This window comes from Dipodomys spectabilis, unplaced genomic scaffold (assembly GCF_019054845.1).
Source record: "Dipodomys spectabilis isolate Male_0828 unplaced genomic scaffold, ASM1905484v1 ptg000188l, whole genome shotgun sequence".
In the NCBI taxonomy this organism is placed as follows: Eukaryota; Metazoa; Chordata; class Mammalia; order Rodentia; family Heteromyidae; genus Dipodomys; species Dipodomys spectabilis.
The window spans coordinates 1,779,606-1,848,877 of record NW_024870865.1 but is presented as its reverse complement, the minus strand read 5'-3'; the positions used below and the strand labels follow the sequence as shown (position 1 = coordinate 1,848,877).

The 69,272-nt window shown below is 53.8% G+C and overlaps 3 protein-coding genes and 1 non-coding gene across 4 annotated transcripts in view; 2 read left to right on the top strand and 2 right to left on the bottom strand.

Moving 5' to 3' along the window:
- The window catches only part of LOC122121494 (solute carrier family 2, facilitated glucose transporter member 5-like), a 17,239-nt gene extending 3,649 nt beyond the window's left edge, over positions 1–13,590 (top strand). The window contains exons 2-12 of the mRNA XM_042695757.1: positions 3,340–3,438; positions 3,984–4,144; positions 5,067–5,191; positions 7,412–7,564; positions 10,372–10,497; positions 10,611–10,798; positions 10,879–10,989; positions 11,610–11,711; positions 12,179–12,254; positions 12,718–12,845; positions 12,957–13,590. Coding sequence (XP_042551691.1) covers positions 3,340–3,438; positions 3,984–4,144; positions 5,067–5,191; positions 7,412–7,564; positions 10,372–10,497; positions 10,611–10,798; positions 10,879–10,989; positions 11,610–11,711; positions 12,179–12,254; positions 12,718–12,845; positions 12,957–13,217 — 1,530 coding nt within the window. The 3' untranslated portion in view covers positions 13,218–13,590. The remainder of the gene's footprint in view (positions 1–3,339; positions 3,439–3,983; positions 4,145–5,066; positions 5,192–7,411; positions 7,565–10,371; positions 10,498–10,610; positions 10,799–10,878; positions 10,990–11,609; positions 11,712–12,178; positions 12,255–12,717; positions 12,846–12,956) is intronic.
- Positions 13,591–19,867: 6,277 nt separating this feature from the next.
- On the top strand, positions 19,868–37,587 carry LOC122121495 (solute carrier family 2, facilitated glucose transporter member 5-like). Its single transcript, XM_042695759.1, has 12 exons — positions 19,868–19,942; positions 26,935–27,033; positions 27,573–27,733; positions 28,655–28,779; positions 30,498–30,650; positions 34,205–34,330; positions 34,443–34,630; positions 34,711–34,821; positions 35,437–35,538; positions 36,204–36,279; positions 36,746–36,873; positions 36,985–37,587. The coding sequence occupies exons 1-12, from the start codon at positions 19,916–19,918 to the stop codon at positions 37,243–37,245; spliced, it is 1,557 nt and encodes a 518-aa protein (XP_042551693.1). The 5' UTR covers positions 19,868–19,915; the 3' UTR covers positions 37,246–37,587.
- Positions 33,125–33,230, bottom strand: LOC122121521. Its single transcript, XR_006149958.1, has one exon. It is a non-coding gene; the product is annotated as a U6 spliceosomal RNA (small nuclear RNA).
- A 6,348-nt stretch (positions 37,588–43,935) lies between the features above and the next one.
- Ca6 (carbonic anhydrase 6) lies at positions 43,936–68,978 on the bottom strand. The gene is made up of 8 exons (XM_042695642.1): positions 68,900–68,978; positions 64,575–64,757; positions 59,208–59,356; positions 58,796–58,888; positions 52,719–52,788; positions 50,339–50,496; positions 47,600–47,723; positions 43,936–44,036 (listed from the first exon to the last, which is right to left on the bottom strand). The coding sequence occupies exons 1-8, from the start codon at positions 68,976–68,978 to the stop codon at positions 43,936–43,938; spliced, it is 957 nt and encodes a 318-aa protein (XP_042551576.1).
- Positions 68,979–69,272: the final 294 nt, after the last annotated feature.

The following is a 69,272-nucleotide window of genomic DNA, read 5'->3' as shown; positions in this document are numbered from 1 at the left end:
CTCAGGAGGCTGACATCTGAGGATCTTGGTTTGAAGTCAGCCCAGGCATCCACCAGAAAACCAGAAGTGGCGCTGTGGCTCAAGTGGTAGAGTACTAGCCTTGAGCAAAAAGCCCCAGTGACAGCGTCCAGGTCCTGAGTTCAAGCCTCATGATTGACACCCCCCTCAAGAAAAAGAAAAGAAAAGAAACAAGAGACTCACAGACTGTCCTGCCCGGGGTTGGCTTTGAACTTTGACCCTCCAATCTCAGCTTCTGAGTAGCTAAGATTACAGGTGTGAGCCACTAGCCTGGGACTTATCACTGTTTTAAAAAGAAGGAAAATCTATTCTGCAGTTTGCAACTTGGCTTGACATGGAACACAGGATGCTAAATGGCCTGGCCTGCTGCCATATCTCCTGCCCACCTCCCGCCCTACCCCCAGAATGCATGAAATCCGACCGCCCCCCCTGCGGAATGAGTGAAATCTGACACACTCCAGAGCAATGTGCACCATGGTTGCCAAGGGCAGCAGCAAGGGCTAAAGGGCGAGCTGGTGATGGGTACAAAGTGTGGTTTCTGCAGGACGAAGAGGAGGCTCTGGGAGCTCGCTTCCTGGGAACCGTTGTTAACCACAGCCTTGCTGCAAATCTGCTGAGGCGGATCTTAAACGTCTCTGCCTCCGTGTGGTCGCTGCTTCACATGTGCCGGGTTATCAAAGCCTGGCTTAATAAACCTAAGTCCCTGGGCAGGGCTGTGGCTCTGGGGCAAGCGCTTCCCTCACGAGGGCGATGTCCTGGGTTTGGTCCCACGACAAAAAATTAAAGAGGCCTGGCAAGGTGGCTCAGTGGTAGAGTGCTTGCCTCGCATGCATGAGGTCCTGGGTTTGATTCCTCAGCACCACAGAAACAGAAAAAGCCGGAAGTGGCGCTGTGGCTCAAGTGGTAGAGTGCTAGCCTTGAGCAAAAGCAGCTCAGGGACAGTGCCCAGGCCCTGAGTTCAAGGCCCAGGACTGCCAAATAAAATAAAAGACAAAAAACATGTAGTTTCTATATTAAAGCAAATGGGTAGACAGTTCTCTGAGAAGTTGGCGTGAGATTTTGTCTCTCATGTCTTTTTTGTTTTGTTTAAATTTTTTTATGCCAGTACTAGAGCTTCAACTCCTTAGCATTTTGATTAGAGCTGGTACTCTACCACTTGAGCCACATCTCCACTTCTGGCTTTTTGATGGTTAACTGGAGATAAGACTTTCCTCCCCTGGCTGGCTTTGAATCATGATCCTCAGATCTCAGCCTCCAGAGCAGCTGGGATTATAGGCAGGAGCCACCCAGCGCAGTGGCTGGGTTTCACTTCTCTTGATTTTTAAACCTACGAGCAAAGGTTCTGGGTCATAAACTTATTACCAAACTTCTCCGATGGGGTGAAGGAGCACGCTGGTCTCCTCCACGTCCCTGCCAGCACAACAGGCCTGGCTTCTTGGGTCTCACCATTCCGTGGGTGTGTCATGGTGACTTCTCCTTCCTGCAGAGTCCCCAAGGTTCACCCTCCTTGCTTCTACAACAGCCCTCACCCCCTATCCAGCAGCCCTCACGCCCTATCCAGCCCCCATCTGCTGCCGGCTGCCCTGGGCAGGGACCTATCATTTTATTTTATTTATTTTTTATGTATGTAAGTATGTATTTGTATATGTATGTATGTATTTTTGTCTGTCATGAGGCTTGAACTCTGGGCCTGGGCACTGTCCCTGAGCTCTTCAGCTCAAGGCAAGCACTCTACAACTTGAGCCACAGCGCCACTTCCCGTGTTCTGGTAGTTAATTGGAGATATGAGTCTCACGGACTTTCCTGCCAAGGCCTGCTTTGAACTGGGATCCTCAGATCTCAGCCTCCTGAGTAGCTAGGATTTCAGGCATGAGCCACTGGCGTCTGGCATTCATTTCCTTTTTCTTTCTCTTTAGTTTTTTAGGAGTCCTTTCTCCTACTGTCCTGGAGTGCAAAGCCCAGGCAATGAAAGTCCCACTTGTCCTGTGGCCCTGGCCCTAACTTGTCTTCCTTTCTAAAGCCCAGCTACTTGAGTCCTACTCCAAAGGCAAGATTTGGAGCTGCTTCCTTGCCCCACGGCCTCTGCCTGTGGCCTCCTTCTGTCTGCAGCATCCTCTCTCCTCCCCTTGGCTGCCTCGCCGCTGGAACCCAGCTCCAATGCCACTCCCCAGCTCCCTGTGCCTTTCCTTCATGGTTCTTAATTCCCTCATGCTTTAACTAACAACCTATGGTGTCTCCCTGCCTGCGTGGACGGTGATTTCATGGACCTGTGCAACACAACTGTAGTCTGGGGTCTTTGGCAGGAAGCGGGGAATCTGCCGAGCCTGGCAGAGCCCCGCACTGCCGGTTGAGCCCTGGGGTGCTCAGAACCCCCTTCCCACCAGAAGGACTTTAGCCTCAGCCCTGGTCCAGCCGCTGCGGGGAGGAGCTGCACGTGCGGGTGAAACAAGCCTCCAGCTGTTGTCATTAATCTTTTGTAGTTAATCTGGGAAGAGAATTAGGGGATTTGTGTGTGTGTGTGTGTGTGTGTGTGTGTGTGTGTGTGTGTGTGTGTATCTGTGTGTGTCTGTGTGTGTCTGTCTGTCTGTACAGGGGCTTGCACTCATGGAGCCACAACACCACTTCCGGCATTCTGGTGTTTCTTCAGAAATAAGACTCTCAAACTTTCCTGCCCGGGCTGGCTTGGAACCGCGATCCTCAGATCTCAGCCTCCTGAGTAGCTGGGATGACAAGGCCTGAGCCACCAGTGGCTGGCTACAAGCCCCTCCTTAACTTAAGCTCCGTCCAGAGGTCCTCCCTGGATCACAGGAGACACCGTGGGCAGTGCGTCCTGAGTGGAAATCCCGCAGATCCAGTTAAACATTTCCACTTTAGCTTCTGCCTGTGAGAGCCAAAGTCCAGGCAAATTTAGCTTCACATTTCTCGCTATGGACTTTGGGAGGGCGGGGAGGAGATGAGGCTCAGCGCACGGTGTGGCTGCAAGTGCAGCCCACGGGGAGAAAGCGACAGAAGCCATCCGCAGGTCACGTGGGTGTGGCTTTCCCCATGTCAACCCGGGCCAGCGCCACAGTGAGCCGCATGCCACTGCACCCACATTCTCAGGAGGCTGAGGAAGGAGGATCCATCGCACGAGCCCTGGACCTCAGCCCCAGCCGAGGATACCTCATCTGAAAAGGAACAAGCAATGCCAATGCAGCCCCCCGCCCCTTTCTTTCCCCTGGAAGGGAGGAGAGGAGGTTGGAGACACCTCTCCTTGTTCCTTTGGGGCCCATAACCCCCCCACCCCCACGGCCTCTGACCCTCGCCCCATTTCTCTCGCAGAGGCTCACCCTTGTGTTGGCCATTGCCACCCTGATATCAGCCTTTGGCTCCTCCTTCCAGTATGGGTACAACGTGGCTGCCGTGAACTCACCATCAGAGGTAAGTCGCTGCGCAGAGCAGGCCTCTGTTCCTGAATGGAAGCAGCTGGGGCCCAGGAGGGCACCACGAAGGCCCTGCAGGGAGGGGGAGACACCTTCCCAACCAGTCTGGCCACAGGGCCAGGCCAAACCCATCCCCAGCTTCCCCCATCAGGGCATGCAGAAACTGGCCCTACTGGGCCTCCATGGACCAGGCTAAGCCAGGGCAGAAATGCCACCCCTCCACCCTCGTAATCCTAGCTACTCAGGAGGCTGAGATCAGTGGATCTTGGTTCAAAACCAGCCTGGACAGGAAAGTCTATGAGACTCTTTATCTCCAAGGAACCACCAAAAAGCCAGAAGAGGAGCTGTGGCTCAAGTGGAAGAGCTCTCTAGCCTTAAGCAAAAGAGCTCAAGCCCCAGGTCCCGGGCAGCTAGCCTTCCTTCCCCCTGGGTAGCAGAGCAACCTGCTGGTCTGGAGGGCTGTGGGCCGAGCCTGACAGCTTGAGCTGGGCTTTCTGCAAAGGCAGATGAGCGACCCTTGCGTCTGTGTCCTCTGTCCCCCAGATCATGAAGCAGTTTTACAACGACACCTACAATGAGAAGACAGGGGAGCTCATCGACGAATTCCCCTTGACTCTCCTCTGGTCGCTCACCGTGTCCATGTTCCCCTTCGGTGGCTTCATCGGGGCCATCTTGGCTGGTCCTCTGGTGAATCAATTCGGCAGGTAAGGGGAGGGACTTGCGTTTTCCTCTCAGTACTAGGATTTGAGCACAGGGCCTTGGATTGTTTGCCAGCAATGTCTCCACTACTTCATTGGTGAGAGAGTCTCTCTGATTTCTCTGCCCAAGATGGCTTTGAACTACAATCCTCAGATCTCCGCCTCTAGAGTCGCTAGGATTACAGGCAGGAGCCACCAGCGCCTGGTGGGAGAGAAATTTTTAATTCCCTGAAATTCATAGACCGTCAGCATCCGTTCTTAAGCATAGGCTAAAACTAGAATCCTTACTATGAGATGAGGCTAATAATCATTGTAGTGTTTGTTTGGGTGTGTTCACTGTGGTTATACAAAAGACCAGACCAGAGCTACTCATTGATGGCTCATGTCTGATAATCCTAGCTACTCTAGAGACTGAGATCTGAGGATCTCCGTTCAGCGCCAGCCTGGGCAGGAAAGTCTGTAAGACTCTTATCTCTAATTAAGTAAGCATCAAAAAGCCAGAAATAGCCAGGCACCAGTGGCTCATATCTGTATTCCTAGCTACTCAGGAGGCTAAGATCTGAGGATTGCAATTCAAAGCCAGCCCACGCAGGAAAGGCCATGAGACTTCAATAAAGCTGGAAGAGGCACTGTGGTTTAAGTAGTAGAGTGCTAGCCTTGAGCAAAAGAGGCTCAGGGACAGTTCCCAGGCCCTCAATTCAAGCCCCAGAACTGGCAAAAATTAAAATAAAATACAAAAAGCCAGAAATAGAGGTGTAGCTCAAGTAGTAAAGCACCAGCCTGGAGCAAAAGAGCCAAACAAGCATATATGGTTGAGTGCAGCCCCAGGACTGGCACAAAAAAAAATAATCAAATTGAATAAACCATCAACCGATGATGAATGAGGGAATCCTGAAGCCACGCTAACCACCATTTTGTTCCTCTACAGAAAAGGCGGGTTATTACTCAACAACATCTTCTCAGTGGTGCCCGCAATATTGATGGGCTGCAGTAAAGTTGCCAGGCTGTACGAGCTCATCATCTTCTCCAGACTCCTGGTGGGAATCTGTGCAGGTGCGCACTGTGGCCATCCGGCCCTTCTACCATTCTGGACATCAAGGTGAAGGGAGGCTCACCTACCGGGCTCTAAACCAGCCCACGGGCTCTGAAGCTTCAAGACCCAAGCTGACGCTAAATAGGTTATCTTTTTTTCTATTGTTAGTATAAAGGCGATGTACAGAGGGATTCCAGTTACATGAGTCAGAGAGTACATTTCTGATTGGACAATGTCAACCTTTCCCTTGCTATCTCCCAGTTTTTTTTGTTTTTTTTTTTTTTGGGTCCGGTCATGGGGCCTGAACTCTGGGCCTGGGCGCTGTCCCTCAGCTCTTCAGCTCAAGGCTAGCGCTCTACCACTTGAGCCACAGCGCCACTTCTGGCTTTTTTCTTTTTGCTTATGTGGTGCTGAGGAATTGCACCCAGGGCCTCTGGCATGCAAGGCATGTGCTCTACCACTGAGCCACCTTCCCAGCCATTGTTTTTTTTTTTAAGAAACTAGATTCAGGACACTTTATTTTTCTCCTTCTCTTCTCTGAAGTCTTTGTGTTTTGTTTTTTTTTTTTCTTTGGGTCCAGTCATGGGGCCTGAACTCTGGGACTGGGCACTGTCCCTCAGCTCTTCAGCTCAAGGCTAGTGCTCTACCACTTGAGCCACAGTGCCACTTCCAGCTTTTTTCTTATGTGGTGCTGAAGAATCGAACCCAGGGCCTCGAGCATACAAGGCAAGTGCTCTACCACTGAGCCACCTTCCCAGCCCCTATCTCCCACTTTTTCCCTCGCATCTCCACCCACAAGTTGTATACTTCATTTTCTTTTTCTTTTCTTTCTTTTTTTTTTTTTGTCAGTTGTGGGTCTTGAACTCTGGGCTTGGGTGCTGTCCCTGTTCTCTTCAGCATAAGGCGAGCGCTCTACCACTTGAGCCACAGTGCCCCTTCCGGTTTTCTGGTGGTTTATTGAAGATAGTCTCACGGACTTCTCTGCCCGAGCTGGCTTTGAACTGCAATCCTCAGATCTCAGCCTCCTGAATAGCTAGGATTACAGGTGTGAGCCACCAATGCCTGGCTCATTTTCTTTTCTTCTCTTCTCTTTTCCTTTCCTTTCTTTTCTTTTTTTTTTTTTTTTTTGCCGGTGGTGGGGCTTGAACTCTAGGCCTGGGTGCTGTCCAAAGATGCATAAACAAGCAAGGGGCTGGGAAGGTGGCTCAGTGGTAGAGCACTTGCCTTGTAATGGATGAGGCCCTGGGTTCTATTCCCCAGCACCACATAAGCAAAAAGAAAAAAGCCAGAAGTGGCGCTGTGGCTCAAGGCTAGAGTGCTAGCCTTGAGCTGAAGAGCTGAGGGACAGCGCCCAGGCCCAGAGTTCAGGCCCCACAACCAGACTCAAAAAAAAAAAAGACAAAAAGAAAAGGAAAAAAAATGGTTCCATTTCCTGGATTTCATTTCAATAAATATTATTTTATATGATCAGGGCTCAAAAAGTTCTTGAAAGATATATAATCCTTCAAGGGAGACCATACTGCAATGCCTTTTTTGTTTCTACAATGCTGTGTGTGTGTGTACTGGGACTTGTACTCAGGATCTTACACTCTTGCTAAGCTCTACCACTCAAGCCATGGATCCACTTCCAGCTTTCTGGTGATTTAATTGGAGATAAGATTTTCCTGCTTGGGCTGCCTTTGAATCACCATCCTCAGATCTCAGCCTGCTGAGTAGCTAGGATGACAGGCCTGAGCCACCAGTACCTGGCTTGACTTCTCTTTCCTTAAAGTCTGAGGGACTGAGAATAAAAAGCAGCATTTATATTCCCTGTTTCTATCCTAAAGAAATGCTGGCCCAGGAGAGAATAGCTTTCCTTTGAAGCCACAGCTCAACTGTGCCAAGATGTTCTTTGTGTTTTGGAGGTTTTTTGTTGGTCGTGGGCCTTGAACTCTGGGCCTGGGCATTGTCCCTGAGTTCTTCAGCTCATGGTGAGCACTCTACCACTTGAGCCACAGCACCACTTCCAGTTTTCTGGTGGTTAATTGAAGATAAAAGTCTCACGACACATTACAAACTAAATAAATTAAAATTTTCAAATTAAAAAAAAAACAAAAGAGTCTCATGGATTTTCCTTGCCCAGGCTGGCTTTGAACCGAGATCCTCGGATCTCAGCTTCTAGGCTGACAGGCGTGAGTCAGCAGCGCCCACTGCCAGGATGCTTTTTCCTAACTGTGTTTTCATCCCACCCCCTCCCCCAGGTGTCTCTTCCAACGTGGTCCCTATGTACTTAGGGGAGCTGGCCCCCAAAAACCTGAGGGGGGCCCTTGGAGTGGTGCCCCAGCTCTTCATCACTGTCGGCATCCTTGTGGCTCAGCTGGTCGGCCTTCGGAATGTTCTAGCAAATGAGACGGGTGAGTCCCAGCTCCCCCGCCTCTCACCCCACCCCATTCCTCAGGCCAGGACACTAATGTGCTTCTGTCCATGGGGCAGTGGCCCAGACCCCAGTGGGGCCCCAGGCTGCAGCGCCCAAGACTGAGCTCCAGTGACAGGTTCCCTTAGGAAATGGCGAGCAGCTGGAGAAGGGAAGGGCCCGCGCTGCGTCTGTCCACACAGAGGCCGGCACGCTGCAGTGACAGCCACCAACGTGCCAGAGACTGTGCTCAGGGTTCCTGGGCCCTGTCCCCGGCCTTGCCGCAGCACTGTGACCAAGGCTCGGTGACCAGCCCACTCCACACACCAGAAAGGAAGCTGCTAGACACTGGGGCAACTCAGGAGCTGACACCTGTGGACCGAGATCTGAAGACAGCCCGGGCAGGAGAGTCTGCGAGGCTCTTACTCCAACTAACCACCAAAAAGCTGGAAGTGGAGCTATGGCTTGAGTGCTAGAGCACCAGGCCTGAGTGAAAAAGCTAAGGGGCAGTGCCCAGGCCCTGAGTTCAAGCCTCAGTGCTGGTGCACATGCACACACACTCTGAATCCAGAGGTCATGGGTTGTCAGGAGCTTACAGCCTTAAGTTAGATGTGTCTGTCAGCCTCGTGCTAGAGGGCTGCTGCTTCCGCCCGCCTCAGCTTTGCTCCCAAGGTCCAAATGACCCTGCAGCAGACCTCCCCTGTGGAATGGGTGGTCCTGGTACCTCGCCCACCGAACACTATGGGAGGAAGTAAGCTTGGTGACAGCACCCCGGGCAATTCCTTGCCCAAGACGGTCCCAGGCTGCGAGCCCTGGAGCCGAGGCAGGTGGGCTGGGGCGCCACCACACAGATAGGAGCCCCAGTACTGGCTTATGGAGTCCAAGTATTTCCCACATGGTGGTATGATTCACAACAAAGGAAAAGACGTAGAGAAATCAGCTAGAAAGCAAACACCTTCATGATCATTTGCCAGGTCTAGATAGAGTCCCCTTGGCCCCTCCAGCGCTTCTGCGTGCCCTCAATCATGCCCTGCCCCTGCCCATTTATTTACTTGTTTGTCTGCTTGTTTTAGCCTTTTTTTTTTTTTTTTTGCTCAAGGTTGGCACTCTACTGTTTGAACCATAGCTCCACTTCTGACTTTTTAGGTGGTTAAGTGAAGATAAGAATCTCACAGGCTTTCCTGCCTGGGCTGGCTTGGAATCTCAATCCTCAGATCTCAGCCTCTGGGGTAGCTAGGATGACAGATATGAACTATGAACTACAGGTGGCCAGCTATAGCTGCCTTTGCCTTGCTTGCCTCCAGCCTCACTACTTTGGTGGTGACCAGGTTAATGTCCCCCGAGTCTGAACTTGACTCAAGGATGTCACTTTGTGTAGCTTGTTAGGTCCTGCCTAGGAGATACAGCCAGGCCATAGATGGCTTCATTGTCATCACTGGGTGGCCACAGTCAATGTGAACTTTATCTGTGCCCATACTGGCACCCAATCCTAGGGCCTGGGTGTTGTTCCTGAGCTTTTGTGCTCTGAGTTAGTGCTTTACCACTTTGAACCACAGCTTCACTTCCAGTTTTCTGGTGGTTACTTGGAGATAAGAATCTCACTGGGTGCTGATGGCTTGTGCCTGTAATTCTACCTACTCAGGAGGCTGAGATCTGAGGATCACAGTTCAAAGCCAACCCAGGAGAGACTTTCTTTTTCTTTTTCTTTTTCTGGTTGTGGGGCTTGAACTCTGGGCCTGGGAGCTGTCCCTTAGCTCTTCAACTCAAGAGAGTGCTCTACCACTTAAGCCACAGCCCCATCTGCAGTTTTCTGGTGGTTAATTGGAGATAAGAATCTTATGGACTTTCCTGCCCAGGCTGGCTTTGAACTGTGATCCTCAGATCTCAGCCTTTTGAGTAGCTAGAATGACATGTGTGAGCCACCAGCACCTAGCCAGAACAGACATTTACTTCCCATTAACCACAAGAAAACTGGAAGTAGAGCTATAGTATATGGTTCCAAGTGGTAGAGCACTAGCCTTGAGCAAAAGAGCTCAAGGACAACAGGCCCTGAGTTCAAGCCCCATGACTGATTTTTTAAAAAATTCTCACAGACTTTCCTGCCTGGGTTCGCCTTGAACCTCAACCCCCAGATCTCAGCCTCCTGAGTGGTTAGGATTACAGGGGTGAAGCACCAGCACACAGGCAGGTTTTGATTCTGTAACCAGTGCTTTTCTGACCACTCAGGTGTCCTGGGGTCCTAGGCTCGAGCTTCTGAGCATAAAGTAGGGGTGAATGAGCAAGCCAGTGGATGGAGTGTGCCCAGGGCCTTTGCACCCACAGGACACCACACACCCGTACGATGATCCGCATGGCCTGTGTTCCCACCAGCACTTGGATTTGCTGGACTTTCTACTTTGTCCACCTGTAGAGGCACCACAGCCCTTCAGACCTCAGGCTTGCAGGAGCAGCCACTGAGAGTCTGCCCAGCACAGACCATCTCCGCTGGGTTCTGGGGCTCACGCCTGCCATCTGAGCTCCTCAGAAGGCTCAGACCTGAGGTGGTTTGATGCCTGCCAGGGCAGACAGCTCCAAGACACTCTTCTCTCCAATAAACCACCAAAAGCTGGAAGTAGAGCTGTGGCGGGAGTGGTAGAGCACCAGGCTTAGGGACAGGATCTACTCCCTGAGTTCAAGCCCCAGGACCGACACAGATCCAGTGTTTGTCTCTCAATGGCTGGCGGTGGGCAGAGGGACACAGAGGGCAGGTGGCAGGCACCGGGCTGGCCAGGTCCGGAGGCCCACGTGACAGCAGCGCCTTGCTCGCAGGCTGGCCCTTCCTCCTGGCGCTGACCGGGATCCCCGCGGTGCTGCAGCTCCTGATCCTGCCCTTCTTCCCCGAGAGCCCCCGCTACCTGCTCATCCAGAAGAGGGACCCCGAGGCCGCCAGGAAGGGTGAGCTGCCCCCCTACCTCCCCCTGCCCGCAGCAGCTCTGGCTGAGCACGCTGCCCCCACCCCTGCCTCCCCCTGCCCGTAGCAGCTCTGGCTGAGCACGCTGCCCCCCCAGCCCTGCAGAGGCTGCGTGGCTGGGACGACGTGGACGCGGAGATGAAGGAGATCGCGCGCGAGGACGAGGCGGAGCGGGCCGAGGGCTCCGTGTCCCCGTGGAAGCTGTTCCGCCTGCGCCACTGGCGCTGGCAGCTCATCTCCGTCATCGTCCTCATGGGCGGCCAGCAGCTGTCCGGAGTGAACGCGGTAACGGGGCGGCCCACGGGCTGGGGGGCTGTCCTGGAGCTGCCCCCCCGCCCCAGCCCGGCATCTGCCTTACCTTCCAGATCTACTACTACGCAGACCAGATCTACCTGAGCGCCGGCGTGGCCAGCAGCGACGTGCAGTACGTGACGGCCGGCACGGGCGCCGTCAACGTGGTCATGACCATCGTCACTGTGAGTGACAGGGCAGGAGGGATCGCGGTGCTGTGGGAAGGTCCCCACGGAGGAGGGACGCGGCCTGAGCGGCTGAAAGCCAGCCAGCCTCCGTGGGGACCAGCCCTGGGGCCCCCACCCGGGACGCCCACCCCACTCCAGACGCTCCCACACGTGGGGGGGGCTCTGGTCCTGTCCCTAAGGTCTAGGGCCGCTGAGCATGATTGGAATGGGGGGTCCCTTCCTCGGCAGGGCACCTGTGGTCCTGCGTGAGTCTGTCGCCCATGGCTCCGTGCCAGAGCGGTACCCCAGTGGGGCCCCAGCCCCCAGGGTGGGACCCCGGCCTCCGTGCACGCTCTCAGCTGCACCCCCAGATCCAGCTCTCTAGGGTCATAGAGGGCTCGGGTTTTAAACGTGCCCCAGGGTCACAAGTCTAGCCCAAGAGCAGGGACCAGGGTCCGGGGACAATGGCCAGGCCCCCCACGGTCCACTCTTGGGCGTGAGCTGTGGGCACAAGCATGCAGCTGCGTGCATATATGTGGGCACACAGCCCTGGGGCCCCTTGGAAGGGGCTGTGAGGGGCAAGGAGAGCTTTCCCGTGGGGCACTTGGCCTCTGAGTCCCCCCACCTCCCTCCTCCAGGTGTTTGTGGTGGAGCTCTGGGGACGGCGGCGGCTGCTCCTGCTGGGCTTCTCCACCTGTTTCTCGGCCTGTGTGGTGCTGACGATCGCGCTGGTGCTGCAGGTGCCAACCCCACCCGCAAGGAGAACATCAAAGTGACCTGGTCCTAGCAAACCCCATCCGTCCACCATCTGCATGGGTTTCCCTGAGTTTGCAGAGGTGGCTTCTGGAGCACCCAGGAGCCTTCCCCCAGCCACGAGCCCTCCCCCCAGCCAGGACCCCCATCAGGAGCCCTCCCCCCCACCCAGGACCCCCAGCCAGGAGCCCTCCCTCCCAACCAGGAGCCCTCTCCCCCAGCCAGGACCACCAGTCAAGAGCCCTCCCCACCTGCCAGGAGCCCTCCCCCCCAGCCAGGACCCTTTCTCCCCCCACCTCAGCCAGGACCTCCAGCTAGGAGCCATCCCCCCCAGCCAGGCCCTGCTCCACCCCCGGGCACAGAGGCTGTCCCTCAGGGGCCCAGCCCCTCAGCTGCCCGCCCAGCTGGCCTTTGCTTTGCCAGGCGCTAACCAACCACCTGTCCCCACCCCCAGGACCAGGTCTCCTGGATGCCATACATCAGCATCACCTGCGTCATCGCCTACGTCATTGGACACGCCCTCGGGCCCAGTACGTGCCCCAGGGCCCCTCTCATGTCCTGGAAACCTGTAGCTTGAGCTTCTGTGAGAGGCTCCAGGCAGGGCAGATGTGGCCCTGATGTGGCCTCGCCCTCTCTGCCAGTCCCCAGACCGGGGACCGTCCTGAGCTATGTAGGCTGAAATCACTGACCTCTGAGATCAGGAGCAGGAGGCCAACAAGGGGCCACGCCCACTGCACAGGGTACCACCATTCCACCTGGCGGTGTCAACTGCCATTCATCTCCTCTCCCTGCAGCCACCTAAGCCCCGGGGGCTGGCAGATGCCCCGTACCCCCAGGGATGCTAGGACATTTTGTGGCCTGCTCCCTCTTCCCCTCCCCACCCTCCCTTCCTCCCTCTTTTCCTCTTTCTCCTTCCCTCTCCCCTCCTCTTCTGCTCCCCTCCCACCCCTCCTCCCTCCCTCCCTCCCTTCCTTCCACCCTTGTCTCCCCCAGGTCCCATCCCTGCGCTGTTCATCACTGAGATCTTCCTGCAGTCCTCTCGGCCAGCGGCCTTCATGGTGGGCGGCAGTATCCACTGGCTCTCCAACTTCACTGTGGGCCTCATCTTTCCATTCATTCAAGTGAGTGAGACCTGGGGCTCCGGGGTCACCCCAACCCCCAAGCCACAGAGCAAGAACCTCCCAGCCAGCCCCTGTGGCCGCAGCCCGCCTCAGCAGCCCTTCCTCCCACAGATGGGACTCGGCCCCTACAGCTTCATCATCTTTGCCGTCATTTGTCTCCTCACCACCATCTACATCTCCATGGTTGTCCCCGAGACCAAGGCCCAGACATTCATTGAGATCAACAAGATCTTTGCCAAGATGAACAAAGTGTTGGAAGTCCACCCAGAGAAGCAGCCGCCGGACCTGCAATTAGCCAACTCCCGTAGGAGTGAGGCCTGGGGTTCTAGGTATCTGGACCTGAGGCATGAGACTAGATTGGCAAGAATGTAGGCCGGGCCTCCTCACCAGCCTCCAGCCTCCAGCCTTCCCTGAGTCACGAGGACAGTGCCCCCCATCCCTGCTGAGTTCGTCCCTGCAGGACTCCTGGTGGTAACACTGCTTTGCCAACAAAAACAATGTGTGCAGGGCCAGCTGGGAGGCCCGTGATCACCCGCGGATCTTATGCTTTGGGGGCCACCAGTGTTTGTGCAGAGCTGAATTCGACCTTTGACACCTGACGTGCAAAGCCTGGTGTTTGGCCTAACCAAATCCCAGACGCCGGAGGACCCCTGGCAGAGTTAACCGAGTCTCAGTTGCGGTGTTTGTGGGAAATGGAACTGCTGTGTGTGTGTGCTGTCAATAAAACACATCTGTTTGCCTTTCACGAGATGGGCCAGTCCTCTGAGCAGGGCCTGGCAGGAGGGATGGACTGGGCCTCAGGGTTCCTGGGCGCCGCTGGGCATCAGCTGCTGAGGGTGGGGCCTAGTGTGGAAGCCATACTCAGACTTTCTGGGCTGAAGACAGACAGAGTGGCCCTGTTTAGGATTGGGGAAGGTTGTGTGTCTGCAGGGGCATAATGGATGTCCAGGGACCTGGGTGAGGAGGGAGGAAGGAGGGAGGGAGGGCGGGAGGAAGCTGGTGCCTGCATGATATGGCAGAACTGGAAGCTTTCTTTGAGCTGTGTGAGTGTGTCAGGGGTGGGCGTGGGTGTGGATGGGTGTGAGCCTGGCGTGTGGGGAGACCTGCAGGCGTGGAGGGCAGTGCGAGTGGCCTGCAGCCAGACGCATCATCTCTTCTTGGGTTAGGGTGGCAGGCCGGGTCCCGGCGACAATGGCGGAAGTTGAGAACAGGTATTGGCGGTGTGGCATGGGGATCCGCTGGCAGTAGTAGAGCAGAGCCACCTCGACCTGGCTGCAGCCAGCTGCAGCCGGCAGGGACTCAGCAGCTGTAGATGGAGCTTGTCACATGGCAGGTGGGGAGGGTAGATTCAAGAGCTGAGGAACAGGCCCTGGTGGCTCACGCCTGTCATCCTAGCTACTAGAAGGCTGAGATCTGAGGATCAGGGTTCAAAGCCAGCTGTGGCAAGGAAGACTCTTATTTCCAATTAACCAATGGGAAGTGGAGCTGTGTATCAGGTGGTAGTGTGCAGCTTGAGCAAAAAGGCCATGTTTGAACACGAGGCCCTGAATTCAATACTGGCACACACACACACACACACACACACACACACACACCAAAAAAAGAGCAGCACCTGGAAGCCCAGGATGCAAAGGCAGCAAGCCACAAAGTAGGCCCAGTGGCCTGACATGTGCTAGGACCAGAGAAGGAGGGGCCACTGGGCTTGGTTTCCTCAGGGCACACAGTGTGAGGGCAGAGGGCAGAGGGCAGAGGGGGGAGGGCAGAGGCCAGAGGCCAGAGAGCAGAGGGCAGGTGGTGAGGATGAGGACTGCCTCTTGAGCATTAAAGGAAGTTCAGTCTCCAGAATTGTCATTCCTTCTCTGTTCCATGGCTGTCTCTCTGTGTCTGGGTTTTGTTGTTGCTTTTACCGCTGGTGTCACACATAAATTGATGAACGCATGGCAAATAAACCGCCATAGATTGGAGCTTCACAGTCAAAAAGGTTTTTGTTTTCTTTTGTGCCAATTCTGGGGCTCAAAACTCAGGCCTTTGCACTTTTGCTTTGTTTTTTCACTCAGGGCTGGTGCTCTACCACTTGAGCTACACCTCCAACATCTGGCTTCTTGCTGATTAATTTTGGAGCTAAGAGTCTCATGGATTTCTCTGCCCAGGCTGGCTTCAAACCTTGGTCCGTCAAACCTTGGTCAGCCTTGTGAAAGTAGCTAAGATTATAGGCATGAACCACCGGTACCGGACTCAAAAGGCTTTCGTTTTGTCTTTTAACAATCCTGGGATTTGAACTCAGGGCCTTGTACTTACTGGGCAGGCATTTTACCATTTGAGCACACCTGCGGACCAGTCAAAAATTTCTTACTGGGGGCTGGGAAGGTGGCTCAGTGGTAGAGCGCTTGCCTTGCATGCCTGAGGCCCTGGGTTCGATTGCTCAGCACCACATAAGCAAAAAGAAAAAAAGCCGTAAGTGGCGCTGTGGCTCAAGTGGTAGAGCGCTAGCCTTGAGCTGAAGAGCTGAGGAACAGTGCCCAGGCCCAGAGTTCAAGCCCCACGACCAGACACCCCCCCCCCAAAAATGTTTCTTACCTATGGGAGAGAAGCCACACAACCTACACACAAAAATAAAGTCTCCTAGACTTTCCTACCTGTGCTGGCTTTGAACTGCGGTCCTAGGTGGCCTCCAGAGGCTGGAAAAAGCAAGAAATGGGCTCTTGGGCCAGACAGGTTCTCAGCCCTACTGATAGTTGCAGGTAACCTAGCGGCACCTGTGTGGCTTAGCATCTATCCAGCTACAGCTAGTGTTGTCCCAAAGCCTCTGCTTCTATGGTTGTCGTTACAGTAGTAAAACTAATAGAGCTGGCAGGGATTGGGGGCGGGGGGTTGGGGGGCATAGCGGGGACAGGTGGGTTGGGTTGGGCTGGTTCTGTGAGACTATGTCTCTCTATGTAGCCCAGGCTGGCCATTAACTCAAGATCCTCCTTCCTCTGCTTCCCCAAGGCTAGAATACAGGTATGCACCACCATGCTCAACTCTAATAGGGATTTTGATATGGGAAATTGGAGTGCTGCTGTAATACCTAAACTTTTACAAAGGAAAGGGTTGTTTGGGCTTGCCTTTCTAGAGGACTGGCAATCTCCTCTGAGCTTGGGGGCGGGGGGTGCACTGCGTTCAAACAGGGAAGTAGAGCACATGACCAAGGAAGCTGCCCCTCACAGCAGGGAGCCAAGGAAAAGGAAGAGAGGTATGAGTCCCAGGCCCCATGGTGACCCCGAACTTCCCACCCTCCTCACAGCAGCAAGCCCAGAAACAGCACTGTGCATCAGGTCTCTGAGGGGCAGAACAAACCAAACTGCAGTCACTATATCAGTCATTTACTGACTATTTCTAGTCATTTTTTTTGGTGGTTGGTGGTGGTGGTGGTGAGGCTTGACCTCTAGGCCTGGGCGCTGTCCCTCAGCTCTTCAGCTCAAGGAGAGCGCTCTACCACTTCAGCCATAGCACCACTTCCAGTTTTCTGGTGGTTTGTTGAAGATAAGAGTCTTATGGACTTTCCTGCCCGGGCTGGCTTTGAACCACAATCCTCAGATCTCAGCTTCCGGAGTAGCTAGGATTACAGGCATGAGCCACCAGCTTGCGACTAGCTATTCTCTTTTTAAAGGTATTCTTTGGAAGCCAGGCACTGGTGGCTCACGCCTTTAATCCTACTTAGCAGGCTGAGATTTGTGGACCACAGTTTAAAGCCAGCTCAGGCAGGCAAATCTGAGAGTCTCTTAAATTAATAGCAAAAAGCCACAAGTGTGTGACTCAAGTGAGAGAGTAATAGTCTTGTGTGAAACAAAGCTAAGCCAGAGTGTGAGGTCCTCAGGTCAAACTCCAGTACTGGCACATGCACACGCACACACGTGCACACATATACCACATGTACCCACATGCATGTTCACCCAGCACAGACTTGTGCACACACATGCATGCACACACAAGTGAACACATACCACTTGGTGTTATTCGAGGTAGTTTTAAAATCCCAAGTCAATTTCCTGGAAGAATTAGTCTCCTATTGGTAATTATCCAAACAGTCCATAGATCAATCCACTTTGTTTGATGTTTTAAGTCCCGAGTGGAGATAGACCCATTGCAGGTTCCCCTCGCCCACATGGGTAAGATCCTGGTGGGGTGAGGAGGGGTGGGGATGGATGAGGAGGTGTAGGGTGGGGTGGGATGAGGAGGGGTGGAGTGAGGATGGATGAGGAGGGGTGAAGTCAGGAGGGGTGAGAGGGGTGGGGTCAGGAGGGGTGAGGAGGGGTGGAGTGAGGATGGATGTGGAGGGGTGGGGTGAGGAGAGCTGGGTGGGGTGGGGGGGGTGAGGTGAGGAGGGGTGAGGTGGGGTCAGGAGGGGTGAGCGGAAATGTCAAAGCTGCCAGGGTCCCAGCTGGCATGGCTGCCGCATCCTGCCTGGGCTCGGTCCGGCCAGAGGGGCAGCGCTGGGCCTGTTAGGGACGGGAGATGTAGACTCGGAGGGCAGGTCAGGGAGAAGGGGACATGGGGCAGGACACGGGGCAGGGACACGGGATGAGGACACGGGGCGGGGACACGGGATGGGGACACGGGGCGGGGACACGGGATGGGGACACGGGGCGGGGACACGGGATGGGGACACGGGATGGGGACACGGGGCAGGGACACGGGATGGGGACACGGGGCGGGGACACGGGGCGGAGACACGGGATGGGGACACGGGGCGGGGACACGGGATGGGGACACGGGGCGGGGACACGGGGTGGAGACACAGGATGGGGACACGGGGCGGGGACACGGGATGGGGACATGGGGTGGGGACACGGGATGGGGACACGGGATGGGGACACGGGATGGGGACACAGGGCGGGGACACGGGATGGGGACACGGGGCGGGGACGCGGGGCGGGGACACGGGATGGGGACACGGGATGGGGACACGGGATGGGGACAGGGGGCGGGGACACGGGATGGGGACACGGGGCGGGGACACGGGATGGGAACATGGGGCGGGGACACGGGATGGGGACACGGGATGGGGACACGGGGTGGGGACAAGGGGCGGGGACACGGGATGGGGACACGGGGCGGGGACACGGGGCGGGGACACGGGGCGGGGACACGGGGCGGGGACACGGGATGGGGACACGGGGCGGGGACACGGGATGGGGACACGGGATGGGGACACGGGACGGGGACATGGGACGGGAGACGGGACTGGACACATGGACAGAGACACTAGGCGGGGGCCACAGGGCGGGGCCATGGGGCGGGGACAAGGTACGAACACGGGGCGCAACATGGTGGGGACACGGGGCGGGGACACGGGACAGGGCCACAAGGCGGGGACACGGGACAGGGCCACAGGGCGGGGACACGGGACGGAGACATGGGACGGGAGATGGGACTGGACACGTGGACACTGGACAGGGAACAGGGACGGGACACGGGACGCAGGGGACACAGGTGGACACGGGTGGCAGGCCGGGCCAGGGATGGAGGGCTGACGGTCCAGCTTCCGGGCGCCCTGCCTGGTTCCCAGCCCACGGGTTTCGGCCGCCACAGCCGGCCCCAGGGACGCAGCCAGCCACCTGGGTCCTGGGGTGCCTCCAGCACAGGCCACGCCCCCGGAGGAGAGCCTTAGGGACCCAGACCACACACATACATACACACCACATACATACCACACACACCACACACACCAAACCACGCCACACAGAAATCTGGCTTGGATGTCAGGAGCAGTACCCTACACACAGTACTCCACACAGAGCAGTCAGTATCCCACACAGAGGGTCCTCATGACCATCAGGGACGAACGAGGGGGTAGGACTGAATAAACTGGATTTGTGCCACCACCAGTCACCTGGGAGCCTGTCCTTACAGATGGACACACTGCCGGCCTGGGGGACTTTGCACTGGATTTTGGCTGCTGGACACACAGGAGCACGAGGTGGCCAGGGGCTGTGGCTATGACTGGGTAGTCCCAGACCAGCACCTGTGACTCAGTTTCCCTGTTGTGCTAACAAAGGCAGGGATTCAAAGTCATTCCCTCCCATGATGACCAGCACCCAGAAAACTGTGTCTGGGCCCTTGGGAAAGTAAGAAACTTTTTCCTCTCCAGAGAGTGCTTCATGGAGCCAGGGGAGCAGGGTATTGCTCAGAGGTGGAGAACCCTTAGTATCTCTGAGATCCAGGGTTCCATCCCCAGCGCAAAAGAAGAAAAATAAAGCAGCAATAAACAACAACAACCACCAAAGTATAGAGCTGGGCACTGGTGGCTCCCACCTGTAATCCAAGCTACTCAGGAGGCTGAGGTCTGAGGATCGTGGTTCAAAGCCAGCCAAAAAATTCAGAGCAACTGTGATCTCCAGTTAACCAGGAGTTCCTGAGTTCATACGACCCATACTAACACAAAAAGACAAGCTCTGGTGGCTTTAGGGTCACATCTGTAATCCTGGCTGAGATCTGGGGATTGTGGTTCACAGACAGCCTAGGCAGGAAAGTCTGTGAGATTCTTGTTTCCAATAAGCCAGTAAAAAGCCAGAGTGGTGCTGTGGCTCAGGTGGTAGAGCGCTAGCCTTGAGCAAAACAAACTCAGGGACACACCTAGGTCCTGAGTTCAAACCCCAGGACTGATACACACACACACACACACACACACACACACACACGTTGCATGGTTGCTGTTTGCATGGTTTGCTGAGCAAGATCTCCCCACTGGAGAGACTGCTGCCCCCTTTCCTGGGGTTGGTGTAGGGCGAGGGCCACGGTTGCTTTCCGTGTGTTCCTGGCAGATGTGCAGAGACTGGGGACAAGTGAGGTAGGGAAGTACTGTAGACCACGCGATCCTAGCCAGACCCCAGACATTTCATGTCAAAGCAGAAGCGAAAGGAAGGCCGGCCCGGGTGTCCGAAAGGGTTATTCTGACCAAGACTGGCTGTAAAAATGCCATTGGCTGGGAGCTGGCCGGTCCAAAGTGCAGCCACTGCCTTCCTTTCCAGACAGTGCCTTTGAGTGTGCGTCCCTCGAGGAGGCGAAGAGAGCAGCCAGCGCAAGCGAGGATGGAGCAGCCAGAGCTGAGGAAGGGGGTGAGTGTGTGGCCCAGGCCGCCAGCCAGAGCAGCTGGGAGGCCCAGCTGACCCTCGGCCCGCCCCGCCACAGGCTCAGCCTTCCCAGGGCATGGATAGGAGGTTTGTGCCATCTCACCTCAGACTCTTGATCTGAAGAGCTGAGACCCAGAGTTCAAGCACCATGACTGATATACAAAAAAGATTTGCAAAGGAAGAGATTCCCCAAGCAAATGTGTTTCTTTCAAAAATTCTTCCATGCAGACAGTGAGATATTGTAAATGGTTCCTTCACTTTGTTTCATGAAGAGACACAAGCTGGCACTGTATCCCAGGCTGACCTGAACTCAGGATTCTCCTGCCTCAGTCTCCCTAGAGCTAGGATTGCAGGCATGGTGGCCAAACCCATTGGGAGCCTCGTTTTGATTTGTGGCTTCAGAGTATTTGCACCAGACTCTTCAGCAAGTTGCCCAGCTAAGCTTTGTGAGCACAAGCTCAACACCTCAAAAGATTGATGAGATTTTATGTTGGGTGTTTTGTTTTGTTTTTTGTTCGGCTGTAAGACTTTAACTCTGGGCATGGGCGCTGTCCCTCAGCTCTTCAGCTCAAGGCAAGCTCTCTACAACTTGAGCCACAGCGCCACTTCTGGCTTTTTCTGCTTATGTGGTGCTGAGAAATCGAACCCAGGACCTCATGCATGGGAGGCAAGCACTCTACCACTGAAACACTTTCCCAGTCATCCCCCCTAAAAAAGAATTTTATGAACACGCACCCCTCAATCTAAATTCAGTGGAACTACAGAGTCCCTTGACCAAAGACAACAGAAATGCACACAGGAAGATAACCTGTATTTCTTAACACTTTTTAGGAATTTGAGCTTTTTTTCTTTGTAATGGCACAACAGTAGTTTTTTTTGGTCAGTCGTGGGGCTTGAACTCTGGGCCTGGGCGCTGTCCCTCAGCTCTTCAGCTCAAGGCGAGCGCTCTACCACTTGAGCCACAGTGCCTCTTCTGGTTTTCTGGTGGTTTATTGGAGATAGGAGTCTCACAGTCTTTCCTGCCTGGGCTGGCTTTGAACCGCGATCCTCAGATCTCAGCCTCCTGAGTAGCTAGGATTACAGGCGTGAGCCTCCCGCACCCAGCTGGCACAACAGTTTTGAATTCAGAACCCGGAGATTGCTAGGCAGGCACTTTCATTCTTTCTTCCTCTTCCTCCTTTTCTTCCTCTTCCCCCACCTCTTCCTCCTGCTCCCCGTGGTAATATCTAAAGCAGAGTCTCATGTCTCTTACCAGGACTCTCTTCAGCATGGTCTTTCTGCTCACAGCCTGTCCCGTTAGCTGGGGTCACAGTGCTGGACTGGCTGGCTGGTCTCTGATCTTCCCCATCTCAGCCTCCTGAGTAGCTGAGATTACAGGCGTGAGCCACCACACTCTACTCCTGCCAGTAGCACTTGCTAGTGTGTGGCGAGGGTCCCGAGTGGCAGACATCGTCTTGGCTATTCAGGTGCGACTGTAAGATGCTTGCATACAGAGACAGACCCTCGTGCCAGAGTCCCTGCTGCCTCCCATGTGTGGGACGGGGCGGGGGGGGGGCTCGCTTCATTATTTAACGCCTGTCTCGCCTGTAATGCAGGGAAGATTGCTGTGGGTGTGAACACTTACCTGAGAAAGTGTGCGGGGACCAGGGCACCACTGAGGTTTGCTGCTGGGCAATTCTGTGCCACAGGGACTGGCTGGCATCGGAGGGTACTTTAGGGCCCCTCGGGCCTTTCCCCGCAGAGGCTGGAGCACCCTCTCCAGATGTGGAGCCCAAGTCCCAGCAGGCGGAGCCGGCCCTCCCTGTCTCCTTTGGGAATCTCTGCTTTGTGTGTGTACCACCCCTCCCCCCGCCCCCCGCCTTCTCTGCAGCTATCTGGAAAGCCTTGGGCAGGGCAGGAGTCGTGGCTCAGGTGGAAGAGCACCTACCCAGCTACCAAGCTTGTGGCCCAGAGTTCAGACTCTACTACTGCCACAAAAAGGACATAAAAAGGAAGTGCTGTGCAAATCAAGTGTTAGCACGTCTGATGGGAAAAGAATGGGGGGGGGGGGGGTCCTGGGCAGCTTCAGGCCTGCTGTTCAAAGAGAAGTGCATGGGGGTGGGGGCTGGGAAGGTGGCTCAGTGGTAGAGCGCTTGCCTTGATACATGAAGCCCTGGGTTCAATGCCTTAGCACCACATACATGGAAAAAGCCAGAAGTGGCACTGTGGCTCAAGTGGTAGAGGGCTAGCCTTGATCAAAAGAAACTCAGGACAGTGCTGGGGCCCTGAGTTCAAGCCCCAGGACTAGCAAGAAAAGAAGAGACAGAAGTGTATGGGAGCAGAGGCGTGGCTCAAGTGGTAGAGCCCACGGCCTTGAGTGGCAAAGCTAAGCAGGAATGTGAGGCCGAGTTCTAGTTAGAGAGAGAGAGACAGACAGACAGAGAGACGGACAGACAGATGGAGGAGGGGGTGAGCAATGGAAGTGCCCAGCAACACAGGACACCCTAAAAAAAGATCAAGACTGTGAACGGAAATGATTCAGACAGGGCTGGGAAGGTGGCTCAGTGGTAGAGCGCTTGCCTTGCACGCATGAGGCCCTGGGTTCGATTCCTCAGCACCACATAAGCAAAAGGAAAAAAGCTGGAAGTGGCGCTGTGGCTCAAGTGGTAGAGCGCTAGGCTTGAGCCGAAGAGCTGAGGGACAGCGCCCAGGCCCAGAGTTCAGGCCCCACGACCGGACCAAAAAAAAAAACAAAACAAAACAAAGAAATGATTCAGACAGCTTCATGTCAAAGGCGGGAGTGATCACAGTTGTCCCACCCCCCTCCCTCCCCTTTTAAGAAGGAAACCCCAGGCTGGCCAGGCCTGCTGTAGCGCGCCCTCTCCTGGCAGCATGGGGCCCAGCTCTTGGCGCCTTGGTGGCTGTGTGGTGCTGGTCCTGGAGGCCTGGCTTCTCCCTGTGGCAGGCTGCTGGGGCCGCCTTGTAACCAGCAGGGGTAGGTTGACTTCAGCCCAGAGCCCTGATCCAGCCCAGGGCCACAACTTTTTTTTTTTCCACAGCATTAAGAGTAGAAGTCGAGGCCTTCCCTGCACTGAGCATGCGCCCTCCGGCCGAGCTAAACCCCGGCCTCCAACCCTTTTCTTCCTCCTTCTGCACTGGGAGGGAGAGGGGAGAAAAAGGAACGCAATACCTCTGGCTTCCAAATTAACCATCTTGACAAAGAGCGAAATTCACCTGGGACAGGATTCAGAGTAAAAGATTTGTCACTATTTCACTGAGCGTGTGTGTGTGTGTGTGTGTGCGTGTGTGTGTGTGTGTGTGTGTGTGTGTGTGCGCACGTGTGCTGGCACTGAGGCTTGAACTCAGGGCTGGGCGCTGTCCCTGAGCTGTTTTTGCTCAAGGCTCACACTCTACCATTAGCTGCAGCTCCGTTTCCAGCTTTTAGATGGTTTAGTGGAGATAAAGAGTCCCATAGACCTGTGGCTCACGCCTGTCACCCTAGCTACTCAGGAGGCTGAGATCTGAGGATCGTGGTTTGAAGTCAGCCCAGGCATCCACCAGAAAACCAGAAGTGGCGCTGTGGCTCAAGTAGTAGAGCACTGGCCTTGAGCAACAAAGCCCAGGGACAGTATCCAGGCCCTGAGCTCAAGCCTCAAGATTGACACCCCCCCTCAAGAAAAAGAAAAGAAAAGAAAAAAGATTCACAGACTGTCCTGCCCGGGCTGGCTTTGACCTTTGACCTTCCAATCTCAGCTTCTGAGTAGCTAAGATTACAGGTGTGAGCCACTAGCCTGGGACTTATCACTGCTTTAAAAAGAAGGAAATTCTATCCTGCAGTTAACAACCTGGCTGGACGGGGAACACAGGACGCTAAATGGCCTGGCCTGCTGCCATATCTCCTGCCCACCTCCCACCCCCCCCCCACCGAGAATGCATGAAATCCGACCGCCCGCCCCCTGCGGAATGAGTGAAATCTGACATGCTCCAGAGCAATGTGCACCATGGATGCCAAAGGCGGCAGCAAGGGCTAAAGGGCGAGCTGGTGATGGGTACAAAGTGTGGTTTCTGCAGGACGAAGAGGAGGCTCTGGGAGCTCGCTTCCTGGGAACCGTTGTTAACCACAGCCTTGCTGCAAATCTGCTGAGGCGGATCTGCCTCCGTGTGGTCGCTGCTTCACATGTGCCGGGTTATCAAAGCCTGGCTTAATAAACCTAAGTCCCTGGGCAGGGCTGTGGCTCTGGGGCAAGCGCTTCCCTCACGAGGGCGAAGTCCTGGGTTTGGTCCCACGACAAAAAAATTAAAGAGGCCTGGCAAGGTGGCTCAGTTGTAGAGTGTTTGCCTCGCATGAATGAGGTCCTGGATTCGATTCCTTAGCACCAGAGAAACAGAAAAAAACAGAAGTGGCTCTGTGGCTCAAGTGGTAGAGTGCTAACCTTGAGCTGAAGAGCTGAGGGACAGCGCCCAGGACCAGAGTTCAGGCCTCACAATCAGACACACACCCCCCCCCCAAAAAAAAAGAAATGTAAATTTTTTTATGCCAGCACTAGAGCTTCAACTCCTTAGCATTTTGATTAGAGCTGGTACTCTCCCACTTGAGCCACATCTCCACTTCTGGCTTTTTGATGGTTAACTGGAGATAAGACTTTCCTCCCCTGGCTGGCTTTGAATCATGATCCTCAGATCTCAGCCTCCAGAGCAGCTGGGATTACAGGCGGGAGCCACCCAGCGCAGTGGCTGGGTTTCACTTCTCTTGATTTTTAAACCTACGAGCAGAGGTTCTGGGTCGTACACTTATTACCAAACTTCTCCCATGTGGCGTTTCCTCCAGCCACGGAGGAGCACTCTAGTCTCCTCCACGTCCCTGCCAGCACAACAGGCCTGGCTTCTTGGGTCTCACCATTCCGTGGTTGTGTCATGGTGACTTCTTCTTCCTGCAGAGTCCCCAAGGTTCACCCTCCTTGCTTCTACAACCGCCCTCACCCCCTATCCAGCAGCCCTCACCCCCTATCCAGCCCCTTCTGCTGCCGGCTGCCCTGGGCAGGGACCCATCTTATTTATTTATTTATTTGTGTATGTATGTATGTATTTTTGTCTGTCATGGGGCTTGAACTCTGGGCCTGGGCACTGTCCCTGAACTCTTCAGCTCAAGGTCAAAGCTCTACCACCTGAGCCTCAGCGCCACTTCTGGTTTTCTGGTAGTTAATTGGAGATATGAGTCTCACGGACTTTCCTGCCAGGGCTGGCTTTGAACTGCAATCCTCTGATCTCAGCGTCCTGAGTAGCTAGGATTTCAGGCATGAGCCACTGGCTTCTACCTTTCATTTTCTTTTTCTTTCTTTCTTTCTCTTTTTTTTTTTGGGGGGGGGGGGGCGGTTGTGGGGCCTGAACTCTGGGCCTGGGCGCTGTCCCTCAGCTCTTCAGCTCAAGGCTAGCGCTCTACCACTTGAGCCACAGCGCCACTTCCGGCTTTTTTATTTCTGCTTATGTGGTGCTGAGGAATCAAACCCAGGGCCTCATGCATGCAAGGCAAGCGCTCTACCACTGAGCCACCTTCCCAGCCCTCTTTTTCTTTCTCTTTATTTTTTTTAGGAGTCCTTTCTCCTACTGTCCTGGAGTGCAAAGCCCAGGCAATGAAAGTCCCACTTGTCCTGTGGCCCTGGCCCTAACTTGTCTTCCTTTCTAAAGCCCAGCTACTTGAGTCCTACTCCAAAGGCAAGATTTGGAGCTGCTTCCTTGCCCCACGGCCTCTGCCTGTGGCCTCCTTCTGTCTGCAGCATCCTCTCTCCTCCCCTTGGCTGCCTCGCCGCTGGAACCCAGCTCCAATGCCACTCCCCAGCTCCCTGTGCCTTTCCTTCATGGTTCTTAATTCCCTCATGCTTTAACTAACAACCTATGGTGTCTCCCTGCCTCCGTGGACGGTGATTTCATGGACCTGTGCAACACGACTGTAGTCTGGGGTCTTTGGCAGGAAGCGGGGAATCTGCCGAGCCTGGCAGAGCCCCACACTGCGGGCTGAGCCCTGGGGTGCTCAGAACCCCCTTCCCACCAGAAGGACTTTAGACTCAGCCCTGATCCAGCCACTGTGGGGAGGAGCTGCACGTGTGGGTGAAACAAGCCTCCAGCTTTTGTAGTTAATCTGGGAAGAGAATTAGAGGATTTGTGTGTGTGTGTGTGTGTGTCTGTGTGTGTCTGCGTATCTCTGTGTGTGTGTGTGTGTGTGTGTGTGTGTGTGTGTGTCTGTCTGTCTGTCTGTCTGTACTGGGGCTTGCACTCTGAGAGCCACAGCTCCACTTCTGGCATTCCAGTGGTTCTTCGGAAATAAGACTCCCAAACTTCACTGCCCGGGCTGGCTTGGAAGCGCGATCCTCAGATCTCAGCCTCCTGAGTAGCTGGGATGACAAGGCCTGAGCCACCAGTGGCTGGCTACAAGCCCCTCCTTAACCTAAGCTCCACCCCCAGTTGCTCCCTGGCTCACAGGAGACACTGTGGGCAGTGCGTCCTGAGTGGAAATCCCTGCAGATCCAGTTAAACATTTCCACTTTAGCTTCTGCCTGTGAGAGCCAAAGTCCAGGCAAATTTAGCTTCACATCTCTCCCTTTGGGCTTGGGGGGGGGGGAGGGAGGAGGAGAAGATGAGGCTCGGCGCATGGTGTGGCTGCAAGTGCAGTCCACGGGGAGAAAGCGACAGAAGCCATCCGCAGGTCACGTGGGTGTGGCTTTCCCCATGTCAACCCGGGCCAGCGCCACAGTGAGTCGCATGCCACTGCACCCACATTCTCAGGAGGCTGAGGAAGGAGGATCCATCGCACGAGCCCTGGACCTCAGCCCCAGCCGGGGATACCTCATCTGAAAAGGAACAAGCAATGTCAATGCAGCCCCCCGCCCCTTTCTCTCCCCTGGAAGGGAAGAGAGGAGTTGGAGGCTCCTCTCCTTGTTCCTTTGGGGCCCATAACCCCCCCCCCCCCGCGGCCTCTGACCCTCGCCCCATTTCTCTCGCAGAGACTCACCCTTGTGTTGGCCATTGCCACCCTGATATCAGCCTTTGGCTCCTCCTTCCAGTATGGGTACAACGTGGCTGCCGTGAACTCACCATCAGAGGTAAGTCGCTGCACAGAGCAGGCCTCTGTTCCTGAATGGAAGCAGCCGGGGCCCAGGAGGGCACCCCACGAAGGCCCTGCAGGGAGGGGGAGACACCTTCCCAACCAGCCTGGCCACAGGGCCAGGCCAAACCCATCCCCAGCTTCCCCCATCAGGGCATGCAGAAACTGGCCCTACTGGGGACCAGGCTAAGCCAGGGCAGAAATGCCACCCCTCCACCCCCATAATCCTAGCTACTCAGGAGGCTGAGATCAGTGGATCTTGGTTCAAAACCAGCCTGGACAGGAAAGTCTATGAAACTCTTTATCTCCAAGGAACCACCAAAAAGCCAGAAGAGGAGCTGTGGCTCAAGTGGAAGAGCTCTCTAGCCTTAAGCAAAAGAGCTCAAGCCCCAGGTCCCGGGCAGCTAGCCTTCCTTCCCCCTGGGTAGCAGAGCAACCTGCTGGTCTGGAGGGCTGTGGGCCGAGCCTGACAGCTTGAGCTGGGCTTTCTGCAAAGGCAGATGAGCGATCCTTGCGTCTGTGTCCTCTGTCCCCCAGATCATGAAGCAGTTTTACAACGACACCTACAATGAGAAGACAGGGGAGCTCATCGACGAATTCCCCTTGACTCTCCTCTGGTCGCTCACCGTGTCCATGTTCCCCTTCGGTGGCTTCATCGGGGCCATCTTGGCCGGTCCTCTGGTGAATCAATTCGGCAGGTAAGGGGAGGGACTTGCGTTTTCCTCTCAGTACTAGGATTTGAGCACAGGGCCTTGGATTGTTTGCCAGCAATGTCTCCACTACTTCATTGGTGAGAGAGTCTCTCTGATTTCTCTGCCCAAGATGGCTTTGAACTACAATCCTCAGATCTCCGCCTCTAGAGTTGCTAGGATTACAGGCAGGAGCCACCAGCGCCTGGTGGGAGAGAAATTTTTAATTCCCTGAAATTCATAGACCGTCAGCATCCGTTCTTAAGCATAGGCTAAAACTAGAATCCTTACTATGAGATGAGGCTAATAATCATTGTAGTGTTTGTTTGGGTGTGTTCACTGTGGTTATACGAAAGACCAGACCAGAGCTACTCATTGATGGCTCATGTCTGATGATCCTAGCTACTCTAGAGACTGAGATCTGAGGATCTCCGTTCAAAGCCAGCCTGGGCAGGAAAGTCTGTAAGACTCCTGTCTCTAATTAAGTAAGCATCAAAAAGCCAGAAATAGCCAGGCACCAGTTACTCAGGAGGCTAAGATCTGAGGATTGCCATTCAAAGCCAGCCCACGCAGGAAAGGCCATGAGACTTTTATCTTCAATTAAGTTCTCAGAAAAAGCTGGAAGAGGCACTGTGGCTTAAGTAGTAGAGTGCTAGCCTTGAGCAAAAGAGGCTCAGGGACAGTTCCCAGGCCCTCAATTCAAGCCCCAGAACTGGCAAAAAATAAAATAAAGTACAAAAAGCCAGAAATAGAGGTGTGGCTCAAGCGGTAGAGCACCAGCCTGGAGCAAAAGAGCCAAGCAAGCATATATGGTTGAGTGAAGCCCCAGGACTGGCACAAAAAAAAAATAATCAAATTGAATAAACCATCAACCGATGATGAATGAGGGAATCCTGAAGCCACGCTAACCACCATTTTGTTCCTCTACAGAAAAGGCGGGTTATTGTTCAACAACATCTTCTCAGTGGTGCCAGCGATATTGATGGGCTGCAGTAAAGTCGCCAGGCTGTACGAGCTCATCATCTTCTCCAGACTCCTGGTGGGAATCTGTGCAGGTGCACACTGTGGCCATTCGGCCCTTCTACCATTCTGGACATCAAGGTGAAGGGAGGCTTACCTACTGGGCTCTAAACCAGCCCACGGGCTCTGAAGCTTCAACACCCAAGCCGACCCTAAATAGGTTATCTTTTTTTTCTATTGTTAGTATAAAGGTGATGTACAGAGGGATTCCAGTTACCTGAGTCAGAGAGTACATTTCTCTTTGGACAATGTCACCCTTTCCTTTGCTCTCTCCCAGTCTTTCCCTCGCATCTCCACCCACAAGTTGTATAATTCATTTTCTTTTCTTTCTTTTTTCTTTTTCTTTTTTTTTTTTGGTCGGTTGTGGGGCTTGAACTCTGGGCTTGGGCGCTGTCCCTCAGCTCTTCAGCATAAGGCGAGCGCTCTACCATTCGAGCCACAGCGCCACTTCTGGTTTTCTTGTAGGTTATTGAAGATAGTCTCATGGACTTTCTTGCCTGAGCTAGGTTTGAACTTCAATCCTCAGATCTCAGCCTCCTGAATAGCTAGGATTACAGGCGTGAGCCACCAACGCCTGGCTCATTTTCTTTTCTTTTTTTCTTTTTGCCAGTTGTGGGACTTGAACTCTAGGCCTGGGTGCTGTCCAAAGATACATAAACAAAGACAAAAAGAAAAGGAAAAAAATGGTTCCAGTTTCTGGAGTTCATTATTTTATATGATCAGGGCTCAAAAGGTTCTTGAGGCCTATATAATCCTTCAAGGAAGACCATACTGCAATGCCTTCTTTGTTTCAGCAATGCTGGTGTGTGTGTGTGTGTGTGTGTGTGTGTGTGTGTGTACTGAGACTTGAACTCAGGATCTTACACACTTGCTAAGCTCTACCACTCAAGCTATGGATCTCCTTTCAGCTTTCTGGTGATTTCATTGGAGATTCCTGGACTTTCTTGCCTGGGCTGCCTTTGAATCACCAACCTTAGATCTCAGCCTGCTGAGTAGCTAGGATGACAGGCCTGAGCCACCGGTGCCTGGCTTGACTTCTCTTTCCTTAAAATGTGAGGGACTGAGAATAAAAAGCAGCATTTATATTCTCTGTTTCTTTTTTTGGGGGGGTGGGGTGGGTGGGTCCAGTCATGGTGCCTGAACTCTGGGCCTGGGTGCTGTCCCTCAACTCTTCAGTCAAGGCCAGTACTCTACCACTTGAGCCACAGAGCCACTTCTGGCTTTTTCCTTTTTGCTTATGTGATGCTGAGGAATCGAACTCAGAGCCATGCAAGGCAAGCGCTCTACCACTGAGCCACCTTTACAGCCCTATGTTCTGTTTCTATCCTGAAGAAATGTTGCCCCAGGAGAGAATAGCTTTCCTTTGAAGCCACAGCTCAACTGTGCCAGGATGTTCTTTGTGTTTTGGAGGTTTTTTGTTGGTCGTGGGCCTTGAACTCTGGGCCTGGGCATTGTCCCTGAGTTCTTCAGCTCAAGGTGAGCACTCTACCACTTGAGCCACAGCGCCACTTCCAGTTTTCTGGTGGTTAATTGAAGATAAAAGTCTCACGACACATTACAAACTAAATAAATTAAAATTTTCAAATTAAAAAAAAAAAAAGAGTCTCATGGATTTTCCTTGCCCAGGCTGGCTTTGAACCGAGATCCTCAGATCTCAGCTTCTGAGGAGCTAGGCTGACAGGCGTGAGCCACCAGCGCCCCACTGCCAGGATGCTTTTTCCTAACTGTGTTTTCATCCCACCCCCTCCCCCAGGTGTCTCTTCCAACGTGGTCCCTATGTACTTAGGGGAGGTGGCTCCCAAAAACCTGAGGGGGGCCCTTGGAGTGGTGCCCGAGCTCTTCATCACTGTCGGCATCCTGCTGGCCCAGGTGGTCGGCCTTCGGAATGTTCTAGCAAATGAGACGGGTGAGTCCCAGCTCCCCCGCCTCTCACCCCACCCCATTCCTCAGGCCAGGACACTAATGTGCTTCTGTCCATGGGGCAGTGGCCCAGACCCCAGTGGGGCCCCAGGCTGCAGCGCTCAAGAGTGAGCTCCAGTGACAGGTTCCCTTAGGAAATGGCGAGCAGCTGGAGAAGGGAAGGGCCCGCGCTGCGTCTGTCCACACAGAGGCCGGCACGCTGCAGTGACAGCCACCAACGTGCCAGAGACTGTGCTCAGGGTTCCTGGGCCCTGTCCCCGGCCTTGCCGCAGCACTGTGACCAAGGCTTGGTGACCAGCCCACTCCACACACCAGAAAGGAAGCTGCTAGACACTGGGGCAACTCAGGAGCTGACACCTGTGGATCGAAATCTGAAGACAGCCCGGGCAGGAGAGTCTGCGAGGCTCTTACTCCAACTAACCACCAAAAAGCTGGAAGTGGAGCTATGGCTTGAGTGCTAGAGCACCAGGCCTGAGTGAAAAAGCTAAGGGGCAGTGCCCAGGCCCTGAGTTCAAGCCTCAGTGCTGGTGCACATGCACACACACTCTGAATCCAGAGGTCATGGGTTGTCAGGAGCTTACAGCCTTAAGTTAGATGTGTCTGTCAGCCTCGTGCTAGAGGGTTGCTGCTTCCGCCCGCCTCAGCTTTGCTCCCAAGGCCCAAATGACCCTGCAGCAGACCTCCCCTGTGGAATGGGTGGTCCTGGTACCTCGCCCACCGAACACTATGGGAGGAAGTAAGCTTGGTGACAGCACCCCGGGCAATTCCTTGCCCAAGACGGTCCCAGGCTGCGAGCCCTGGAGCCGAGGCAGGTGGGCTGGGGCGCCACCACACAGATAGGAGCCCCAGTACTGGCTTATGGAGTCCAAGTATTTCCCACATGGTGGTATGATTCACAACAAAGGAAAAGACGTAGAGAAATCAGCTAGAAAGCAAACACCTTCATGATCATTTGCCAGGTCTAGATAGAGTCCCCTCGGCCCCTCCAGCGCTTCTGCGTGCCCTCAATCATGCCCTGCCCCTGCCCATTTATTTGTTTATCTGCTTGTTTTAGCCTTTTTTTTTTTTTTTTGCTCAAGGTTGGCACTCTACTGTTTGAACCATAGCTCCACTTCTGACTTTTTAGGTGGTTAAGTGAAGATAAGAATCTCACAGGTGGGCTGGGAAGTTGGCTCAGTGGCAGAGCGCTTGCCTTGCATGCCTAAGGCCCTGGGTTCGATTCCTCAGCACCACATACGCAAAAAGAAAAAAGCCGAAAGTGGCGCTGTGGCTCAAGTGGTAGAGCGCTAGCCTTGAGCTGAAGAGCTGAGGGACAGCGCCCAGGCCCAGAGTTCAGGCCCCACGACCGGATCCAAAAAAAAAAAAAAAGAATCTCACAGGCTTTCCTGCCTGGGCTGGCTTGGAATCTCAATCCTCAGATCTCAGCCTCTGGGGTAGCTAGGATGACAGATATGAACTATGAACTACAGGTGGCCAGCTATAGCTGCCTTTGCCTTGCTTGCCTCCAGCCTCACTACTTTGGTGGTGACCAGGTTAATGTCCCCCGAGTCTGAACTTGACTCAAGGATGTCACTTTGTGTAGCTTGTTAGGTCCTGCCTAGGAGATACAGCCAGGCCATAGATGGCTTCATTGTCATCACTGGGTGGCCACAGCCAATATGTCCTTTATCTGTGCCCATACTGGCACCCAATCCTGCGTTAGAACTCAGGGCCTGGGTGTTGTTCCTGAGCTTTTGTGCTCAGAGCTAGTACTTTACCACTTTGAACCACAGCTTCACTTCCAGTTTTCTGGTAGGTAATTGGAGGTAAGAATCTCACTGGGTGCTGATGGCTTGTGCCTATAATCCAGCTGAGATCTGAGGGTCACAGTTCAAAGCCAGCCCAAGACAGACTTTCTTTGTTTTATTGTTTTGTTTTGTTTTTGGTTGTGGGGCTTGAACTCTGGGCCTGGGCGTTGTCCCTGAGTTCTTCAGCTCAAGGTGAGCTCTCTACCACTTGAGCCACAGTCATACTTGCAGTTTTGTTTTGTTTTTATTGTGAAAATACTGTACAGAGAGGTTACAATTACATGGGCAACATAATGAGTACATTTCTTTTTCCTTTTTTTTGTTTTTTTGGGTCCAGTCATGGGGCCTGAACTCTGGGCCTGGGAGCTGTCTCTCAGCTCTTCAGCTCAAGGCTAGCGCTCTACCACTTGAGCCACAGCACCACTTCCGGCTTTTTTCTTTTTGCTTATGTGGTGCTGAGGAATCGAAGCCAGGGCCTCTGGCATGCAAGGCAAGCACTCTACCACTGAGCCACCTTCCCAGCCCCAAGAGTACATTTCTTATCAAGCATTGTAGCCTCCTCCTTTGTTTCCCCTTCCCATCCCTTCCTATTCCCCCCCGCCCCCCGCCCTTCCCAATCCTCCACCCTCCCAGCAAAGTTGGAAAGTTCGTTTTTCGACATAACGACTTGTACAAGAATATGGACCGCTTCACAAATTTGTGTGTCATTCTTGTGCAGGAGCCATGCTAATCTTCTCTGTATCGTCCAATTTTAGTATATGTGCTGCCCAAGTAAGCACTTACTTCCAGTTTTCTGGTGTTTAATTGGAGATAAGAATCTTATGGACTTTCCTGCCCAGGCTGGCTTTGAACTGTGATCCTCAGATCTCAGCCTTTTGAGTAGCTAGGAAGACACGTGTGAGCCACCAGCACCTAGCCAGAACAGACTTTTACTTCCCATTAACCACAAGAAAACTGGAAGTAGAGCTATAGTATATGGTTCCAAGTGGTAGAGCACTAGCCTTGAGCAAAAGAGCTCAAGGACAACAGGCCCTGAGTTCAAGCCCCATGACTGATTTTTTTAAAAAAATTCTCACAGACTTTCCTGCCTGGGTTCGCCTTGAACCTCAACCCCCAGATCTCAGCCTCCTGAGTGGTTAGGATTACAGGGGTGAAGCACCAGCACACAGCCAGGTTTTTTCTGACCACTCAGGTGTCCTGGGGTCCTAGGCTCGAGCTTCTGAGCATAAAGTAGGGGTGAATGAGCAAGCCAGTGGATGGAGTGTGCCCAGGGCCTTTGCACCCACAGGACACCACACACCCGTACGATGATCCGCATGGCCTGTGTTCCCGCCAGCACTTAGATTTGTTGGACTTTCTACTTTGTCCGCCTGTAGAGGCACCACAGCCCTTCAGACCTCAGGCTTGCAGGAGCAGCCACTGAGAGTCTGCCCAGCACAGACCATCTCCGCTGGGTTCTGGGGCTCACGCCTGCCATCCGAGCTCCTCAGAAGGCTCAGACCTGAGGGTCGTGGTTTGATGCCTGCCAGGGCAGACAGCTCCACCGAAAGCTGGAAGTAGAGCTGTGGCGGGAGTGGTAGAGCACCAGGCTTAGGGACAGGATCTAGTCCCTGAGTTCAAGCCCCAGGACTGACACAGATCCAGTCTTTGTCTCTCAATGGCTGGTGGTGGGCAGAGGGACACAGAGGGCAGGTGGCAGGCGCCGGGCTGGCCAGGTCCGGAGGCCCACGTGACAGCAGCACCTTGCTCGCAGGCTGGCCCTTCCTGCTGGCGCTGACCGGGATCCCCGCGGTGCTGCAGCTCCTGATCCTGCCCTTCTTCCCCGAGAGCCCCCGCTACCTGCTCATCCAGAAGAGGGACCCCGAGGCCGCCAGGAAGGGTGAGCTGCCCCCCTGCCTCCCCCACCCGCAGCAGCTCTGGCTGAGCACGCTGCCCCCACCCCTGCCTCCCCCTGCCCGCAGCAGCTCTGGCTGAGCACGCTGCCCCCCCAGCCCTGCAGAGGCTACGTGGCTGGGACGACGTGGACGCGGAGATGAAGGAGATCGCGCACGAAGACGAGGCGGAGCGGGCCGAGGGCTCCGTGTCCCCGTGGAAGCTGTTCCGCCTGCGCCACTGGCGCTGGCAGCTCATCTCCGTCATCGTCCTCATGGGCGGCCAGCAGCTGTCCGGAGTGAACGCGGTAACGGGGCGGCCCACGGGCTGGGGGGCTGTCCTGGAGCTGCCCCCCCACCCCAGCCCGGCATCTGCCTTACCTTCCAGATCTACTACTACGCAGACCAGATCTACCTGAGCGCCGGCGTGGCCAGCAGCGACGTGCAGTACGTGACGGCCGGCACGGGCGCCGTCAACGTGGTCATGACCATCGTCATTGTGAGTGACAGGGCAGGAGGGATCGCGGTGCTGTGGGAAGGTCCCCACGGAGGAGGGACCTGAGCGGCTGAAAGACAGCCAGCCTCCGTGGGGACAAGCCCTGGGGCCCCCACCCGGGACGCCCACCCCACTCCAGACGCTCCCACACGTGGGGGGGGCTCTGGTCCTGTCCCTAAGGTCTAGGGCCGCTGAGCATGATTGGAATGGGGGGTCCCTTCCTCGGCAGGGCACCTGTGGTCCTGCGTGAGTCTGTCGCCCATGGCTCCGTGCCAGAGCGGTACCCAAGTGGGGCCCCAGCCCCCAGGGTGGGACCCCGGCCTCCGTGCACGCTCTCAGCTGCACCCCCAGATCCAGCTCTCTAGGGTCATAGAGGGCTCGGGTTTTAAACGTGCCCCAGGGTCACAAGTCTAGCCCAAGAGCAGGGACCAGGGTCCGGGGACAATGGCCAGGCCCCCCACGGTCCACTCTTGGGCGTGAGCTGTGGGCACAAGCATGCAGCTGCGTGCATATATGTGGGCACACAGCCCTGGGGCCCCTTGGAAGGGGCTGTGAGGGGCAAGGAGAGCTTTCCCGTGGGACACTTGGCCTCTGAGTCCCCCCACCTCCCTCCTCCAGGTGTTTGTGGTGGAGCTCTGGGGACGGCGGCGGCTGCTCCTGCTGGGCTTCTCCACCTGTTTCTCGGCCTGTGTGGTGCTGACGATCGCGCTGGTGCTGCAGGTGCCAACCCCACCGCAAGGAGAACATCAAAGTGACCTGGTCCTAGCAAACCCCATCCGTCCACCATCTGCATGGGTTTCCCTGAGTTTGCAGAGGTGGCTTCTGGAGCACCCAGGAGCCTTCCCCCAGCCACGAGCCCTCCCCCCAGCCAGGACCCCCATCAGGAGCCCTCCCCCCCACCCAGGACCCCCAGCCAGGAGCCCTCCCTCCCAACCAGGAGCCCTCTCCCCCAGCCAGGACCACCAGTCAAGAGCCCTCCCCACCTGCCAGGAGCCCTCCAGACAGTCAGGAGCCCTCCCCTCTGCCAGGAACCGTCCCCCTCAGCCAGGATCTCTCCCCCCAGCCAGGAACCCTCCTCCCCAGCCAGGACCCCCAGCCTGGAGCCCTCCCCCCAGCCAGGAGCCCTCACCCCCAGCCAGGAGCCCCCCCCCAGCCAGGACCACCAGTCAAGAGCCCTCCCCACCTGCCAGGAGCCCTCCCCCCCAGCCAGGACCCTTTCTCCCCCCACCTCAGCCAGGACCTCCAGCTAGGAGCCATCCCCCCAGCCAGGCCCTGCTCCACCCCCGGGCACAGAGGCTGTCCCTCAGGGGCCCAGCCCCTCAGCTGCCCGCCCAGCTGGCCTTTGCTTTGCCAGGCGCTAACCAACCACCTGTCCCCACCCCCAGGACCAGGTCTCCTGGATGCCATACATCAGCATCACCTGCGTCATCGCCTACGTCATTGGACACGCCCTCGGGCCCAGTACGTGCCCCAGGGCCCCTCTCATGTCCTGGAAACCTGTAGCTTGAGCTTCTGTGAGAGGCTCCAGGCAGGGCAGATGTGGCCCTGATGTGGCCTCGCCCTCTCTCCCGGTCCCCAGACCGTCCTGAGCTATGTAGGCTGAAATCACTGACCTCTGAGATCAGGAGCAGGAGGCCAACAAGGGGCCACGCCCACTGCACAGGGTGCCACCATTCCACCTGGCGGTGTCAACTGCCATTCATCTCCTCTCCCTGCTGCCACCTAAGCCCCGGGGGCTGGCAGATGCCCCGTACCCCCAGGGATGCTAGGACATTTTGTGGCCTGCTCCCTCTTCCCCTCCCCACCCTCCTTTCCTCCCTCTTTTCCTCTTTCTCCTTCCCTCCCCCCTCCTCTTCTGCTCCCCTCTCCCTCCCTCCCACCCCTCCTCCCTCTCTCCCTCCCTTCCTTCCACCCTTGTCTCCCCCAGGTCCCATCCCTGCGCTGTTCATCACTGAGATCTTCCTGCAGTCCTCTCGGCCAGCGGCCTTCATGGTGGGCGGCAGTATCCACTGGCTCTCCAACTTCACTGTGGGCCTCATCTTTCCATTCATTCAAGTGAGTGAGACCTGGGGCTCCGGGGTCACCCCAACCCCCAAGCCACAGAGCAAGAACCTCCCAGCCAGCCCCTGTGGCCGCAGCCCGCCTCAGCCGCCCTTCCTCCCACAGATGGGACTCGGCCCCTACAGCTTCATCATCTTTGCCGTCATTTGTCTCCTCACCACCATCTACATCTCCATGGTTGTCCCCGAGACCAAGGCCCAGACATTCATTGAGATCAACAAGATCTTTGCCAAGATGAACAAGGTGTTGGAAGTCCACCCAGAGAGGCAGCCGCCGGAACTGCCATTAGCCAACTCCCGTAGGAGTGAGGCCTGGGGTTCTAGGTATCTGGACCTGAGGCATGAGACTAGATTGGCAAGAATGTAGGCCGGGCCTCCTCACCAGCCTCCAGCCTCCAGCCTTCCCTGAGTCACGAGGACAGCGCCCCCCCCCATCCCTGCTGAGTTCGTCCCTGCAGGACTCCTGGTGGTAACACAGCTTTGCCAACAAAAACAATGTGTGCAGGGCCAGCTGGGAGGCCCGTGATCACCCGCGGATCTTATGCTTTGGGGGCCACTAGTGTTTGTGCAGAGCTGAATTCGACCTTTGACACCTGACGTGCAAAGCCTGGTGTTTGGCCTAACCGAAGCCCAGATGCCGGAGGACCCCTGGCAGAGTTAACGAGTCTCAGTTGCGATGTTTGTGGGAAATGGAACTGCTGTGTGTGTGTGTGCTGTCAATAAAACACATCTGTTTGCCTTTCATGAGATGGGCCAGTCCTCTGAGCAGGGCCTGGCAGGAGGGATGGCCTGGGCCTCGGGGTCCCTGGGCGCCCCTGGGCATCAGCTCCTCTCCAGGCCCTGTCCGGCCCCTGTCCAGCCGCTCCCTGCGCCACGGGCGGGCGTGGCACATGTGGCCGTGCAGCAGGGTGACAATGGCCCAGCAAAAGAGCCCGAAGCCGGGCGCTGGTGGCTCACACCTGTAATCCTAGCTACTCAGGAGGCTGTGATCTGAGGATCGCGGTTCAAAGCCAGCCCGGGCAGGAGAGACCGTGAGACTCTTATCTCCAATAAACCACCAGAAAACCGGAAGTGGCGCTGTAGCTCAAGTGGTAGAGTGCTCGCCTTGAGCTGAAGAGCTGAGGGACAGCGCCCAGGCCCAGAGTTCAAGCCCCACGACCAACAAAAAAAAAAAGAAAAAAAAAAGAGCCCGAGCCTGGCCGGGCCCGCTGCTCCTGAGCTCACTTCTTGGAGCCACAAACCGGATCCTGACATCTCAGCCTCCGGAGCCGCGGGGGGTAACAGCCACAGACCGGCCCCCAGCCCTGCACCGGCGCCGTGGTGCTGGAGACCTGAGGCCGCCTCCTTGGCTTGGGTGCTCACCGCGCAAGGGGGGCACGGGGTGGGTCATGGGGGCGGGATGCTGGCTTCCTCTGGAGGCCGCCATCTTCTTCTAGGCTCCCCATGGCCCTCGAGGCTGCGGCGACCGCAGGCTGCCATCCTCTCCAGGCATAGCAAGGTGCCTCCAGGACCCGAATTCTCTGGCAGGGTCCTTGGCTCTCAGCCCGCTGCCCTCACCTGGCACTGCCCGGGGTGATGACGATCAGTTACAGTTGGAAACCAGCTTGGGAAAAGAAGCCTTTATCTCCAATTAACCAGCAAAGAGCTGGAAGCAGAGGTGTGGACCAAGGGGCAGAGCTCTGGCTTTGAGTGAAAAAGCCAAATGACCAGCCCAGCACCAGTGGCTCAAGCCTGTAATTCCAGCTACTCAGGAGACTGATCTGAGGATCATGGTTCAAAGCCAGCCTAGGCAGAAAAGGCAGGGAGACTTTTTTTTTTTTTTTTTTTTTTGGGTCCGGTCGTGGGGCCTGAACTCTGGGCCTGGGCGCTGTCCCTCAGCTCTTTAGCTCAAGGCTAGCACTCTACCACTTGAGCCACAGCGCCACTTCTGGCTTTTTTCTTTTTGCTTATGTGGTGCTGAGGAATCAAACCCAGGGCCTCAGGCATGCAAGGCAAGTGCTCTACCACTGAGCCACCTTCCCAGCCCGGCAGGGAGACTCTTATCTCCAATAAACCACCAGAAAACCAGAAATGGCGCTGTGGTTCAAGTGGAAGAGCGCTCACTTTGAGCTGAAGAGCTGAGGGACAGTGCTCAGGCCCAGAGTTCAAGCCCCACGACCACCACCAACAACAACAAATAAGCTGAATTACAGTACAAGACTCTGGGTTCAAGTCCCCATTCCAACACACACACACACACACACACACACACACACACACACACACACACACACACACACACACGAGGATTGCTTGTTTATAACTAGTGTTTTGTAGGAAGGACTATAGTAGTTGTTGTTAGTGTTAGGCTCACCTTTGGTCCTCAGCTCCACCCAGACCTGGCCCCCTCCCATTCCTGAAGTTCCCTCCTTACAGCTGGCCCCTCCCTCTCTCCACTCAGACCCACCTGAACTCCCATTTACTTCCCATCCCCCAGACCCTCCTGCTACCTAGATGGTGACAGAGGCCATGTGCTCCCTCTTGGGGGAAATACAGCTCCTCTAATAAATCTTATAATAATCTTTCTCCTGTGCCTGCCTGCCTCTGCGTGGTCCCCTGGATGGATGTGTCCCATCCTCTTACAGTTCTTCATACCATTAATATATGCTTGTATACATATATTAATGCGTATGTATATGCATGTCATACATGTATATGTGTATCATGCATATATGCATCTATATATACGTGTGTGTGTGTGTGCATGTGTGCATGCGTCGGAGTCTCACACATTACATGTGTTCAAAAACAAAGCAGATATGTTTTTAGTGGGAGTAATTGTGTGCACTATGCTAGTCCAGCCTGCTCACATCTCCTGGGGTTTGCTTTAGTTTTCTTGTTTCTGGTGTTGGTTTTCATTACTAGGGATCAAACCCACAGCTTCACAGATGCCAGGCAAGCTCTTTACTCAAAGCTACATCCCCATGCTTCTTACATAGCCAGGGTTCAAAATAGCTAAACATTCCCCTTTTCCTTCCAAGTGCTGGGATTATGGGCGTGAGCCACCGTGCCCAGCACTACTGGTGTTGTAGTGAGTATGTGTTGCTGGGAATAGAATCCAGGACCTATAATATGCTAGAAAAGGACTGAGCTACATTTCCCCCTTCCCCCAACCAGGCCCTGAAGCATTTTTTCAGAATCAAGAAATGTTCCATTGTTTTATTAAAGTCAATGCTTTATGGTGGGCACCTGGGGCTCCTGCCTGTAATCCTAGCTACAGGAGACTGAGATATGAGGTTATAGCTCAAAGCCAGCCTGGAAAGAAAAATCCATGAGACTCTTCTCTCCAATTCGCTACCAAAAATGCTGGAAGTGGAGCTGTGGCTCAAGTTTTAGAATGAGCCCAAAATGTAAGGAACAGTGCCACAAGTTCAAACCCCAGAACTGATGCGTGCACATGCACGCGCACGCGCACACACACACACACACACACACACACACACACACACACAGAGTCAATGCTTATAGATTCTTTTATTTTTTTGGGGTGGGGGAGAGGTCTGGTCGTGGGGCCTGAACTCTGGGCCTGGGCGCTGTCCCTCAGCTCTTCAGCTCAAGGCTAGCGCTCTACCACTTGAGCCACAGTGCCACTTCCGGCTTTTTTCTTTTTTCTTATGTGGTACTGAGGAATCAAACCCAGGGCCTCAGGCTTGCAAGGCAAGCTCTCTACCACTGAGCCACCTTCCCAACCCCTAGATTCTTCATGAAATATATTTTTTCCTGTAACTGTCCTTTTTGCCGTATTTTTTTCAGGTATGATTTTGGTTGTTTGTTTCTTTTTGCCTAAACCATCACAAACAGCAACCCTCCTATTCATGCCTCCCAGAGTTGGGGTGAAAAGTGGGTACCACCCCACTCAGCTTATTGGTTGAGATAGGGTTACACTAACTCTTCATCCTGACTGGCCTTGAATTTGACCTTTTCAATCTACCTCCCAAGCAGGTAGGAGCCTCCAGACCCAGCCTGATGAATGAATTTGACAATGAATTTTGAACTATTTTGTGGTTTTTTTTAATAGTAACTTTCATCTGTTTTCCATTGTCTCATCACAGAGTGTTTTATGTTCTGCTCAGCGGCCAGCAGGGCCTGGGCAGGCTCCCTGAGTCACCACAGCACCCGCCACGCGGACTTGCATGAGGCAGCTCTGCTGCTTCCATGGCCCTGCTCCAGGCCCATGACTCCTGAGGTCTCTGATCGCTGGTGGACAGGTGCAGCAGGTAAACTGAGGCACTGCCCACACCTGAAATTCATGTCGGGGAAGGAAGATGGCGCAGCCCCAGAGATCCTCAGATCTCAGACTCTTGAGTAGCTAGGATTACAGGCGTGAGCCACTGGCACCTGCTGTAAAGCACTGATCTTAATAAAACAGTGGAAATAAGGAGATCCGAATCCCAACCTCCACGGTGCCACCGGCTGCACCCCTAAAACCAGTCTGCAGTTTCTCTGGCACTTCTTCCCCAGCCACTGAGCGGGGACATCAGCGCCCAGCCCACAGGAGAGGCCACCTCTGAGGGCCAAGTGCTGGGTGAGACTTAGCTCAGGGCCTTGTAAGCACTGGTGGCAGGTGTGGGGTCACTGCGGATGGAGAAGGTGCTGGGGTCAGGAGGCCGGGGCTGCGAGTCCTGCCTACGGCGGCTGCGGCCGGGGCAGAGTCCCTGCACGTGCCAGCCACACGTCATCTTGTTTGCACTGAAGGCCAGCTCTGTGCACCCTGCTTCCTGCGGGGACTCCCGGGCCTTCCCCCAGGAGCTGCGGGGAAGTGAGCACAGATAAGAGGGTGTAGGGGTCGAGGTCCAGGAGGCGGGCAGGAGCCGGTGGTTGGGGAACACACGTGCCCAGGCCCCGCTCACCCAGAATGCACAGCTCCACTTGGACTTGACCCCAGCACAGGCAGTGTGGGGCGGGGTGGAAAGGTCACTCTTGAGAAGCAATGCAGAAAGCCATGGCAGTGTCCCTTCCGTGCAAAGAGCACACCGCGTTAGCCGGGTGCGGGTGGCTCGCGCCTGTCATCCTAGCTACTCAGGAGGCTGAGATCTGAAGATCACTGTTTGAAGCCAGCCTGGACAGAAAAGTCCATGAGACCTTTATCTCTACTGAACCAGTAAAATGCCAGGAGTGAATGGTTTCAAGGGGTAGAGCGCCAGGCTTGAGCCAAAAAAGGGACAATGCCCAGGCCCTGAGTTCAAGCCCCAGTAGTGGTACCAAAATAAAAGTTTCCTCCTTGGACTGGGGGGGTAGAAAGAGTCGGGGCTGGAGGACAGAGTGTGATCCAGGGAGATGAACCAAGAATCGAGACAGGAGAGAGGGCAGCTGAAAACGCAGAGACACCGACAGCGGAGGCAACACCGCCTCCAGGCTGGGCCCACAGGGAGCAGAGGCAGGGAGCGGAGGCAGGGAGCGGAGGCAGGGAGTGGAGGCAGGGAGTGGAGGCAGGGAGCGGAGGCCAGAGCTCCACCACAGCGTGCTCCCTGGGAGGCCGCGGTCTCTGAGCCTCCCAGCCTCCACCACGCTGCTCGGTGGTGTGCCTCCAGCAAGATAAAGTGTGTGTGCAACTTAGATGGTTATTGAACATGCACACATGTGCATGTGCACGCACACGTGTGTGTGTGCGTGCATGCATGCGTGAGCATGGGTGCATCCATTCAATTGCATACAGGTCCTGGGGCTTGAACTTAGGGCCTAGGTGCTGTCCCTGAGTTTTTGCTCAAGGCTGGTGTACTACTTGAGCCACAGTTCCACTTCTGGCTCTGTGTGTGTGTGTGTGTGTGTGTGTGTGTGTGTGTGTGTGTGTGTGTGTGTGTGTGTGTGTGTGTGTGTGTGTGTGGTTAATTGGAGATCAGAGTCTCACAGACTTTCCTGCCCAGGCTGGCTTTGAACTGTGATCCTCAGATCTCAACCTCCTGAGTAGCCAGGATGACAGGTGTGAGCCACTGATGGCCAGCTTCTCCTTGAAGCTCCTATTGACGAATGAGTGGCTTTTGTGTGTTTGCGCATTTGTTTTAGACAGGAGGAGCAAGCGAGCCTTCGCCTCTGAATCCTCCTGCCTCAGCCTCCCGAGGGCTGGCATCAGTGGGGAGCGATGCACGTGGCCCCACCATTGAGACACACTCAAAATGAAAGTCCCTTCGTTGTTCTAGGCCATCCTGAGCGCCCATCTCCCTTCTCCCCCAGGGCCTCAGGGCCAGCCTGTGCCAGCCTGTGTCCACCTGCGCCCAGCACTGAACAACACCCAGCCAGAGCTCCTGTGCCTCCCTGTAGTTGGTCTTCTAGTGCACCACAGTTCCTACTCTCTGATACTGTTCTTGTGAGTGGTACATGGTCCCAGGTACCCTTCCAGGGCAGCACCCATGTCCTGCTAGCTGAGCATGACGGCGTACACCTGTAATCTCAGCACTTGAGAGGCTGAGGCAAGAGGATGCAGTGTTTGAGGCCAGTCTGGGCTTAGGTAACTAAGTGAGAGGCTAGATGGCCTGAGCTACATGTAATGAAAACTAAGTCATGTAGCAAACAAGCGCACTGAAGACTCTCCTTGCTTCCCTCTTGGTCCTGGCTTCCACACCACCTCCCGCGGGTGCAGCTCCGCGCCCTGCGCTCTGTGTTCGGCGGAGGACGAGGCGCGGAAAGAGGCGAACTGGCTGGCAACCTTTCCCAAATCACTTTACTACCCCGAAAGCCTAAAGGGAGGTTCGTGCGGGATTATCATTTACAGATTGAGGTGAAGGGTTTTGTGTTGTCTTCCGGTGTCTTGGCTCCCACCTAGGGCCTGGTGTATACCAGGGCTGCCCCGCCCCAAATAAGCCCTCACAGGAAGTGAGCTCGCTGCCTCCATTTCCTCTCACTTGCTTTCTACTCCGTCCATTGGTAAGACGTTTCACGGTCTCACTCCCTTCCCTGGGAGACGGCTTTTCCTGTGTTAATCACCTGGTTTTCACAGGTAGGAGCAATGCGGTTCCAATTTCCAGGGTTGCGTGGCACGAGGCAGGGCAGGCTGGCACCTGCCCACCGCCTCCCCGGCTGGCTAGTGGTGTCTTTTCTTCTTCAAGTTCTTCACAGCCAAACTGCTTATCAGGCTGTCAAGTTTGGTGTTGATCCTATGCAAGTAATACTGGTACTGCGATCCTGAGATACATTGGACAAAAAGAAGAGTTAATGCTGGATGCCCGTGGCTTGCTCTGTAATCCTGGCTACTTGGGAGGCTGAGATCTGAGGATCATGGTTCAAAGCCAACCCAGGCAGGAAAGTCCATGGACTTTTATCTCTGATTAAGCCCCCAAAAGCCAAAACTGGAACTGTGGTTCAAGTGGTAGAGCACTAGGGTTGAGCAAAAACACTAGAGTACAAAGCTCTGAGTTCAAGCCCCAGTACTGTCACAGAAGAAGAAGAAAGAAAGAAGCCAGGTGCCAGTGGCTCATGCCTCTAAGCCTGGCTAATCAGAAAGCTGAGATCTGAGGATCTCAGCCACCCTGGGAAGAAGTGAATCTGTGATTCAAGTGGCAGAGTGCTAGCCTTGAATGAAAAAGCTCAGGAACAGTCCCTAGACCCCGAGTTCAAGCCCAGGACTGGGAAAAAAAAACCCAACAATAACAACAAGCAACATGGATCAAACTCATTACCACACTTGGGGATCAAAACCAGAGCCTGGTGTGCTCAGCCCCATCTCCCGCTGAGCCCCCCCACTCCCCCCTTGTGTGTGAGCTCTGGAATGCCTCCCGGTTCCCATCCTACTGGCATCAGGTCATGCTCAGGACTCTTGTCATGCAGGATATAGCTGTTTTCTAATAACTAAATTGTAGGGTGGAGCACAGTGGCTGAAGCCTGTAATCCCAGCTTCTTGGGAGGTGGAGATGGGATGGGAAGAATTGCCATTTGAGGCCCAGCATAAAAGTTCCCAGCACTCCATCCCAACCAATGGCAGGTGAGGTGGTGTGTGCCTGCCACACCAGCCACATGGGAAGCATTAGTAGGAGGATCACAGCCCAGGCTGGCCAGGGCATAAAGTGAGTCCTTACCTTGAAAATAATCAATGCAAAATGGGTTCAAGTGGTAGCGCACCTGCCTAGCAAGCACAAGGCCGTGAGTTCAATCCCCAATATTGTGAAAACATATAAGGTTCATAAGGATCCTTGTCTTTCTCAGGTTTTTTCTTATTGACAGTTGGATCACAGTAACCCAGCTGGGGTGAGATTCTACACAAGGCAGTCAGCCACTGCTATGTAGAAATCTGGGTCTGAGCCAGGTGCCAATGGCTCACACCTGTAATCCTAGCTACTCAGGAAGCTGAGATTGGAAGATCACAGTTCAAAGCCAGCCCAGGCAGGAAAGTCTGTGAGACTCATCTCCAATGAACCACTAAAAACGTAGAAGTAGAGCTGTGGTTCATAGTAAAGAACTCGCCTTGAAAAAAAAAAACAACTAAGAGGGAGAACCCAGACCCTGAATTCAAGCCCCAGTATAAGTATAAAAGAAGAAAAAGAGGAAGGAAGGAAGGAAGGAAGGAAGGGAAGGAAGGGAGGGAGAGAGAAGGAAGGAGGGAGGGAAGGAAGGATGAAAAAGGAAAGAAAAAAGAAAGGAAGGAAAGAAGGAAGAGAGATAAGAAAGAAAGAAAGAAAGAAAGAAAGAAAGAAAGAAAGAAAGAAAGAAAGAAAGAAAGAAAGAAAGAAAGAAAGAAAAAGGGCTGGGAAGGTGGCTCAGTGGTAGAGCGCTTGCCTTGCATGCATGAGGCCCTGGGTTCCATTCCTCAGCACCACATAAGCAAAAAGAAAAAGGCCAGAAGTGGCTCTGTGGCTCAAGTGGTAGAGCGCTAGCCTTGAGCTGAATTGCTGAGGGACAGCACCTACGCCTGGAGTTCAGGCCCCATGACCGGACCCCAAAAAAGAAAGAAAGAAAGAGAAGAAAAGGAGGGAAGGGAGGGAGGGAGAAAGGGAAGAAAGAAGGAAGGGAGGGAGAGAGGGAGGGAGGGAGAGAGGGAGAGAGGGAGGAAGGAAGGAGGGCGGGAGGGAGGAGGGAAGGAAGGAAGAAAGGGAGGGAGGAAGGAAGGAAAGAAGGGAGGAAGGAAATCTGGGTCTGAGGGAAGTGGGACTGGTCTAGGATCGGCACAGGAAGCCACAACACAGATCCCACAGCTGGAGGTAAGGGAAGATGGCCCCTACTTTCCAAGGGGGATGTGAAGTGGCAAGGGTGAGCAGGAAGTTCAGGAAGGGAGGCCCTCAGGGGAGGCGTGGGCAAGTGGCCTCAGGAAGAGTCTGAGTGGAGGCCGTGTCGATGACACGTCAGCGCCCTCATGAGGACAAACTAGAAGGGCCCCTGGTGGAAAGAGCACTTGGGGTGTGGCTTGTGGGACCCAGGCTCCCCGGGACTCAGGACAGTGACAGTTCTTCCCAGGGGAAGCGGGAGAACCTGGAGATATGCCTGACCAAGACACAAGGGAGCCAGGAGCACGCGGCCACGCCTGTACCTAGCCACTCACGAGACAGATCTGAGGATCGAGGTTCAAAACCAGCTCAGGCAGGAAAGTCCATGAGACACTTATCGCCAATGAACCACTAAAAGGCCAGAAATGAAGCTGTGGCTCAAGTGGGAGAGTGCCAGCCTTGAAAGTAAAGGCTAAGAGAGAGTTCCTAGGCCCTAGTCCAAGCCCTAGTATGAGCACACAGAAGGGAAAACAAACAAATGTGTGAGAGGGGCTGAACTCTCCGTGGCTGGCCTGAGAGCGCGCAGCCCTTCGCCGCTGGCAACCAGAAGTGTCACTGTTATAATATCCTGTCTGCTACAATCTAAGAGGTAAATGCGAAAATATTTTTTGACTCTGCTAAGTACAGATAAAGAAGGGGTAGTACTCAATAGGCAACTTTGGCCGGTCATCCTTCTATTGTAGTGAAGGATATGAAAGGTCCATAACTGTTCATAGGAATCGGTCCTAAAGAGAATGAAGTAGGAGAACAGATTGAGCCCTAATTATAAGAGACACAGAATGCAGTGGGGCAGACTGTGGGTGCCACTACAGTGCCTTTTCAGCCATGAGCTTCTTGTGCCACCAGATCCAGGGGTTGGGGAGGGGGCACTGGATGGAGGACAGCACCCTGAGACCTGGTCCTTCATCTCCACCCAGAGAGAGTAAACAGCATTTCATCCAATTAACCCCACCTGGAAGGGCGTGGGGGACCCAGGGGGGTGAACCTGTAACACAGTTGCAGGAACTTGTGTGAGTTGGGTTTAATGAGGATTGTTACTCTGGTAGAAGAGCTTGTGGCTGTTACTGCCTTGCTTCTCCTAAGTCTGTGGCAAGTTCAGGAAGGTGACAGACCAGGTGATTCTCACAGGCACCAAGGCCTGGGCTGGAAGATGCCGGCATAAGTAGGCTCACCTGAACTTCCTGCATTAAGATGACTCTCCTGGCTGGCAATGTGGCTTAGTGGTAGAGTGCTTGCCTACCATGCATGCAGCTCTGGGTTCGATTCCTCAGTGCCACATACACAGAAAAAGCCAGAAGTGGTGCTGTGGCTCAAGTGGTAGAGTGCTAGCCTTGAGCAAAAGAAGCTTAGGGACAGTGCCCAGGCCCTGAGTTCAAGCCCCAGGACTGGCAAATAAATAAATAGGATTCTCTTCCTCCTGTTATTGGCAAAGGAGAGGAAAACAGTCATGAGGGGATTCCAAAGAAATGAGTGAGAGTCAGTATCACTCACTTGCATTCGGGAAGTAGGGGAAGTTGGCTTCTACCACTCTGGAGTGAAGGGGCTGGGTCTTGCGGTAACCATTGTGCAGGGTCTGGTTCTGATGGTTCATCACAGAATTCTCCAGCTTGATCACCTGCAGACAATAGACGGTGAGTTATGGATAGCAAAAGGTGATGGGTAATAAAGAAATGGTTAGTGAGTGGGTGGACTACAACCCAGATTCCAGAACCTCATAAAGTGGTTATAAGATTGCCAGCTTAGACGGGTGCCAGAAGCTCATGTCTGTAATCCTAGCTTCTCAGAAGGCTGAGACCTGAGGATTGCAGTTTGAAGCCAGCCCAGGCGGAAAAATCCCTGTGAGACTCTTATCTCTAGTTAACCACTCAAAAAACAGAAGTGGCAATGTAGTTCAAGTGACCACAAAGAGGCTCAGGGACAGTGCCCACACCCTGAGTTCCAGCCTTACAGTCAACAAAGAAAAGAAAAAAGCAATTGCAAATTTAGAGGGGGTTCTGGGTGCTGTATGCCAGGCATTATTCTGGAATGCATCCATCCATTCATTATCTCAGTAAGTAACCACACACTCTCTCTTCTAATCTTTTTCTATGAGTATCTGCTTAATACTAGAAGGAGAAGCTAGGGGTGGCAGAGAATGCCTGTAATCCCAGTACTCATGGCCGGGGCTGGAAAACCTCAAGTGTGAGGGCAGCCTAGACTACATAGTGAGATCCTATCTCAAAATAATAATTACATATATATGAGAGAAAAGTGCACATCAAATTATACCAAGTAGCTAGCTCAAATTGTTTTTTTCTGAAAATGTCTGCATTTTTTCCACAACCTTTACAGGCTGGTCCAATACCACTGAGCCATGCCTCCAGCCCTGTTTTACAGTGGGTTTTTTGTGGTTTTTTGTTTGTTTGTCCATTGTGGGGTCTGGGCGCTGTCCCTCAGCTCTTCAGCTCAAGGCTAGCGCTCTACCACTTGAGCCACAGCACCACTTCCGGCTTTTTCTGCTTATGTGGTACTGAGGAATCGAACCCAGGGCTTCATGCATGCAAGGCAAGCAAGCACCCTATTTCAGTGGTTATTTTTATAATAGGGTCTTGGTTCTGGCCCAGGTATGCCTGCCCCTGAACTCCAATCTGCTGAGTCTTGGCTTTCTGCCATTGACACCCTGCATGCCACCACATGCCATTGTGACCAGACTCCTCCAGACTTCTGTCTGGGCTGGCCTTGAACCGCAATCCTTCTTAAGTAGCAGCCTCTTAAGTAGCAAGGATTACAGGTATGAACCACTGATCTCTGCTTTACAGTTTCTTTTTTTTTCTTGTGTACTATGATAGTTTTTACACTGAGCTACTTTCTAGTAATTTTATTTGTTGAAACTCTTTTAGGTCTAGACTTGAATTTCATTCTTTCAAGCAACTTGGCATCTGCTCCATCCGTTACGTGAGACCACTGCCAGTCTGACTGGCAGCATTGTGTGTGTAGATATTCTCAGTTAGAAAAGATCTTTTCCACCTTCTCCGAGAAAAGGCACATGAAGTTTCAGGGAGATAAACATTGCTATCTGAGGAAGACAATCTCTGGAAAAGAAATACCACTTTGCCTGTAACTTCAGTAATCCCTGCCCCTTCATTCACTTCAGCAACTTTGTATCATGGGCCTGTGCTGTATAGCCTTACTGTGTATTTACTCAATCCAAGAAACATTCATGTTGGGGCTGGGAGGGTGGCTCAGTGGTAGAGCGCTTGCCTTGCATGCATGAGGCCCTGGGTTTGATTCCTCAGCACCACATAAGCAAAAAGAAAAAGGCCGGAAGTGGCGCTGTGGCTCAAGTGGTAGAGCGCTAGGCTTGAGCTGAAGAGCTGAGGGACAGCGCCCAGGCCCAGAGTTCAGGCCCCATGACCGGACCCACAAAAAAAAAGAAACATTCATGTGGGAAGCTGGTGGCTCACGTCTGTAATCTTAGTTACTGGTGAGATTGAGATCTGAGGATCATAGTTCAAAGCTAACCCAGGCAGGAAAGCCTAGGAGACTCTTTTCTCCATTTAACCAGCAAAAAGCGAGAAGTGAAGCTGTAGCTCAAGTGGTCCAGCATCAGGCTTGAATAAAACAGTGCCTAGGCCCTGAGTTCAAGCCCCAGGATTTGTACAAAGAAAGGAAGAAAAGAAGAAAGGAAGGGGAAAAGAAAAGAAGGAAGGAAGCAAGTGAGGAAGGAAGGGAGGAAGGGAAAAAAAGGAGAGAAGGTGGGAAGGCAGGCAGGCAAGAAAGAAGGAAGGAAGGAAGGAAAGAAGGAGAAGAAGGGAGGGAAGGAGGGAAGGAGGGAAAAAGGAAAGGAGGGAAGGGAGGGAGGGAGGAGATAAAAGGAAAAAAGGAAAAAGGAAGGGAGGGGATAAAAGGAAAAAAGAAAAGAGGGAAGGAAGGGAAGGAGGGAAAAAGGGAAGGGAAGGGAAGGGAAGAAGAAATCCTTGCATGAAGACTTGGTGACATTAGCACACAAGCTCCCTGAGGACTACGGCAGCCTGGCGGGATCTGCTCCTCGGGAACATTCTGCGTCCGTGGGCAGCGCTCTGGTGACACATCTTTCCCTGAGTTGGCGGTAAGCTCCTCGCCTCCCTGTGTGTGCCCCGCCGAGGGCAGCCCCTGTGGTCTGCCAGGCACCTCGGTCTCTCAGGTGGCGGATGCTGGAAGGGGGCTCTGTCCCGGGGCACTCAGGCCAAGGCGACACCCTTCATTCCTTACCTGGGCCTTGGAGATCTTCACGGAGTCCGACATGACAAACCACCGGACGTTCTGCGTGCATGGCGGGGTGGTGAGCGAGCCGTTGTAGGTGTAGTAGTGGTACATGTCCCCGGGCAACATGTCCAGAATGTCAAAGTCAGTCAGGTAAGTGGTTTGTCCTGAGGCAGAAGACACGGGACAGAGGACGGTGAGCGACCCCTGGGCCCAGCTGAGAGGACAGCTTGGGCCCACACTCGCCACGCACAAATTCCAGATTTCAAGCAGAACAAAGTGAATGACTGAGAAACACGGCCCCAGCTTACTGCCCCCTGGCGGTAGCAAGGAGCAAAGAGGTAGAGATGGTGCACGCAGCTGCCTCCCTCCTGGCTGAGTGGCCTGGGCCAGTGCTGGCTCAGAGGTTGTGAAAGGGGCCCAGGGGGGCGTGGGTGTGGCCCAGGGACACAGCTCGAGCCTAGCAAGTGTCAGGCCCTGAGCTCCACCCTCAGCACCAGAAAACATCACAGGTCTATATGATTGCACGAGGCAAAGAAGAAAGACCAATGTCGCTGGGTGCCAGTAGCTCACACCTGTACTCCTAGCTATTCAGGAGGCTGAGATCTAAGGATCTTGGTTCAAAGCTAGCCAGAGCAGTAAAGTCCAAGAGACTCTTATCACCAATTAACCAGCAAAAAGCTGGAAGTGGAGGTACAGCACAAGTGATAGAATAACAGCCGTGAAGCTAGCCACCAGTGGCTCACGCCTGTAATCCTAGCTACTCAGGAGGCTGAGATCTGAGGATCGCAGTTCAAAGCCAGCCCGGGCAGGAAAGTCCATGAAACTCTCATCTCCAATAAACCACCATAAAACCAGAAGTGGCGCTGTAGCTCAAGTGGTAGAGCACTAGCCTTGAGCTGAAGAGCTGAGGGACAGCGCTCAAGCTCAGAGTTCAAGCCCCATGACCGCCAAAAAAAAAAAAAAAAATAGAATATCAGCCATGAGCAAAAGAAAGGCAAGCAAAAACACAATGCCCTGAGTTCAAGCCCTGGTACTGGCACAAAACAGAAAGGGAAGCTGGACCGGTGGCTCACAACTATAATCCTAGCTACTCAGGAGGCTGAGATCTGAGGATCATGGTCAAAGCCAGCCCAGGCAGAAAGTTCATGAGACTCTTATCTCCAATAAACCACCAGAAAACTGGAAGGGGCGCTGTGGCTCAAGTGATAGAGTGCTTGCCTTGAGCTGAAGAGCTGAGGGACTGCTTGCTCCCAGGCCCGAAGTTCAAGCCCCAGAACTGACGAGAGAGAGAGAGAGAGTAATGTTGGGCTAGAGGTATGGTTCAAGCACTAAAACTTTAGCTGAGCAAGTGCAAGACCTTGAGTCCAAACTTTGGTACTGCTAAAACAAAAGGGAACAATATTCAAAAAGCGTCTGGCACTGAGGGACTTTCTTGAAACTGTCACCATCATGGTCACTGTCAACAGAGGTACATTTCATGATATCCGAGAGAAGGGAATTACAACTCCTGAGGTGCTAGGTAAATGTGCACAAAGAACAGATCCCTAGGCACTTTTAGAGGTAGTGATTGATAGGCTAGGAAGGTGGCTCAGTGGTAGAGCGCTTGCCTTGCATGCCTGAGGCCCTGGGTTCAATTCCTCAGCACCATATAAGCAGGAATAAAAGCCAGAAGTGGCGCTGTGGCTCAAGTGGTAGAGCGCTAGCCTTGAGCTGAAGAGTTGAGGGACAGCGCCCAGGCCCAGAGTTCAGGCCCCACAACCAAACCAAAAGCTCAGGGACAGTGCCCACATTCTGAGTTCAAGCCCTAGGACCAGCACAAAAAAAAAAAAAAAGCAGTGGTTGAGAGTTGAAAACACAGAATGAAAGCAAGCAGTGTCCAGGTACTGGCCCTCACTCCTGAGTTCTTTTTTTTTTTTTTTGGTGGGTCGTGGGGCTTGAACTCTGGGCCTGGGCGCTGTCCCTCAGCTCTTCAGCTCAAGGCTAGCACTCTACCACTCGAATCACAGCACCACTTCCGGTTTTCTAATGGTTTATTGGAGATAAGAGTTTCACGGACTTTCCTGCTCGGGCTGGCTTTGAACGGTGATCCTCAGATCTCAGCTAGCCTGAGTAGCTAGGATCACAGGCGTGAGCCACCGGTGCCTGCCTGCTCCTGAATTCTTGCTACTGCGACCCCTAGAAACCACACTGGGCCACAGGTGGGGGGCGGGGCTGCCACTATGATCATGCCCATCCATGCCAGTATTCCCCCAGGGCCACAGCAAGTGACCTTTGGCAGAGAGCTGGGCTCCATTCATGTGGCTCCTCAGCCACTCTCCCCACCAGGTCCCCCTTCTCCCCCTGTCCACCTCACACCCATGTCCACTTCCCTTCTGCAGCCCCTTACCTGGATACCTGATATTAGCCAGGTGAGAAATTAAGGAGCTGTAGTGTGTGTTCTCAGCATACTCCTCGATCTACAAGGAAAACGGAGCCATTGACACAGCGAAGCAGAGACCCAGGTGCCCGGGGCCTCTTCCTCACTAAGCCCCGCCTGGTCTCCTTTGCTTGCTTGCCTGCCTGCCTGCCTGCCTGCCTGCCTGCCTGCCTGCCTGCCTGCCTGCCTGCCTGCCTTCCTTCCTTCCTTCCTTCCTTCCTTCCTTCCTTCCTTCCTTCCTCCCTTCCTTCCTTCCTTCCTCCCTTCCTCCCTCCCTCTCTCTCTCTCTCTCTCTCTCTCTCTCTCTCTCTCTCTCTTTCCTTTCTGGTGGCCCATGAGGCTTGAACTCAGGGCCTGGGACTGTCCCTGAGCTCTTTTGCTCAAGGCTAGTGCTTGAGCCAAAGTGCCACTTCTGGTTTTCTGGTCTCCTGGACTTTCCCTTCCAGGCTGGCTTTGAACCACATTCCTCAGATGTCACCCTCCTGAGCAGCTAGGATTGCAAGTGTGAGCCACCAGCGCCTGGTCCACGTCTGGTATTCTTGACGACAGTGTTCCTGGGCTTGGTCTTCAGTCTCACCTGTGTCACATGAGCCCTGTTTTCCAGGCAGTGAGGTTTTCCTGGCCTTGGCCAGTCTTGCCCTGGTCAGCTCCCGGGTGGGCCACTCAGACGAGTGATGGGGTGGGGATGGACGAGAAGCCCACAGACACTCGCCATCCTTATTTAAGGTTCTAGCCACATTTTATGAAGAAAAGCCATAATTTGTTGCTTGCTCCGGCGTGTTCCAGAGCACCAAAATGATCGGGTTTTATATTTTTGTTTTTGTGGTCCTGCAGAAATGGTTCATTTTTGTTGTTTTGTTTTGACAAAATTACCTACTTTAATACTTATTTTTGGAGAATTAGACCCCTGTCTTCAGCCACCCAGCCCTCAGCCCCATACCTGGACATCTTTAGGAATGTAGAGGTGCCAGGTGCCTGTGGCTTACACCTGTAATTCCAGGACTGGGAATGTGGCCTAGTGGTAGAGTGCTTGCCTAGCATGTATGAAGCCCTGAGTTCAATTCCTCAGTACCACATGCACAGAAAAAGCCAGAAGTGGTGCTGTGGCTCAAGTGGTAGAGTGCTAGCCTTGAGCAAAAGAAGCTCAAGGACAATGCCCAGGCCCTGAGTTCAAGTCCCAGGACTTGCAAAAAAAGAAAAAAAAAAAAAGCCGGGCACTGGTGGTTCATGCCTGTAATCCTAGCTACTCAGGAGGCTGAGGTCTGAGGATCATGGTTCAAAGCCAGCCCAAGCAGGAAAGTCTGTGAGACTTTTATCTCCAATAAACCACTAGAAAACCGGAAGTGGCACTGTGGCTCAAATGCTAGAGTGCTCATCTTGAGCTGAAGAGCACAGGGACAGCGCCTAGACCCAGAGTTCAAGGCCCATGATCGACAAAAAAAAAAAAAAAAGTGCTGGGCGCTGGTGTTTCACGTCTATAATCCTATCCACTCAGGAGGTTGAGATCTGAGGATCACAGTTCAAAGCCAAACCAGGCAGGAAAATCCATGGGACTCTTACCTCCAGTGAACCAGCAAAAAGCCAGAAATAGAGCTGTGGCTCAAATGGTAGAGCACCAGCCATGAACAGAAAAGCTAAGGTCAGTGTGCAGGGCCTGAGTTCAAGCCCAAGTACTTGCCTTTGGCTGGGAGCTCCCTGGCCAGGGATGACAGCTTGGATCCTGACACTCTTTTTTTTGGTACCAGTCCTGAGACTTGAACTCAGGGCTTGGATGCTTTCTCTGAGTTCTTTTGTTCAAGGCTTACACTCTACCACCTGAACCACACCTCTATTTCTGGTTTTTGATGGTTACTTTGGAGATAAGAGCCGCACAGCCTTCCCATCTGAGCTGGTTTGGAACTGCAGTCCTCAGATCTCAGCCTCACGCGTAGCTAGGATTTCAGGCCTGAGCCCCTGGCATCCCAAGTGCCTTTTAAGTCTTCTTGTTTCAGTTACCCCAGGCCCTGTCGCTGGCAGCATAGACGGAGCGGGCAAGGGCCCCTTCCACGGGGCAGCCTTGCCAGGGACTGTAAGCTCAGGAAGGGATGAAGAGTGAGAGCCAGGAAGACTTCATCTAGACTCACACACCTGGGATGGGCCTACCTCCACACACACACCTACCTCCACACACACCTACCTCCACACACACACCTACCTCCACACACACCTACCTCCACACACACCTACCTCCACACACACCTACCTCCACACACACCTACCTCCACACACACACCTACCTCCACACACACACCTACCTCCACACACACCTACCTCCACACACACACCTACCTCCACACACACACCTACCTCCACACACACCTACCTCCACACACACCTACCTCCACACACACCTACCTCCACACACACACCTACCTCCACACACACCAACCTCCACACACACCTACCTCCACACACCTACCTCCACACACACACCTACCTCCACACACACCTACCTCCACACACACCTACCTCCACACACACACCTACCTCCACACACACCTACCTCCACACACACCTACCTCCACACACACCTACCTCCACACACACACCTACCTCCACACACACCTACCTCCACACACACACCTACCTCCACACACACACCTACCTCCACACACACCTACCTCCACACACACACCTACCTCCACACACACACCTACCTCCACACACACACCTACCTCCACACACACCTACCTCCACACACACACCTACCTCCACACACACCTACCTCCACACACACACCTACCTCCACACACACACCTACCTCCACACACACCTACCTCCACACACACACCTACCTCCACACACACACCTACCTCCACACACACCTACCTCCACACACACCTACCTCCACACACACACCTACCTCCACACACACCTACCTCCACACACACCTACCTCCACACACACCTACCTCCACACACACCTACCTCCACACACACACCTACCTCCACACACACCTACCTCCACACACACACCTACCTCCACACACACCTACCTCCACACACACCTACCTCCACACACACCTACCTCCACACACACCTACCTCCACACACCTACCTCCACACACACACCTACCTCCACACACACCTACCTCCACACACACCTACCTCCACACACACCTACCTCCACACACACCTACCTCCACACACACCTACCTCCACACACACCTACCTCCACACACCTACCTCCACACACACACCTACCTCCACACACACACCTACCTCCACACACACACCTACCTCCACACACACCTACCTCCACACACACACCTACCTCCACACACACACCTACCTCCACACACACCTACCTCCACACACACACCTACCTCCACACACACACCTACCTCCACACACACCTACCTCCACACACACCCTACCTCCACACACACACCTACCTCCACACACACCTACCTCCACACACACCTACCTCCACACACACACCTACCTCCACACACACCTACCTCCACACACACACCTACCTCCACACACACCTACCTCCACACACACACCTACCTCCACACACACACCTACCTCCACACACACCTACCTCCACACACACACCTACCCTCCACACACACACCTACCTCCACACACACCTACCTCCACACACACCTACCTCCACACACACACCTACCTCCACACACACAACCTACCTCCACACACACCTACCTCCACACACACCTACCTCCACACACACCTACCTCCACACACACCTACCTCCACACACACCTACCTCCACACACACACCTACCTCCACACACACACCTACCTCCACACACACACCTACCTCCACACACACCTACCTCCACACACACACCTACCTCCACACACACCTACCTCCACACACACCTACCTCCACACACACCTACCTCCACACACACCTACCTCCACACACCTACCTCCACACACACACCTACCTCCACACACACCTACCTCCACACACACCTACCTCCACACACACACCTACCTCCACACACACCTACCTCCACACACACCTACCTCCACACACCTACCTCCACACACACACCTACCTCCACACACACCTACCTCCACACACACACCTACCTCCACACACACCTACCTCCACACACACACCTACCTCCACACACACACCTACCTCCACACACACCTACCTCCACACACACACCTACCTCCACACACACACCTACCTCCACACACACCTACCTCCACACACACCTACCTCCACACACACACCTACCTCCACACACACCTACCTCCACACACACCTACCTCCACACACACCTACCTCCACACACACACCTACCTCCACACACACCTACCTCCACACACACACCTACCTCCACACACACACCTACCTCCACACACACCTACCTCCACACACACACCTACCTCCACACACACACCTACCTCCACACACACCTACCTCCACACACACCTACCTCCACACACACAACCTACCTCCACACACACCTACCTCCACACACACCTACCTCCACACACACAACCTACCTCCACACACACCTACCTCCACACACACCTACCTCCACACACACACCTACCTCCACACACACACCTACCTCCACACACACCTACCTCCACACACACCTACCTCCACACACACCTACCTCCACACACACCTACCTCCACACACACCTACCTCCACACACACCTACCTCCACACACACACCTACCTCCACACACACCTACCTCCACACACACACCTACCTCCACACACACACCTACCTCCACACACACCTACCTCCACACACACACCTACCTCCACACACACACCTACCTCCACACACACCTACCTCCACACACACCTACCTCCACACACACAACCTACCTCCACACACACCTACCTCCACACACACCTACCTCCACACACACACCTACCTCCACACACACCTACCTCCACACACACCTACCTCCACACACACCTACCTCCACACACACCTACCTCCACACACACCTACCTCCACACACACCTACCTCCACACACACCTACCTCCACACACACCTACCTCCACACACACCTACCTCCACACACACCTACCTCCACACACACCTACCTCCACACACCTACCTCCACACACACACCTACCTCCACACACACCTACCTCCACACACACCTACCTCCACACACACCTACCTCCACACACACACCTACCTCCACACACACCTACCTCCACACACACCTACCTCCACACACCTACCTCCACACACACACCTACCTCCACACACACCTACCTCCACACACACACCTACCTCCACACACACCTACCTCCACACACACACCTACCTCCACACACACACCTACCTCCACACACACCTACCTCCACACACACACCTACCTCCACACACACACCTACCTCCACACACACCTACCTCCACACACACCTACCTCCACACACACACCTACCTCCACACACACCTACCTCCACACACACACCTACCTCCACACACACCTACCTCCACACACACACCTACCTCCACACACACACCTACCTCCACACACACCTACCTCCACACACACCTACCTCCACACACACCTACCTCCACACACACACCTACCTCCACACACACCTACCTCCACACACACACCTACCTCCACACACACACCTACCTCCACACACACCTACCTCCACACACACCTACCTCCACACACACACCTACCTCCACACACACCTACCTCCACACACCTACCTCCACACACACACCTACCTCCACACACACCTACCTACACACACACACCTACCTCCACACACACACCTACCTCCACACACACACCTACCTCCACACACACACCTACCTCCACACACACCTACCTCCACACACACCTACCTCCACACACACCTACCTCCACACACACAACCTACCTCCACACACACCTACCTCCACACACACCTACCTCCACACACACCTACCTCCACACACACACCTACCTCCACACACACCTACCTCCACACACACCTACCTCCACACACCTACCTCCACACACACACCTACCTCCACACACACACCTACCTCCACGAAGGCCGCCATCACAGCCAGACCATCCGATTTATCTTTAGCCACATCGTAGCTCTCATACTTGGCATTGTAGTGAACAAGGTGCATCTGTGGGAGCAAGAGCAGGACGGGGAAGGCCAGTTCGCGACTGCTCACGCTGCGGCGCGCCGGTAGCTCGCGCTGTCATCCTAACCACCGTGGCAGCCGGGATCTGACGAGCTGAGGCTCACGGTGGTAGGGCACTAGCCTTGAGGAAAAGGGCTCAGAGACAGTGCCCGCGCCCAAGCCCCATGAGGAAGGATGGCAGGAAATTAGGGAGGGAGGGATGGAGGGAGGGAGGGTAGGAAGGAAAGAGGGAGGGAGGGAGGGAAGGAAAGGAAAAGGACTGTAGAGCTTGAAGGACAGAGGCCCTGGGGTGCTCGCCCACCTCAATCACGCGCCTGATCCCATCGATGGTGTGCTCGGAGCCGCTGAGCTCGTACGACGCGCCGCCCCAGTGGTAGTGCATCTGCGTGGCTTTGTACACGGCGCCATCTGGGGCCGTCAGCTGCATGGTGGGGGGCAGGGTGATCTGCACTGGGAGAAAGAACATGGACATGGTGCCCCGAGCCTTTAGGTCAGGTCACGTGCCAGCCACTGCCCGCCTGCCCACACCAGCCCATCCCTGAGTACTGCCAGCTTAGCTCGCCAGGAGCAAGGTCCCTAAAGGGACATGAAGCGGTTGAGGTCAAGACCGAGGCCAAGCCAGACCCCGGCGGCTCACACCTGTAACCCTAGCTACTCAAGAGGCCACCAGCTGAGGATCGTGGTTGAAAGCCAGGCTGGGCAGGAAAATCTGTCAGACTCGTGTCCCCAGTTAACCACAACTTTGGGGGTTTTTTTTAGGCTAGAAGTAAAACTGTGATAGTAGAACCAAGTGATAAAGTGCTAGCCCTGAGCAAAAAAAGCTAAGGAAGAGCACCCAGGCCCTGAGTTCAAGCCCTAGGACCAGAGCGCACGCGCACGCATGCATACACACACACACACACACACACACACACACACACACATCAGTATTTGAAGCAAGATGAAAGCACCTTTAAAAAGTTTACCTCTGGGTGCTGGTGGCACACGCCTGTCATCCTAGCTACTCAGGAGGCTGAGATCTGAGGAACACAGTCCAAAGGCAGCCAAGTCTGTGAGACTCTTATCTCCAATGAACCACAAAAAGCTCAATGTGGAGCTGTGGCTCAAGTAGTAGGGTACAAGCCTTGAGCACAAAAGCGAGAGAGAGAGAGAGAGAGAAAGAGAGAGAATGAGCTCTGACAATAACAGGTGGGAAGCTGGGAGCCAAGGGCAAGGTGAGAGCTAAGGGGACAGCTCGTACACACACATGTATGCACATGTATGCACATGTATGTACTTGTACACACACATACACACAATGGGTGTGAAAGTCAGAATTCCATTCTCCACTCTGGAGGGACTGGAGGTACAGAGCTAGGGAGCGGGGCCTCTTGGGACTGGTTTGCTTCATTTTCCTCCCCAGACACTGGGCGTGAGGCCCAGCGTGGCCCTCGTGCCTTCTGCGCCTCGCCTAGCTGCCGGCTCTACCCCCAGGGAGGGAGCGCCCACGCTGGCTTCTAACACCATATGGCCTGGAAGCTGACCAGCGAAGAGAGGCCCTGCTCGCCGTGGCATTGTTCATCAAGATGGGAGAGCCCGGACCAAGAATCTAGGCCCTCCTCCAGATACACAGAACCTCACCCGGCCCAACCTACGCCAGCCACATATAACCACACACGGCCCAACCTGTGCCCAGCCACGTGTAACCACACACAGCCCAACCTGTGCCCAGCCACGTGTAACCACACACAGGCACAACCTGTGTTCAACCACACGTAACCACACACGGCCCAACTTGTATTTAGAAAAACCCACAGCAGGCTCTGGTGGCTCACACCTGTAATGCTAGCCACTCAGGAGGCTGAGATCTGAAGATCATGGTTCAAAGCCAGCCAAAGCAGATAAGTCCAAGAGATTCTTATCTCCAATTAGCCAGAAGAAAGCCAGAAGTGGAGGTAAGACTCAATGGCAGAGCGCTAGCCTTGAGCAAAACAAACATCAAACTAGCAAGAATGTGAGAAACTGAGTTCAAGCCCCAGTATTAAAAAAAAAAAAAAAAGATAAAAACAGGGAAATAGCTGGGCACCCGTGGCTCACACCTGTCATCCTAGCTACTCAGGAGGCTGAGATCTGAGGATTGCAGTTCAAAGCCAGCCCAGGCAGGAAAAGTCCATGAGATTATCTCCAATAAACCACCAGAAAACCAGAAGTGGGGCTGTGGCTTAAGAGGTAGAGGGCTTGACTTGAGCTGAAGAGCTGAGGGACAGCGCCCAGGCCCAGAGTTCAAGCCCCACAACCAAAAAAAAAAAAAAAAAAAATACAGGAAATACTTATAATCCTAGCTACTCAGGAGGCTGAGATCTGATAATTGCAGTTCGAAGCCAGCCAGGGCAGGAAAGTCCATGAGACTCTTATTTCCAATTAACCACCAGAAAACTGGAAATGGTGCTATGGCTAAAAGTGGTAGAGCAATAGCCTAGAGTAAAATCGCTCAGGGTCAGTGCTCAGGCCCTGAATTCAAGCTGCAGGACTGCCCCCCCCCCCCAAAAAAAAAAATTACTATTTGAGCCAGGCACCTGTGTCTCATATCTGTCATCCTAGCTACCCAGGAGGCTGAGTTCTGAGAATCATAGTTCAAAGCCAGCCTGGGCAGGAAAGTCTGAGATTTTTCTCTCCAACTAACTACCAAAAAGTTAGCTGGGGAAGTGTGACTCAAGTGGTAGAGTACCAGACTTGAACAAAAAAGTTAAGGGATAGGCTGGGAGCTGGTGGCTCACGTCTGTAATCCTAGCTACTTGGGAGGCTGATATCTGAGGATCGTGGTTTGAAACCAGCTGAGACAGCGAAGTCTGTGAGACTCTTATCTCTAATTAGCCACCAGAAAACAGAAGTGGAGCGGTGGCTCAAAGTGGTAGAGTGCTAGCCTTGAACAAAAGAGCTCAGGTGTAAGAGCCCAGGCTGTGAGTTCAAGTCCCATGACTGCTATTAAAAAAAAAAAAAAAAGGTAAGGGACAGCACCTAGTCCTTGAGTTCAAACTACAGTACTGGGATTAAATATGTGGAGGGGGGGTAAGCTATAAACCTTTAAAAGAAGCTTTATAGATAGGTGCTAGTAGTTCCTGCCTGTTAGCTTAGCTGCTCAGGAGGCTAAGATCTGAGGATCATGGTTTGAAGCCAGCTCAGGCAAGAAAGTCCATGAGAATAAATTAAATGAAATTAAATGAGGTTGATAGAGTCCGCTCTGCCAACAGCGGCAGGAGCCTGGGAGCCAAGCACCAGGCCAGCACTGAATGGACGGTGCGGGGCGCGGCCAGTGGCTCCAGTGATGCAGCTCATGCTTAGCCAGGCCAAGCACTGAGTGCGAGCCGGGCGCCAGTGGCTCACGCCTGGAACCCTAGCTAGTCAGGAGGCGGAGATCTGAGGATCATGGTTCAAAGCCAGCCCGGGCAGGAAAGGCCTTGAGACTCCTATCTCCCATAAACCACCAGAAAGCCGGAAGTGGTGCTGAGACTCAAATGGTAGAGCACTCGCCTTGAGCTGAAGAGCTGAGGGACAGAACCTAGGCCCAGAGTTCAAGCCCCATGCCTGACCAAAAAAAAAAAAAAATTAAACCTATTTCCCAAAACAGGTTCAGAAAAATGTATTAACTTCCAAAAGCAGTTGCTCCATGTTATGAAACATGAATCCCACCAATTTCTCATTGGACAAGAAAACAAACAAACACAAAACCAGAGCATTTTTTGTATCCAGAAAAACAGAACAAGTATATCCTAGCTGGTTGGGAGGCTGAGAGCAGGAGGCTCTTGGTTTGAGGCAAGCTCAGACAGAGCAGTTCACTGGACAGCGCTGGCATGTGCCTGTCACCCCAAGCTAAGAGTGTGAAGATAGCGGTTCAAAGACAGCCACGGCAAAATAAATAAATAAATAAGCCCTCTACATCCCAAAGCCCTCTACATGTTGTCTCTAAGTGAGAAAGTGGATGAAGTGGCTCAAGCCTGTGATCCCAGCAAAGACAGGGAGCCTACAGTATCCTAAAAATAGCCAATGAAGTCAGCAGTGTGGCTCATGCCTGTAATCTTAGCTACACAGGAGGTTAGGCTCTGAGAATTGCAGTTCAAAGCAGTCTTGGCAGGATAGTCTGAGGTTCCTTTTGCTGAAAAATCACCAAAAAACTCAAAGTGGAGCCTCTAGCTGAAGTGGATCAAGTGGTAGAGTGCTACCCTTGAGGAAAAAAGTAAAAAAGTACATGGACCGTGCTCTGGCCCTGAGCTCAAACAACAGGACCAGCAACTAATTAATTAACTTGTAACAAAAAGAACTGGAGGCATGGCTCGGTGATAAAGCATCAGCCTACCAAGTTTGAGGGCCTGAGTTCCAACTTCAATACTTAAAAAAATATATATGATAAAGAAGAAAACAGTCAGTAAAGGCCGTGAAACCCAATGAATGATGGAGAAGCTGACCCAGATTAGAGTTGAGCCGAGAGGAGCAGGATGACTAAAGGCAATGTGAGATCCTGGATTTGATCCTAGGTCTAAAAAAAGACAGGCATGTGAAAGTGAGGTAATGCACACGAAGTCCATAATTGATCACGCTGCGTCCATGTCGCCTCCTGATAGCAAGTGCACTGTGATTAGAAGATTTTAGTATTAGGGGAGTGAGAAAGGTTGGGGAACTCACAAGGTCACTTGTGCAATTATCCATCTCAGAATAAGTTGAAAAGCAAAACAAAAAACAAACACCAAGTGCCATGTGCCTCTCAGCCCTCAAAATCACTCAGCAGAGACTCCTGCATCTTCTCTGAACCAGTGCATCCTTCTCTGAGCATTCTTTTTTTCTTTGCCAGTCATAGGGCTTGAACTCAAGGCCTGAGCTTCTTTTGTTCAAGGCTAGCGCTCTGCCACTTGAGCCACAGCGCCACTTCTTCTGGCTCTTTCTGTATATGTGGTACTGAAGAATCGAACCCATGGCTTCATGCATGCTAGGCAAGCGCTCTACCACTGAGCCACCTACCCAGCCCCTCTCCGAGCATTCTTGAGTCTGCCCTGTGTGGAGCTCCATGGCAGGAACAGTGCTAGAAAGAACACTATGCTTTGTCCTTACTTTTCAAAGAACTCACTTAAATCGCCAGTGGGTTATCTGAAGAAAATTTGCTCTTCCTGCTCATCTGGAGAGGCCCAGAGCTTCAGGCCATTCTGCAATTCTAGGGCCTATGAAAATGTGTTTTAGACAATTAAAAACTCATTAGCTAGGGATGAGAGTGCACACGTGTACTGTTAATTCTCAAGAGGCAGAGGCCAGAAGATCATGAGTCTCAATAAATATACGTGTGTGTGTGTGTGTGTGCGCGCGTGCATGCGCGTGCATGCATGTGCCTGTGTCTTTGAGACTCTGATCGCCAAGAAACCAGAAAAAGCCAAAAGTGGAACTGTGGCTCACATGGTAGAGCACTAGCCTTGAACACAAGAGCTCAGGGACAGCACCAAGGCCCAGAGTTCAAACCCCAGGACTGGCAAAAAAAAAAAGCCAGCAGCCCAATTCTCACTGTCAACAGGTTTCCGGCCTTGGCACAGTGCCCTCCCCCCACCACTTAAACCTCACCCCCAGCCAGTGTGCTTGTCCCCACCAGCCCCCTCCCCCCCACCCCGCAGACCTCCAGGGCTATGTGCACCTGGGCCAGCCTCCTTACCTGTGTGGCCATTGTTGGTCATAAGGAATGGGCTTCCTTGGCTGTCCCCATAGCCCGTCAGCTCCAGAGGCTGCAGGTCAGGGTTGAAGCGAACCTTCCTCCTCTGCAGGTCGATGGGTGACTGCCGCTGTCCCCCGCAGTCCGGGTACTCCTCCGGCCAGTGGGTCTCATCCAGCATGCCCTCTGTGACAGCAAAGTGCTCAGTTCAACAGGCAGCTCAGAGGCTGAAATCTGAGGATTGCGGCTCAAAGCCAGCAAAGCCAGAGCAAGACTCTTATCTCCACTTAATGACCAGAAAAGCCAGAAGTGGAGCTGTGGCTCAAGTGGTAGAATGTTAGCCTTGAGCAGAAAAGCCCAGGGTCAGTACCCAAGCCTGGAGTTTAAGCCCCAAGACTGGTGCACATGTGCTCATGTGTGCATGCACGCGTGTGCGCACGTGCATGCACACGCACACACACACAGCCCTTTGTGCACACCTTATCCAACCAGGGACCACCAGGGAGATGTACACAGGCTGACTGCTAGAAGCAGAAGCAAGGCCCCCAGGCTAAGTACCACACAGGGTCCTCACTGGGCCATCGGTGCTCATCTTGCCCGCGTCACCGCTGGCCCAGTATTAGTTCAATACTTGGCTCAATTTGTAAAAGCCAGACTGGAACAACAAAAAAAAAAGCTGAAGAACAGCTCCTCCATGCCTTAAGTTCAAGTCCCAGTACTGGCACTGAAAAAAAAATTCAGTCTGGGCATGGTGATGAGTCCTGTAGTCCCGTGCCTGGAAGGCAAGGTGGGAGGATCACGTGACTCCACAGATCTGAGATCTGGATGGGTCACATAAACTCTGACTCTAGATAGATGATGGAGAGAAGATAGAGAAAAAGGGAGACACAAAGAGACACAGAAAGACAGACAGACAGAGAAAAAAAAAAAGGCAGAGCAAGGAAGTTAACCATTTTGAGCCTGGTTAATAATCCTAGGCCCCCAGAGTAATGAAGGCTAATGATTGTTCTGGATCTTTCCATCCACCCCCCACCCCCCACCCCCGTTAAGGGCTTTGTTTGCCCATTTGCGGTTGTGGGTCCAGCCTCCGTGCTTCCTTCCTGGGGCTCGGCGTGGTGATGTACAGCTACGGAGGGACGCTCCTCAGCAAAGCTCTCCCTGCGCTCTGCCTTGCAGAAGTTAGCTTTGATTTCTCTGATCTACTCTTGGCATTGTTTTTTGTTGTTTTGTTGTTGTTTGTTTTTGTCAGTCGTGAGGCTTGAACTCTGGGCCTGGGCACTGTCCCTCAGCTCTTCAGCTCAAAGCGAGCACACTACTACTTGAGCGACAGCACCACTTCCAGTTTTCTGGTGGTTTATTGAAGATAAGAGTCTAATGGGCTTTCCTACCCAGACTGATTTTGAACCATGATCCTCAGATCTCAGCCTCCTAAGTAGCTAGGATGACAGGCGTGAGCCATCAGTGCTCGGCTTAATAATTTGTCTTTAAAACTAAACTCATGGAAGCAGGAAGCCAGGGTGAAGGCCAGAGGGCTTGCTGACACTGCTCCTTCTTGGATCCGGATGTTTTCCAGGGCCCTCTAATCACCCACAATCTTCCTTCTGAGCCCTTGGCCAGCCCCCGCGTGCTCTGAGGAGCCCAGACTCCCAGACAGGACCCCCTCCACTCCTAGCCAGCCCCACACAAGCAAGCCCTGGGTCCTTCCCGCTGCTAAACAAGCTCTTTCCCTCCAGAGCAGGTCAGTTGGCCGGGGATCCCTCTGAACTTCCTGACCCCCATCCCCCAGGACGCCCCTAATTCCACTGCGTTGAACAGGCTGTGTGTCCCCGCGGTCTGGGAAGGACGGACATTCAGAGCAGGCTCAGCTCAGGTGTCTTCTGCTCCTGCACAAGCCAGAAAGCTTCCAGGAGGCCCTGAGGCCTCATTCCTGGAGGGGTACAAGCAGTATGTCCCCCCAACAGTGATCGGAGCGGTATTTAGTGCCCACACATCCCACAGACACAGCTCCATGTGGACTTGAACCACAGCCAGATGGCAGGGTGTGTGTGTGTGTGTGTGTGTGTGTGTGTGTGTGTGTGTGTGTGTGTGTGTGTGTGTGTGTGTGTGTGTGTGTGTGTGTGTGTGTGTGTGTGTGTGTGTGTGTGTGTGTGTGTGTGTGTGTGTGTGTGTGTGTGTGTGTGTGTGTGTGTATTTTGGGTGCCAGTCCTAGGGCTTGACTTCAGAGCTTGGATGCTGTCCCTGAGCTTTTTTACTCAAGGTTAGCACTCTACCACAAGACGAAACTCCACTTTGGCTTTTTTTTTTTTTTTTGGTCAGTCCTGGGGCTTGAACTCAGGCCCTAGCCACTGTCCCTGAGCTTCTTTTGCCCAAGGTTAGCACTCTACCACTTGAGCCATAGCGCCACTTCCTGCTTTTTCTGTTTATGTAGTGCTGACAAATCAAACCCAGGGCTTCATGCATGCTAGGTGACACTCTACCACTGAGCCACCTTCCCAGCCCCAGTTTTGGCTCTGTGTGTGTGTGTGTGTGTGTGTGATTAACTAGAGATAAGAATTTCATGGGGCTGGGACGGTGGCTCAGTGGTAGAGCTCTTGCCTTGCATGCATGAGGCCCTGGGTTCGATTCCTCAGCACCACATAAGCAAAATGAAAAAAGCCGAAATGGCTCTGTGGCTCAAGTGGTGGAGCGCTAGCCTTGAGCTGAAGAGCTGAGGGACAGCGCCCAGGCCCAGAGTTCAGGCCCCATAACCGGACCCAAAAAAAAAAAGAATTTCATGGACTTTTCCTTCCTGGGCTGGCTCTTTGAACCTTGATTCTCAGATCTCAGCTTCTTGAGTAGTGAGGATTACAGGTATGAGCCACAGGTGCCCAGCGTGGCAGGGGTTTTAATTGTGCCTCTTAGAATTCTGGTTTTAGCCAGGCGCCGGTGGCTCAAGCCTGTCATCCTAGCTACTCAGGAGGCTGAGATCTGAGGATCGCAGTTCAAAGCCAATCCAGGCAGGAAAGTCCATGAGACTCTTTTTTTTGCGGGGGGGGGGGGGGGGGGGGAGGAGGGTCCAGTCGTGGGGCCTGAACTCTGGGCCTGGGCACTGTCCCTCAGTTCTTCAACTCAAGGCTAGCGCTCTACCACTTGAGCCACAGCGCCACTTCTGGCTTTTTTCTTTTTGTTTATGTGGTGCTGAGGAATCGAACCCAGGGCCTCAGGCATACAAGGCAAGCACTCTACCACTGAGCCACCTTCCCAGCCCCATCCATGAGACTCTTATCTCCAATAAACCACTAGAAAACCTGAAGTAGCACTGTGGCTCAAACAGTAGAGCACTTGCCTTGAGCTGAAGAGCGCAGGGACAGCACCAGGCCCAGAAAACAAAAAGAAAAGAAAAAGAATTCTGGTTTTAGCCTGAAAGCCAACCAAGAAAGATAAATGGGTCCCAATCAAGCCAAGCACTCTGGGTAATATGCATATTGGCATTTCCATTTCTGAGGAAGCTTCCAGAGCCTTCTAAAAACTTTATTTTCCACTTCCATGGGTGCCATGCAGATGGCTTCCCGGTGCAGCTCAGGTGCAGTGTGGAAGGCTGGCTGTACAGCACAGAGCCCAGGCCAGGCTGGGGGAAGAGAACGTTACCTCCGTCTCCTTCAGATTCATCTGGGTTTGTGCTTCATTTGAAGACTGAAAAGCAAGCATCCAGACCCCAACAAGAACTGTGGGCCCACCAGGCACTAGCGGCTCACCCCTGTCATCCTGGCTACTCAAGAGCCTGGGATTTGGAAATCAGATGTAAAGTCTGCCTATGCAGAAAAATCCCGAGAGTCTTATCTCCAATTGACCAACAAAAAACTTAGAAGTAAAGTTGTGGCTCAAGTGGTAAAGTACCAGCCTTGAACAAGAAGGCTAAAAGATAGTGCCCAGGTCCTGAAATCAAGCCTCAGGACTGGCACAAAAACAGCAAAAACCAAAGCCAGGCGCTAGGGGCTCACGCCTGTCATCCTAGCTACTCAGGAGGCTGAGATCTGAGGACTGCGGTTCAAATCCAGCCCAGGCAGGAAAGTCTGTGAGACTCTTATCTCCAATGAATCACCAGACAAACTGGAGGTGGAGCCGTGGCTCAGAGTGGTAGAGTGCTGGCCTTGAGTGGAGAAGTTCAAGAACAGCACCCAGGCCCTGAGTTCAAACCTCACAACCAACCAAAAGAATTCAAACCACACAGCCTGCATGGGGCCTTGCCTTCGTCACCAAGCAGTGAAACTGGGTGGCTGTGGTCCTGAGGAAGGAGAGGTGGTCCTGCTGGGTGCGGACCCCAGAGCCCTACAGGGATGATAGCTTACCTGAATAGGTCCAATCAGCGCCATGCTGGGCCTGGACACCCAGAAAGATCAGCGACACCAGAGCCACGGAAGCCGGCATGGCGGTGCGTGGCGGGAAGCAGGGCAGCCCGCGGGGAAACCTGCTTTTAAAAGCCCAGAAACTGTAAATAACAATTTACCACGTCCAGCTGGCCAATCCGCCCTGCGCAGCACCCACTAAGCAATAACATCCTCCCACAAAAGACCTTCTCACTCCCGCACGTGCCTCCCTCCTCCCGGCATTAGCATAGCCAATTAGCCCACGTCTGTTCACCGGTGGCTTAGGAAACCCAGCTGATGGGTGGCACAGTGCAGCCATTGTGGAGCAGGAGGATGAGTGATCTGTGGGAATGGA

What these genes read in the sequence shown, in the direction of transcription:
- LOC122121495 (XM_042695759.1), top strand. Translation starts at nt 19,916, where the DNA reads ATGGAGCAGCCAGAGCTGAGGAAGGGG. An exon ending in TGGTCATGACCATCGTCATT is followed by an intron (nt 34,822 to 35,436) that starts GTGAGTGACAGG and finishes TCCCTCCTCCAG; the next exon opens with GTGTTTGTGGTGGAGCTCTG. An exon ending in TGGACACGCCCTCGGGCCCA is followed by an intron (nt 36,280 to 36,745) that starts GTACGTGCCCCA and finishes TGTCTCCCCCAG; the next exon opens with GTCCCATCCCTGCGCTGTTC.
- Ca6 (XM_042695642.1), bottom strand. Translation starts at nt 68,978, where the DNA reads ATGCCGGCTTCCGTGGCTCTGGTGTCGCTGATCTTTCTGGGTGTCCAG. An exon ending in GACCAACAATGGCCACACAG is followed by an intron (nt 59,357 to 64,574) that starts GTAAGGAGGCTG and finishes TCTTTCTCCCAG; the next exon opens with TGCAGATCACCCTGCCCCCC. An exon ending in TGAAGATCTCCAAGGCCCAG is followed by an intron (nt 47,724 to 50,338) that starts GTAAGGAATGAA and finishes TATTGTCTGCAG; the next exon opens with GTGATCAAGCTGGAGAATTC.